This window comes from Rattus norvegicus, chromosome 1 (assembly GCF_021556685.1).
Source record: "Rattus norvegicus strain SHRSP/BbbUtx chromosome 1, alternate assembly SHRSP_T2T, whole genome shotgun sequence".
In the NCBI taxonomy this organism is placed as follows: Eukaryota; Metazoa; Chordata; class Mammalia; order Rodentia; family Muridae; genus Rattus; species Rattus norvegicus.
In genome coordinates this window covers 70,797,559-70,869,647 of record NC_141534.1, presented here as the reverse complement: position 1 = coordinate 70,869,647, position 72,089 = coordinate 70,797,559, and the positions used below count along the sequence as shown (strand labels likewise).

Genomic DNA, 72,089 nt, shown 5'->3' with positions numbered 1-72,089 from the left:
GCTTTTTACTTTGAAATTGAGAATATAAACTGAAGGGCAGATGACATTGTCATGAGAACTTTTGTGAAATGTTCATACAGGATAAACCTTATATGATTCCCCTTGTTTAGTGATTTTCAGCAGTCTAAAATCTTAATATTTGGCATCCTAGCTTTCATGTTTGGTAAATTTGGGCATGGCAGGCAAAGATTTAATCATAAGACTATTCCATATCACTTATTTTCTTCTTTGTTTAAATTTATGTAATGGCAACTTTTCATATTTTCAGAGTTTATGTAAGTCTTGTAGTTAAATGATCTCATAAGCTCTATTACTAAAACGTTTTAGTAAATCGGGAGATTCATAAATAAAAGCATATAATTTTAAATTGCTAATATCTTAATTTCTTTAGTTTGTATATGCATATTTTTGTGTAGGCACCCTGTGAGTTTAGATGTATTTTTTATTGATTGTGCTGATTTATACAGAGGAAAATCTCAATTGGTTTTCCGTAGATCAAATTTACATTATTTCTTTTGGAACATGTTCTCTCACTTGCCTGTAACTTGAATTACTCTAGATGGACTGTTCAGTGATCCCAAATAACTTCTCATGGTTGACTCCAGTGCTTTGACAAAAGTGGATGATAGTCAGATGTCTATGGTCATTCCTATTTGTTGACATTTGTGCAGTCCTAATGGCAAGGCTTTATGTGTATAGCATCTGACATTTCTAGGAGACACAACCTCAAAGACAACCTTGTCTCTGGCTCTTACAATCTTACCTATTTGTTTACTTAATGGTTTGAGATCCTTATGTTCAAGCACTAGATTGTAAACATTTTGGTAAAAATTGAGCTCCAAAATCTGCATTTGATTTTGATGTCATTTTCTGTACCAAATGATCGATTCTGATAACACAGTACAGATAATACTACGTGGATTGTGTTTATACATTAAAAATATAAACAAACATATGTTTAAATATATATGGGTGTATGCATACAAATATATATACATATATGTATACAGACATATATTTACATATACATGTGCATTTATTTATATATATGTAACAACTATTATTCAGAAAAATGAAGTATAAAACTGAGCAAGAAAGGTAATTGTGGAGGGACAAAGTATAAGGATAAAAGGATATAATTATGTTATAATAAAGAGAATAAAAAAAGTTTTAAAAGATTACATTACAACACATTAGTTATGTATTAAAGGTGAGTCCCAGAGACTGAATATGTATCCTCCAACTGTAAATGGAAACATTTTAACAAATACTCTTTCTGTTCACCTCAGTAATAATCTGTGCCATAATGCTATTTCACATATTACTTTTCATGTTTCATAGCTGATTATGACTTCTGAACTTATGAAAAACAGTACTATGTTATTCTTCACTTGAGGCATGCCCCTGTGTTTTCATCATGAAATCATAAAAGTATTTCAATACAAAATATTGGCCATATCTCAGCTTGTCTTATTCAACATGGATAGGCATTTTCTCTTGATTTAGACTGTACAAAAACTGTATTTTTATATGATGTGAATTTTGGACACAGTGAGAAAAAAGTGAGTGTCAGTTGAATACTTCAAAATGTAGCTGACATTGCAGCATGGAGCATAAAATTATGTGATTGTCTCTGCAAGGAGCCTGTTCATGTTCTCATGTTTCAAGTTACCAAACTGCTTCAAATTATGTATTTGAAATTTGGCCATCATTTACAAAGCTTTCTCTCAGACTGTATATAGATTGTGTGAAATGACCTTAGCTACACAGCCATACTAATGTATTATTACATCTCATTGTAGTTTTCAGTTAAATTTAGGAAGCTTTTTAAACAAAATACAAACTTCAGTAAGTACTCTTCATTAAGACCTCTTGATTGAAGTTGATGTACTTACGACCATATTGTGAGTTCCTGAAAAAATATCCTATGGTTCTGAAAAAATGGCAAGTATTGGAAAGTGACAGAATGACTTACATATTTGGAAATGGAATTTGTATAAATGATTCAGAGTAAAATTTTAATCATAGGTATTTTCTCCTCATATCAATTCATGCTGCTCTGCAGTGAATGATGGTTAAGGTCCTGATTAATTTTTTCATTAATTAATGTATTTGTTGACATTACATGCCAATAGTTACCTCCCCCAGTCCACCCAGCCCCTAGCCCAAATCCTTCCTTTTTCCTCTCCTCAGTATCCACCTACTCTGTCATAATCAAGTCACTATAGGTCTAGATGCATCCTCTCCTACAGAGGCCAGACAAGGTGGCCCAGTTAGCAAAATGAAATCCACAAGCAGGCAACAGATTCAGGGACAGCGGCTCTCAGTTGTTGGGGAACACATAGGAAGACAAGGCTGCCCATCTGCTACTTCTCTGCGGGAGGCCTAGGTCCAGCACATGTTTTCTCCTTAGCTGGTAGCTCAGTCTCTAGGAGCCCCCAAGGGTCCAGGTTCTTTGACTCTGTTGGTTTTCTTAGAGAGTCCCATCTTCATTGAGTCCTCAATTTTTCTACCAACTCTTCCTTCTAATGTTTGGCTCTGGGTGTCTGCACCTGTTTCCATTGGTATCAGAGAGTCACAGAGGAGAGTTATGCTCCTCTCCTTGCCTCTCCCTCCCATTTCTGTCCCTCCCTCCACTTCTGATAAGTTTTATATTTCCATCTGAGGGTCAGTAAAAGATCTTTCCTTGGACCCTACTTGTTATTTGACATATTTGGATCTGTGGTTTGTAGCATGGTTATCCTGCACTTTATGGCTAATACCCACTTGAAAGTGAGTACACTTCATGCATGTCCTTCTGGGTCTGCGTTACTTCACTCATGATCTACTTCCATACATTTGCCTGCAAATGTCACGATGTCTTTATTTTAATAGCCAAGTAGTATTCCACTTTTATGCTCCATTCTTAAACATTCTTTCCATTCTACTTCCAAATCACTGATTTTTATGATGTCTCCAATCTCATGGCAGATCTTAGGTTGGAGTGTCTTTTGGTAACTATGATTATTATTTCTGCCTTTATAGACTCTTGGAAGATTCTTCTGAAGCAGCTTCCTGAGCATTTTTACAGTGACCTCAGTATGCCAAGTAGTTCAGGTAGGTGAAATTTAAGAAGGTTTAATTCATGCAGTCTTTCTAAATTCTTTCTAAAAAAAACAGTATGAATGAACAAACTAACATTGTAAATTATCAAAAAGATTCAGGACACAGTTCAAAAGAATGTCATAATAAGTTCAGAATAAACATGCCATGAATATTCACATATCTTGTTTTTTCCAATGTCTAGTCATTTCTCTATGTTGTTCATTCCACAACGTCCCCCTCTTTCGTATGAATCACCTTTAAGCAACCCTTCTAAAAATTTTTATTCTGTTTTATTGTAATAGAAGATAAGAAAATTCTAGTGGAATTCACAAGTGAAACTCATCTTTGTTTACAACAGTGTCTTAGGGTTTTATTGCTGTGAACCGACACTGTGACCAATGTAAGTTTTATAAAGGACAACATTTAATTGGGACTGGCTTACAGGTTCAGGGTTTCAGTACATCATCATCAAGGTGGGAGCATGGCAGCAACATGCTGCAGGAAGAGCTGAGTTCTACATCTTCACACTAAAGAATCCAGGAACAGACTCATCATCCTAGGAGGAGATAGAAGGAGGGTCTACAAGCCCACCCCACAGTGACATACATCCTCTAACAAGGCCACACTTTCTAAATGTGCCACTCCCTAGGCCAAGCATATGCAAACCATCATAAAGACTTACATCATGAAATAAGTGATTATTTTTGAATTGCAATTCATAGGCTGTGGTAGTGTAATTTTAGAATGGTTTATGCCACATTCAGATAATATTTAGCATGAAATACTACCTGAACTACTCTACATTAAAACCTCGAAAAACTTGACAACTATGTTTGGTACCATTCTTTGTCATCAAATCACTGCTTTGCTCTGTGTAGTTATAAGTTGGTATGTGATTGTGAGAATATAGTTCTATATCTATTCTTCATTCTTTTATGCAGTTTAATCAACGTAGGCCTATGCTGTTCTATATAAATGCAATAATCATGTACATACTCGTATTTTCCTAGGTAGTTTTTGATGCAATTTGTTTTTATGAATGCATTGTTCTTTCATTTGCACTGTTTCAGAGAACCTTGGAGTGTATCAGCTCACCACTAATGATACAATCACACTAATGGTACAATTCACTGCTAATGGCCATGTGAGGACATCTCCGGTTAGAAACTATTGTTTCTTTGCACGTTGTTATTTTTAATCACCTATTTTCATTCTATTGTCATTTGGTAAGATTCAACACACAGGATACAAGTCCATTGCTCTTTCCCACAATATGATTTTAAATAAGCAACCACGGATTTGTCATATATGAATGAATTTTTGGGACATTTAATGAGATCTATTTCTTAGTAAAACATGATCCAATTTTTCATATGAACATAGTCTTCTCCATGTTATAATGAATTTTTTTGTTTACAGTTCATAATAAACTATTATATATCATGAGCAGTTTTATGACTTTCATGTCACATGAGTATCATATGAATTTCATGTTGAACTGGTGGCAAAAGTGTATGTTCTTCCAGTATGATTTGTAAACTGCAGTTCATTCTGAAATGTAGACATGAACATTCATTCCATTTCACCTCACTAGCCATTGTGTTTAAAAGGATGGAACACCATTATTCTTAATGCTAACATTTCAATCCAATGCAATAGAACTCCTGTCCTTAAATACCTGAATTTATATATTTTTAACATGATTTTATGGATGTCATAATTTAAAGGGAAAATTGCTGCATGACCTAATGGAGTACAGGAACATGGCAATAGGAATAGGACTCTCATTTCAGAGTATATTTGGTATTCTGGGAAATTTCTCTCTTCTTTTCTACTATCTAACTCTTTACTACAATGAACACACAATAAAGATCATAGACATGATTCTTATACATGTGTTCACATCTAACTCTTTGATCATTATCTCCAAAGGACTCCCCCAGATAATGGGGGCTTTTGGGTGGAACCAGTTATTCAATGATGTTGGGTGCAAACTTATTTTATATGTTCAAAGACTTGGCAGGAACATGTCTATCATCACCACTTGTCTCTTGAGTGTCTTCCAGGCAATCACCGTCAGCCCCACGAATTCCCACTGGAAGAAATTTAAAGTCAAATCAACGAAGTTTATAGGCTTGTCCATTTCTCTTTTCTGGATCTTGTTTATGCTAGTAAATATGCTTTTCCCTGTGTATACATCTACCAAGATGAATAGTAAAAACAAGACCCAAAAGAGAGATTCTGAATTCTGCCATTCTCTAGGCCGTGACAGAATAGTAGACTTACTGTATACCGCATTTTGTGTGTTTCCTGAACTTGTGTTTTCTCTGCTCATTGTATGTTCTAGCACCTTCATGATTATAATACTTTATGTACACAAAAAGAGGGTGCAACACATTCTCTATGCTCACCCTTCTCCAAGAAGCTCCCCTGAAAACAGAGCCACACAGACCATCTTGATTCTTGTTTGCACCTTTCTAGCATTTTATACACTTTCTTCAATTTTACAAGGCTATATTGTTCTTTCACATGATCCCAGTTGGTGGGTAATGAATACCACAGCCATCATTTCTATGTGTTTCCCTACTTTAGGCCCATTTGTGATGAGTCGCGATTTCACTGTTTCCAAATTCTGCTGTACTTGGATAAGAAATATAGAAAAATCATGATCTTGTAATAAAACCATAATTTGTAGTTTTTTTAAGATGAAGATCTAATTGTGGGTTATATGTGTCAATTAAAATATCTGTAATAATGAAATAATATATGGTGAGATTATATTCATTTAATTATCATTTTTCAGCAGAAGAGTACTATATTTTCTTGTACAGTTTATAACCCAAGTGGGTCTATGATCTTCTTAAACTGTGATTGGTTATTTGTATTATATTTTACCTACTATATTGATTTATTGTTCCCACTATTTTTGCTGTTTTTGTTCGATTGGATTTTTAATTCCAGTACCTGGTATAACAACTACCAGCAATATCAAAGCTAAGAAATTCAGATAAATGTAACTGCTTTATTTCTTCATACTTTATGAGTCTCATATTTTGAATATATAGTATGTGCATATATACATATATACGTATATATATACATACATATATATGCCCACACAGTTGTTCAGTTGTTGTATGATAGTATGCATATGGCCTTTGCAAGCGGATATCAGATACCATCCCAGCACAGAGGAAAGAGGAAGATATGTATGAATTTTCAACATTACCTGAAATTCTAGTAGCATTGGATAGCTGCAGGTAAAAAGAGAGATTCATTTCACTGTAATGGTGGGAAGATGTGGTAAACTTAGAACACTCCATGGCAGACAGTACACCCAATATAAAGTAGACTATAGTGGGGCTGGGGATTTAGCTCAGTGGTAGACCGCTTACCTAGGAAGCACAAGGCCCTGGGTTCGGTCCCCAGCTCTGAAAAAAAGAACCAAAAAAATATATTAAAGTAGACTATATGGTATTTCAAAGTACTTGAACGGCAGGGCAAATCTGAAAGAATTTTGGAGAATTGTTTACTATGATCAAGATACAGCACATAAAGGTTTCAATGAATTTATAAAAAAAAAAGTAAGGGTGGAAATGACTTGTGTTAAAATTAAACTCTACTAAGTGAGTTTTGTCTGGTGCTTTTAGGAGCAAAGCAGAGGTAAAAGAAATAAGTTCTACTGTGCATATTCAAACAATGTCTCATTGGCAGACATCTTGGGTAACTTTTCTTGAGGATATAAACAGGTTAGGTCACAGCTTCTTAAACTGACAATAGAACAATGTGTTCAAGAGCAGAAGCTGACTGAGACAGATGCAAATACAGTCAACCACTGGACTGATATCAAGATCCCTTCACAAGCTTTAGGGGAATGATCAAAGAGCTGAAGGAAGTGATAACCCCATAGGAAGACCAACAGTATTAAGTAACCAGGACCCCTGTGCTGGGCTCCTAGAGGTTAAGCCACCAATCTCTGAGAGCCTCCTCACACCCCCTCCCCTGCTGAGCACATACTTGTAGCAAAGGACTGCCCTGCTACTGTGGGAGAGGATGGATACACCTAATCCAGTAGAAACATGATACCCCAGGGAAGGGGAATGGTGGGGTGGGAGAGGGGAGGTGTGAGTAGGTGGGTGGGCAAGGGGTGTGGGTAGGTGGGGTGCATCCTCTTAGATGCCAAGGAGAAGGGAAATGAGGGGGGATTTTTGGAACCAGGAAAAGGCCAACATTTAGAATGCAAATAGACAAAACAAAAGAAAAACAAAACAAACAGAAACAAAAAGAATGAAAGGAAATTACTGCAATCTGTAAATTTAGTAAATGGAGAAAGCACAGTCAGAAAGGAAATGAAGTCCCCACATGTACCATGAGCAGAATAAATACAGAGAAAAAAGTAGAAACTGATTTCAGAGAATAATATCTTTCTAGAAATGTTTATTTATTTATTTACATTCCAGCCCTTGACACCCTCTTTCTCCCCCACCCAGTTTTTCATCCCATATCCCCTTCTGCTTGCCAGGAAATGGTGCTACTCTCCTATCCCCAAAATTCCCCTTCCATGGAGCTTAAAATTGCCCCATATTAGGCACATTTTCTCCCACTGACACCAAATCAAGCAGTCCTGTGTTATACATATGCTGCCAGGGACCAGCTTGTGTATGCTGCCAGGTTAGTGACTCAGTCTCTAAGATCTCCCAGAATCTTGGTTTAGTTGAGACTGCTGGTTTTCCTATGGGGTCACTCTCCCCTTCAGCTCTTTCAATCCCTCCCCTAATCTCCTCCTTCTCCATATTGCCTATGAGTATGGGATTACCCAACTTCAGTCCTATGGTTGGGTGTAAGTATCTGCATCTGTCTCAGTTAGCTGCTGGTAGGGCCTCTTAGAGGATAGCCATGCTCCTGTCTGTAAACACATTACAGCACCAGTAATAATGCCAGTCATTGGTGTCCCCCAATGAGATGTATCACAGTTTGGGTCGGTCAATGGACTGACATCCTTCCTTTCAGTCTCTTCTCCATTTTTGTCCCTGCAGTTGTTTTAAACGGGAACGATTCAGAGTCACAGGTTTTGACAGTGGGTTGGTAACCTGTCCTTTTATTTGGGGTCCTGTCTATCTACTAGAGGTGGACTCTTTGAGTGCCCTCTCTCTGTTGTTGGGCATTTTTTTAAGGTCGCTCCAATTGAGTCCTGAGTGTCTCTCACCTCCCAGGTTTCTGGGAATTTCTAGAGGGTCCCCGTGCCTTCCCCCTTACCCCAGAAGCTGTATATATCCATTCATTGTCTTGGTTCTCAGGGTTTATCTTCAGTCTCCCCCCAATACCTGATCCTGTTCCCCTTTTTCTTCTCTCTTCTCCCACCTAGATGCCTCCCTCCCTCTGCTCATGATTATTTTGTTTCCCCTTCTAAGTGGGATAGAAAAATTCTCACTTGGCCCTTCATGCTTGTTAAATTTCTTATATTCTATGGGTTGTATCTTGGTATCCCAGGTATTGTGTACTTTTTGTTATTATCCACTTATCAGGGAATATATATATATATATATATATATATATATATATCATGCATATCCTTTAGGATCTGGGTTACCTCATTCAGGATGATATTTTCTATTCCCATCCACTTTCCTCTAAATTTATGATGTCCTCATTTTTAGTAGCCGAATGTCATTCCACTGTGTAAATGAACCATATTTTCTGCATCCATTCTTGGGTTGAGGGACATCTGAATTGTATCCATATTCTGTCTCTTGCAAATGAGGCTGCTAGGATCATAGTGGAGCCATTGTGCTTGTGTTATGGTGGAGGATCTTTTTGGCATATGCCCAGTAGTGGTATAACTGGGTCTTCTGGTAGAGCTCTTTCCAATTTTTTGAGGAACTGCCAGATTGATTTCCAGAGTGCTTGCATCTGTTTGCATTCCCACCAGCAAAGAGGAAGAGTGTTCCCCTTGTTCCACATCATCACCAGCATGTGTTGTCTGTTGAGGTTTTGATCTTAGCCATTCTGGTAGGTATAAGATCATGTCTCAGGCTTGTTTTGATTTGCATTTCTCTGATTATCAAGGATGTTGAATATTTCTTTAAGTGCTTTTAAGGCCATTTTAGATTTCTCTGTTGGGAATTCTGTTTAGCTCTGTACCCTGATTTGAATTCAGTCATTTTTCTGCAGTCTAACTACTTGAGTTCTTTGTATATTTTGGATATTAGCCATATATCAGATGTAGAGTTATTGGAGATTTTTACCAAATCTGAAGTTTGCCAATTTGTCCTGATAACCGTGTCCTTTGCCTTACAGAAACTTTTCAGTTTCATGAGGTCTCATTTGTGAATTGTTCTTAGTGCCTGAGCCAATGGTGTTCTGTTCAGGAAATTTCTCCCTGTGCCGATTTGTTCAAGGCTCATTCCTACTTTCTCTTCTATTAGATTCAGTGTATCTGGTTTTATGTTGATGTCCTTGATCCACTTGGACTTGAGCTTTGTATAAAATGATAAATATGCATCTATTTTCATTCTTGTACATGTTGTCTACTAGTTAGACCAGCACCACTTATTGAAGAATGCTTTGTTTTTTCCACTGTATGTTTTTTGCTTACTTGTCAAAAATTAAATGTTCCTAGGTGTGTGGGTTTAGAGAAATGGCATAAGGTGACTGCCTCCAGTGTGTTAGATTCGAGTTGACATGGGATTTCTGTAAATATCAACATATTGAGACAGAGTAAATGCATACTTTATCAGAAGAAAATCCTGATATTCTGCTAAGTAAGCTGCATGCCTCCTCAGGCATGAATGAACATATTCTCATGAGAGAGTAACTTTGTTTATACTTTAATTAGACAACACATAAGAATTGAATCTCAGACAAATTTCACAGTCTGAAAGAGGGTTTGGGTGACCTTGAACCTAGATAAACCACTTTTTTTTAATGTTTCAGTGACACTTTTCCTTCCTTTAATTAACTTGTTCCCTTTTTCTGCTTATGAAATGAGTTTTTGATTACAAAATATCAAACTACACCAAAAAGTGGATGTAGAAAAGGCAGCCATCAGCACAGGATGTCGAAGCTCACAATTAAGGACAGAGAGCAACAGCAGGTGCCAGAGATGGGGAATGGTGAAAGGAGAAGTCAAGGGAAGCTAACCTACCAAGGAAGTGAGTGCTAATATCAGCACAAGATGACTGGCCACTACTGGGTTGTGTACAGCAGAGCTTGGTTTCAGGCTCTACATTACATTGCAGTGTCTTCCATTTAAGAGTTTTTGGCTTGCACTGATTATAGGCTGAATGGACCCATTTATTAGATTTTCCAAATGCTGTTATAGACCTGATAGATGTACTGAGAGACTTCATGGGCTCTACACTTCAGCAACAGCTTATAATTGGGGATTCTTGGCTGGATCCCCAATTCTGCCGAAATGCAAATGCTACTAGTGAGCTTCAGGTACTGGTGTAGCATGTCCTGCCCTTCCACATTCCTATTGATGATAGTGTAAACATTGTTCTTTGCAACTTCCTGGGACCACTTCTTGAGAAACAAAATTGTTGAGAATTAGAATCTGTGAGAAATCTTTTTTCTTCTTGTCTATAAAAGATGCTGGAACATTCAGTCAGCTATGCATTGACATTTTATTGCTGTGCATCCTTTCTGTTCTGATTAATGCTACCCTCACTTGGGACTGCAATGCACTAGACTCGACATGTGGGTTTATATTTGGGTCTTCATTTCTATTTCATTGATCAACCTGTTTGCCTCGGCACCAATACCATGAGGTCTTTATTATTATTGCTATGAATAAAGCTTGAGTGTAGACATCATGATTCCCCAGATTTTTTTTTTACATTTGAAATCAAGAGTTGTTCTTTTCATGTCTATGAATAATTGTGTTGAAATTTTGATGGAGATTGCATTCAATCTGTAGATTGCTTTTGGTAAGATGACTATATTCACTATATTAATCTTACCAATCCATGATCATGGAGCATATTTCCATATTCTGAGGTCTTTTTCAATTTCCTTTAGGGATTTTCAGTTCTTGTACATATTTTTCACTTCCTTCATAAGAGTTACACCAAGATATTTTATACTGTTGTGGCTATTTTGAATGGTGTTGTTTCCCTAACTTCTTCCTCAGCCTGATTATCATTTGTATAAAAAAGTCTACTGATTTGTTTGAGGTAAATTTTTATCCTGCCACTTTGCCATACTTGTTTACTAACTACAGGATATCTCTGGTTGAATTTTGGAGGTCACTTATGTATAGTATTATATCATCTGCAAATAGTGATACATTGAGTTCTCTGCACCCAAATCCCGTGGGAGGGAGAGCTAAACCTTCAGAGAGGCACACATGCCTGGGAAGCCAGAAGAGACAACATTCTGCCACATTTCTGACTCCAGAGGAAAACACCTAATGCCATCTGGGACCCTGGTGTACCGGGGCTCCCAGAAAAGACAGAGCAGGCCCTCCTGGTTGCGGCCCTCACAGAGAGCTCATAAGCAACACCCCACGAGCAAACTTGAGCCTCGGGAAACAGGTAAGACCAACTTTTCTGCTCCATGCTACCTGCCTGGTGAACTCAGGACACAGGCCCACAGGAACAGCTGAAGACCTGTAGACAGGAAAAACTACACGCTCGAAAGCAGAACACTCTACCAATGATAACGTGGTCAAGGAACAAATAAAGAAAGAAATTAAAGCCTTCTTAGAATTTAATAAAAATGAAGGTACAACATACCCAAATTATGGGACACAATGTAAGGTGTGCTAAGAAGAAAACTCATAGCTCTGAGTGCCTGCAGAAAGAAACAGGAGAGGGCATATGTCAGCAGCTTGACAGCACACCTAAAAGCTCTAGAGCAAAAAGAAGCAAATACACATAGGAGGAGTAAAGGCAGGATATAATCAAACACAGCGCTGAAATCAACCAAGTAGAAACAAAAAGGACTGTAGAAAGAATCAACAGAACCAAAAGTTGGTTCTTTGAGAAAATCAACAAGATTGATAAACCCTTAGCCAGACTAATGAGAGGATGCAGAGAGTATGTCCAAATTAACAAAATCAGAAATGAAAAGGGAGACATAACTACAGAATCAGAGGAAATTCAAAAAATCATCAGATCCTACTACAAAAGCCTATATTCAACAAAACTTGAAAATCTGCAGGAAAAGGACAATTTCCTAGACAGATACCAGGTACCGAAGTTTAATCTGGAACAGATAAACCATTTAAACAACCCCATAACTTCTAAGGAAATAGAAGCAGTCATTAAAGGTCTCCCAACCAAAAAGAGCCCAGGTCAATGGGTTTAGTGCAGAATTCTATCAGACCTTCGTAGAAGACCTCATACCAATAATATCCAAACTATTCCACAAAATTGAAACAGATGGAGCACTACCAAATTCCTTCTATGAAGCCACAGTTACTCTTATACCTCAACCACACAAAGACGCAACAAAGAAAGAGATCCTCAGACCAATTTCCTTTATGTATATTGATGCAAATATACTCAAAAAAATTCTGGAATCTAAGAGCACATCAAAACAATCATACACCATGATCAAGTAGGCTTCATCCCTGGCATGCAGATATTGTTTATTATATGGCAAACCATCAACATGATCCATTATGTAAACAAACTGAAAGAACAAAACCACATGATCATTACATTAGATGCTGAGAAAGCATTTGACAACATTCAACACCCCTTCATGATAAAAGGCATGGAAAGAATAGGAATTCAAGGCCCATACCTAAATATAGTAAAAGACATATACAGCAAAACAGTTGCTAAATTAAACTAAATGGAGAGAAACTTGAAGCAATCCCACTGAAATCAGGGGCTAGACAAGGCTGCCCACTCTCTACCTACTTATTCAATATAGTTCTTGAAGTTCTAGCCAGAGCAATAAGACAACAAAAGGAGATCAATGGGATACAGATTGGAAAAGAAGAAGTCAAAATATCACTATTTGCAGATGATATGATAGTATATTTAAGTGATTCCAAAAGTTCCACTAGAGAACTACTAAAGCTGATAAACAAGTTCACCATAGTGGCTGGGTATAAAATTAACTCAAATAAATCAGTAGCCTTCCTCTACACAAAAGTGGAACAAGCCGAGAAAGAAATTCGGGAAATGACACCCTTCATAATAGTCCCAAATAATATAAAGTACCTCTGTTTGACTTTAACCAAGCAAGTAAAAGATCTATACAATAAGAACTTCAAGACTCTGAAGAAAGAAATTGAAGACGACCTCCGAAGATGGAAAGATCTCCCATGCTCATGGATTGGCAGGATTAATATAGTAAAAATGGCCATTTAACCAAAAGCGATCTACAGATTCAATGCAATCCCCATCAAAATACTAATCCAATTCTTCAAAGAGTTAGACAGAACAAATTGCAAATTCATCTGGAAAAACAAAAAAAACCAGGATAGCTAAAACTGTCCTCAACAATAAAAGGACTTCAGGGGGATTCAGTATCCCTGAACTCAAGCAGTATTACAGAGCAATAATCATAAAAACTGCATGGTATTGGTACAGAGACAGACAGATAGATCAATGGAACAGAATTGAAGACCCAGAAATGAACCCACACACCTATGGGCACTTGAATTTTGACCAAGGAGCCAAAACCATCCAATGGAAAAAAGATAGCATTTTCAGCAAATGGTGCTGGTTCAACTGGAGGGCAACATGTAGAAGAATGCAGATCGATCCATGCTTATCACCCTGTACAAAGCTTAAGTCCAATGGATCAAGGACCTCCACATCAAACCAGATACACTCAAACTAATAGAAGAAAATGTGGGGAAGCATCTCAAACACATGGGAACTGGAGAAAATTTCCAAGAAGAAAACACTAATGACTTATGCTCTAAAATCAAGAAATGATAAATGGGATTTCATAAAACTGCAAAGCTTCGGGCTGGAGAGATGGCTCAGTGGTTAAGAGCACTGACTGCTCTTCCAGAGGTCCTGATTTCAATTCCCAGCAACCACATGGTGGCTCACAACCATCTGTAAAGAGATCTGATGCCCTCGTCTGGTGTATCTGAAGACAGTTACAATGGACTTATATATAATAAATGAATTAAAAAAAAGATCTTATTAAAAAAAAACTGCAAAGCTTCTGTAAGGCAAAGGACACTGTGGTTAGGCCAAAACGGCAACAAAAGATTGGGAAAAGATCTTTACCATTCCTACTACAGATAGAGGTCTTATAGCCAAAATATACAAAGAACTCAAGAAGTTAGACCACAGGGAGACAAATAACCCTATTAAAAAATGGGTTTCAGAAGTAACCAAAGAATTCACAGCTGAGTAATGCTGAATGGCTGAGAAACACCTAAAGAAATGCTCAACATCTTTAGTCATAAGGGAAATGCAAATCAAAACAACCCTGAGATTTCACCTCACACCAGTGAGAATTGCTAAGGTCAAAAACTCAGGTGACAGCAAATGCTGGCGAGGATGCGGAGAAAGAGGAACAATCTTCTATTGTTGGTGGGATTGCAGACTGTTAAAACCATTCTGGATATCAGTCTGGAGGTTCCTCAGAAAATTGGACATTGAACTACATGAGGTCATAGCTATACCTCTCTTGGGCATATATCCAAAAGATGCCCCAACATATATCAAAGATATGTGCTCCACTATGTTCATAGCAGCCTTATTTGTAATGGCCAGAAGCTGGAATAAACCCAGATGCCCTTCGACAGAGGAATGGATACAGAAAATGTTGTACATCTAAACAATGGAATATTGCTCAGCTATCAAGAACAATGACTTTATGATATTCATAGCCAAATGGGGGGAACTGGAAAATACCATCCTGTGTGAGGTAAACCAATCACAGAAAAACAAACATGGTATGAACTCATTGATAAGTGGATATTAGCTCAAATGCTTGAATTACCCTAGATGCACAGAACACATGAAACTCAAGACGGATGATCAAAATGCGAATGTTTCACTCCTTCTTTAAAAGGGGAACAAGAATACCCTTGGCAGGGAATAGGGAGGCAAAGATTAAAACAGAGGCAGAGGGAACACCCTTTCAGATCCTGCCCCACATGTGGCCCATACATACACACCCACCCAATTAGACAATATTTATGAAGCAAAGAAGTGGAGTCTGACAGGAAACAGATGTAGATCTCTCCTGAGAGATACATCCAGAATACAGCAAATACGTAGGCAAATGCCAGCAGCAAACCACTGAACTAAGAATGGGACTCCCGTTGAAGTAATCATAGAAAGGACTGGAAGAGCTTGAAGGGGCTCGAGACCGCATATGAACAAAAATAACAACGAACCAGAGCTTCCAGGGACTAAGCCACTACCCAAAGACTATACATGGACTGACCCTGGGCTCCAACCTCATAGGTAGCAATGAATATCCTAGTAAGAACATCAGTGGAAGGGGAAGCCCTTGGTCCTGCTAAGATTGAACCCCCAGTGAACATGATTGTTGGAGGAGGGCGGTAATGGGGGTAGAATGGGGAGGGGGACACCCATATAGAAGGGGAGGGGCGGGGTTAGGGGGATGTTGTCCCGGAAACCGGGAAAGGGAATAACAATTGAAATGTTAGTAAGAAATACTCAAGTTAATAAAAAAAATAGTGATACATTTTCCTTTCCCATTTGTATCTTCTTGATCAGTTTTGTTTTCTGATTGCTCTAGCTAGAACTTCAAGTAATATATTGACTAGATAGGTAAAGAGTGGGTAGCATTGTCTTGTTCCTTGTTGCTTCTAGTTTCTCTCCATTTAAATTGATATTGGCTCTTGGTTTGTAACATATTGCTTTTATTATGTTTAGGTATGTCCCGTGAATTCCTGATTTCTCCAAGTCTTTTAACATGAAGTAGTGTTGTATTTTGTTGAAGCCTTTTTCTCAGCATCTAATGAGATTATCATGTGACCTTTTTTTCTTGAGTTTGTTTATATATTGTATTGTTTTTATAGATTTTAGTATATTCAACCATCCCTCTATCCCTGGGATGAAGCCTACTTGATTGTGGTGAATGATGGTTTTTATCTGTTCTTGGATTTAGTTTGTGAGAAATTAGGGCAGACCTCCTTTGTTCCTGGTTAGGTAGAAACTTCCTGGGAGGCAGACAGGCTATCGGTTCCAGGGGCAAGACCTATTCCAGTTTCAGGTGGAGATGCAAAACAGATGGACTATGTTCCCAGCTGTGGCAGGCCTCCTGGGAGAGAGGCATACTCATATGTATGGGAGAGTATCTGGCCTTTTGATCTAGTCCAGGTGGAGAAGCAAACCATCTCTCTAGAAATTTGATGAATTTATGAGCAATGTTAGATATTGTTTTAAAAGTTAATGTTTTGAGAGATCCTCAAGGTAAGAGGTCTTCAGATTTAAGATTTATTTTAAGGTTATTCACCGTCAATCTATGATTAATATCTGTCTGATCACAGCCTTGTACTGCATGGCCTGAAGACCCATGCAGTAGTGTGCTAATACAAGGAAGAGACTGTCATCAGGTTATTTCACTGGCACTTCATGAATGTTAACTTTCATTTTCAAAGCATTCTACTATCAAGGATGTTATTGAAGCCACACTCTTTCATTTCACTGAACTTTGTATAACAAAAGTTGCTGTAACCTACAGACAATAGGTCTCAGTTACCCTGGTGCAAATCCACAAACTAACTATCTGTTCCTTATATTGGCATCATTAAAGCTAATTTCTACATGTTGTGAGAAGTGGTGTAGCACATTCCTTGACACTCCATCCAGAACCTTTGATGAAAGAAATGAGGCTTTATTAATTGAAAGTTTTTGCTTGTTCTGATATAAAGATCATGAAAAACTTTGGGAGCTTTGCACTTGTCTGGAAATGATTAAATTAAAATTTGTATATTCCATGCAATATTTATGGTAATATAAACATTCCCATTACTTTTCTCTTTAGTTAATATGAAAGGTTATTCTTCTAGGTCTACTCTCCTTACTCATGCTTAGAGTTACTCTCAGTTAAGGCTTACCACCAATTGTGTCTTCCTACTTGTGCTGTTTTTCATGACTGTGACAGAGTAAGCTGCCTGTACAGAACATAATACTGAGGAATTTTCAACAACAGGACTAGCTACCTCTTTGTTCTTTTTCTTTAAAGGAGAGTGCTATGATAATGGGAGCTTTGTGGTGGAAATTTTTTTCCTGTGGCTTTGATTACAAAGTTATTTTAAATATTCTCAGAGTTGTAAGATGCATGTCTATTGGAATGCTTTCTCTCAAGTCTCTTCCAGGGCATCACTAAAAATTCAGGAACTCCTGCTGGATAGATGTTAAATTCAAGGCTTCAAAATTCATTGGCCAATCTAGATACCTCTACTGGGACCTACAAATGGTGGTAAATAAAGTTTTGCCTGAATCCACATATGTTGATTGGAGCAATAAAATATATCATGTAAGAGAGATTAAAAATTCTGTTGTTCCATACATTTTGAAAAAAAATCTTAGAATCAGTGTAAACATCTTAACTGTACCAAGAATTATTGTTTATTGTGCTCATTAGCTATACAAGTAGGTACATGATTGTTATTCTGTACCAACCCAAACAAAATATTTACCACATTCACAGTACTTATGGTCTCACCAGACTTACCAATGAAGGGAAAGACACACAGACAATTCTGATTTTTGTATTAATATTTACAACTCTTTATTTCCCCTCTTTTATTTTACAAGGCTTCATTTTTCTTTTCCATAATTACAGTTGGTGGCTAATAAAATTCAAAGCCATCAATTTTATTTGTTTTTCTATTTTATTTCTTTTTGCCATGACCTGTGACTCTACAGTTTCTATATACTGCTTTTGCTCAATAAGGTATGTAAAAATACCATAAGTTTATCTTAGAGATACACATTAGAACTTTCATACTGATATTTTAAAACTTAAATTATTCATATCTTTCAAATAATCAGTACTATAATGTATGGAGGAACGTTTTCATATCAGGAACTTTCCAAGGACTGAGAAGTGTTTCTGGGCTTTGTTGGTTAGAGCGTACAAGTGACTATACTACAAGTGACTCTATATTATTCCTGAAATGTCTAACATGTATAGTGACATATTTTGGCCATATGAACAGCGATAGTTTTGGACTCCATCTCAATGAGCATGCATTACATCTCATTATACTGTGGTTGCTTATTTTTTAATCCTATTTATGCTACAGTTGCAAAAATGGCCAAGTAAATTTTATAGTTCACAGGATTCATAGGTGAATATTGTTAATCATATGTTCGTCCAGCAGAGTGCAGAACACTTCGAATACTAGCCAGTGGGGATATCTTTCAGGTCAATACCTGCTGTATCTCTCCCAGTTTTATGAGTTAAAAATTGTCAGTTCTATCTATACACTACAATTTCTGTGTAATAACCCATGCATGTGCAAGTCACACAATATCCCACCTGTGGAAGAAGGGGTAACACACTACATAAAGCGACTCTGTCATGTGATAGCTGTAGACAGAAGAAGACTTTCATTTTGCTTTAACTTTGTGAGCACCATGTATTTGGAACACATTCAAGGCCAGTCTTTCTCTTAAGAGTAAAAGAGCAAAGCAAATTAGAGAAATTAGTAGGGACTTGGCGGTGAAACTGAAAATACAAAGATGAGGAACGGTGAGTATGATCTATCATCTATCTATCTATCTATCTATCTATCTATCTATCTATCTATCTATCTATATCTATCAATCTATCAATCTATGAAAAACTTAAAGAATTAATGAAGACAATATTAACACATGATGAAAGCCACTTGTCTTAGTAATGTGAAAAGCAATAGGTGTTTTCATATTTATTTTACTAATATTGATTTGTAGAGGCCCAAAGCAGAAATGAATGCAGCATGATTTTTAACCTCATGTAACCAACACTTTGTTGAAAAAATTTAAGTAGCTTTTTTGAGGGTAATTGAATACTTTAGGTCTTAGTGCCTGAAAGAGACAAACTGAGAAAGATAAGGTAGAGGGTTCTCAGAACTATGACCATAATAAATTAATGGAAAACACCTACAAGGTGAAGATAATCATGAGGAAAAAAAGCATGTAGGAAGAGTAGAGAGAATTCCTGGAATTAAGTGAGCAATTTCACCCTTTTATTGTAGCTGTCAGACTATTACCTTTCAATCCACAGTACTGAAGAGATGTTGAACAAATATCGCTAGTCTATAGCAGAAACTATCATCAGGATATACAATATCATCAGTGTTTACAACATTTCACAGGTATCCCATGACACTTCAGACCAAATAAAATTATTCTTTAGGAGGTCTTGATCCTTTCACCACTGTTCTAGCCTGTAACAATGATAGATTTTTCTTTTCAGTGACCTCTCATTGACTGTGCCTGAGGCTGTACCATTACATTAAGTGTTAGCAGCATGGATTTCACATCTGTCCTCTACTGGTGACATGGTCAGAGTGACAAAAGAGGGCCTCCATTTCCATCCTTCCACCAACTCTTGAAAGATCAATAAAAGGCTACAACATTGTAGGATTGTTATTGGTTGCTATGTTGACTTTTCATTAAGATCAAGGACTAAGGATTTTACTTGGCAGAGCTGGGAATCATGCATGTTTCAGGTGTGATGAGTAGAATTACATTTTATATTAAAGATAATCTCTTATTTCAAGGTATGCTGGATGTTAATTATGTTTTTGAAGTTTTTTGTTATTGTTATATTTTTAACCTATTCATTTTACATCCCACATATTGGCCCCTCCCTTTCACCACTTACTTTCTCCTCTGAGAGTGAGCACCTCTCTCTGTGTCCCCTACCCAGTCACAATGAGTTTCTGTGAGGCTAGGTGCATCCTTTCTCACTGAGGCCAGACAAGGAAGCCAGCTAGAAGAACATAACCCCTATATAGTCAACAGATTTGGGGTAGCTCTGGTTCTAGTTGTTAGGGACCCATGTGAAAACCAAGAAATACAACTGCTACATGTATTCAGGGAAGCCTAGGTACAGCCTGTACAGTGTATGTTCTTTTGTGGTTCAGTCTTGGAGAGCCACACAGGTCCTGATTAGTTGATTCTGTTTGCCTTTCTGTAGAGTTTCTACTGTTTTCTGGGCCCATAATCTTTCCTTCTACTATCCTTTAATAGTATCCAAGCTTGATTCAATATTTGGGTGTGGGTTTCTACATGTCTGAGTCAGTTGGTGGGTGGGACATCTCAGAGGTTAGCCATGCTAGGCTCCGCACTGGAAGCATAACAGAGTAGCATTAATAGTGTCAAGAGTTTGTACTTCCCTATGGTGGGTCTTAAGTTGGGTGGTTATCGGTTGACCATTGCCTCTGTTCCATCATCAATCCCTACAGTCCTTTTAGACAGGACAAGTTTTGGGTTAAAAATTTTGTGGGTGGGTTGGTGTCCCTATTTTTCCACTGCGGTTCTTGCCTGGTCACAGGAGGTAACCTCTCTAGACTTCATTTCTGCAATGCAATTAGTCACAGCTTAGGACACACCCAATGATTCCCTATTTCTTCCTGGAGATTTGTCTTACCTTCCACCACCCACTAGTTGAAATTTCCCCTCGAAACTACCTACATGTTCCTTAACCAAAGAATGGATAAAGATAATGTACTATATCTACAGGCTACAATACTTTTCAACTATTAAAACCAGAGACAATATGAATTTTGCTGACCAGTGGAAGGATCTTGAGAATAGCATGTTGAGTGATTGAGCTTAGTGACATGTTTTGTATATAGTCACTGATAAGTGGATATTTGCCATAAAATACAGGATGCCTATGCTACATTCCACAATCCCAAGAAGACTAGATAGGAAGCAAGGAACAGGATATTAGAATCTCACTTGGAATAAAGCATGGAATGGCTGTGGAAGGTAGATAAATGAAGGGAACTTGATTAGAGAAGGGATTGGTAGTGGCAATAAGGGGGTTCATGTTTGAGTATTGGAAGGAGCAAGGTGGATGACTCGATGGACATGAGGATGTTTTACTGTTTGTCTTCTTAAGCTGAAAGGTACTATCCTATGTTCATCTATCCTATGTTGTGATATCAGCCCCACTAAAAATTTATAGTCAGTGGTCTATTCTTACTTTGTGTTGTTTATTATGACAGGGAATGGATTGGAACTGGTTGAGTGTAGAGGAAACACAAATATCTTTTAACCACTGCACTAACTATAATGTTGGAAGAACTAATGTAACATTGTCATATACCTGAGTCTGTGAGGAAGAGTATCAATCTGAAAACCATGTCATCCTGTACCTCAAAATATGGAAAGAGTTCAAGACATATACCAGAGGTTTAGAGACAAGTGTCTTCATTTCAGGAGCTGCCTTTTTGTGATGAACTTTCTCCATTTAGATCTTACTTCCTAAACTTTCCAAAATTTCTCTAAATGGTATATCATCTAAAACCATTTATTCTAATCCTTACTATAGGCAAAATTTCATTCCAACTATTTCTGCTATAAAAATGAATCTTTAATTAACATGATTTAAAGAGTAATCAAAGACAAATGAGCATAGGAAAATCCAGAAATTGTTGTTGAATAGCTAATATGCATGATTGTCTTAGTTTTCTACTCATCTGACACCACATGACCAAGGCAAATCATAGAAAAAAGCATTTAATAACTTATACCCTGCCTAATTTATTGTCAACTTGACACAAACGAGACTCATCTAAAGGGAACCTCAATTGAGAAAATGCCTCCATAAGATCCAGCTGTAACACATTCTGCTAATTAGTGATTAGTGATGGATAAATTGTGATTTGGGGAGAGTACAGTTCATAATAGATTGTGCTAAAATTGAGTGTTGGTGCTGGGCTGAAGAAGAAAGATTTGGTAAAGCCACGGAAGCAAGCCAGTAAGACATTGTCATCAGCTCCCACCACCAGATTCCTACTATGAAAGAGTTCCTATTCTGACTTCTATGATGATAAACAGTGCTCTCAGTGACCAAGCTGAATAAATCCTTTCCAAACCAACTTGCTTTTGTTCATGATATTTCATCACAGCAATAGTAACCCTAAGGAAGATAAAGGGTTGACTACATAACTATAATGGCAAGGAAAATTCCAGTAGTAAGAGATCCATAACATTGTGGCAGTAGATGATAAAGTACAGATAATTGACAAACATGCAGCATGTGGCATGTAGCATCTGGAAAAAAAATAGAACATAATAGCTAATTCGGAATTTTGTGGGCATTGGAACCTCAAAGTTAAACCTAGTGACACATCTTCTCTATCAGGGCTGCTGCAGATTCTAATTCTTCCCAAAATGTATGGACTGACCCATGGCTCCAGCTGCATATGTAGCAGAGGATGGCCTTGTTGAGCACCGATGGAAGGAGAAGCCCTTGGTCTTGCCAAAGCTGGATCCCCCCTCCCAGTGTAGGGGAATATAACGGGGGTAAAAAGGGGTGGTAGTTGGGGAGGGAACACATTTATAGAAGAAAGGTGGGGGATGGGATGGGAGTTTATGTTGGGAAACCAGAAAAAGAAATAATATTTGAACTGTAAATAAAAAAAATATATAGAGAGAAGAAAAGGGCGAGAAGCCAGGGCACGTGACATTAAGATTCTGCTCTGTGTATTTATAGGTTGTTATTAATTTTCTTAAGGGATGGATGGTACTGGGCTCTGTATGTTTAGGTGGGCAATTATAGCTTACCAATTGAGTCAAAGATTATTTTGTTGTGTGTTCTTCTATGTGACAGTTTACGTGTAGGAAAGTGTGCAGTGGCTGGAAACACTGGGCTGCCATGAAGGAGTTGGTATGTGTTTCTGCCAAGATATCTAACAGATATCTTGGAGCACTGTGGTGTAAACCAAGCAAGGTGAAAGACAGGCTTACTTTTTTTTATTTTTTTATGTTTTTACAACAACAGATGGTGAGCCAAATTACTGGGCAAGAATCCACTAGTAATCCTAAGAGTTGAGAGAAACTTTTTATTTTCTAAGTAAGAGGAGGTTGGCAGCAAGTTAAGTCTTGTGATCTCTCTAGGTTGGGATTTTAAATAAAGAAACAGGGAAGTATCCTGGGCTGACAGGCTGAAGGTCCCCTGCTGTGTGATAAGTAATGGCAGATCAGAGAGTTAGAGATTAAAAGCTGCTTTTTAAAGAAATTGTTTAGAAAGTATTTCGGGATACTCATATATTCCCCTAATGTGGGCTCCACAGGAATTTTGGGTTGAAATACTAGTTAGACAAGCTATTTCTTAATGACAGGTATTATCAAAAGGTGATTAAGTTTGTTTTTAGAAAGAAGAGAGTAAAGAGATTACCTGAATCAGGAGGGGATTTTCACTCATGGTTCAGAATCTAGATGGGGAAAAATTAGTCACTAACTCCAAGTAGAGAGTTGTGATAAATGTCTGTAGCAGCAGGCAGAGTGAATGCAGACATATATTATAGAAGTTATTAAGGTTAAATAAAGATCTGTGGCTCTGGGTAGAGAGCATAACAGATGGATATATTTTGGGCTAAAGTCCCGAGTTTTAAGTTGCTTATTGGTTTTAGAATTGATAGAGGTGTTTAAGTTTGTTTTAAGGAGAGTACAGAGATTACCTGAATCACGTGGGGATTTTCATCCATTGTTCAGAACTTAGATAGGGAAAAACTAGTCACTAACTCCAAGTAGAGAGTTGTGATTTGCACATTGTGTAACACCAAGTGGAACGAATGCAGACATATATTATAGAAGTAATTAAGGTTAAATAAAATTCTATGGCTCTGTGTAGAGAGCTTATCAGATGGATGTATTTGGACTAAGGTCCTGGTTTGATAAGTTGTTTATTGGTATTAGGATTGATAGAAGGTATTTGGTTTGTTTTATGAATTACCCCACTAAAGATGATATGGCTCGTTGATGATGGCTAGCGAGGGTTTGTAGTTACTTTTGATATTTACCACAACAGGAAGCTCGGATTCCCTTAATGTGGGCTCCACAGGAATTTTGGATTCATTTTCTGATATCATAGAGTATAAAATCCTATCAGGCTCATTGTTTAGCTTACTTCCTTTTTTCAAAATTGTTTAATCTTCATAATGGGTGTGACTTTGAGTTTTATGGTTATATTATTACTCTGGGAGACAGTGCAAGATACAAGCTCTTCTGGTTACACACTAAGGAATACAGTATTTGGGGAGAAAAATTTTGTCTTTGTGTGTTTTTAAAAAGTGTGATTAGGCTCTGGAAACCTCACAGAGTCATACTGATCAGATTTCATAGAGGAAGACCGCCTGAAAAAATTGATTCAGGAGAATCAAACAAAAAGATATCTCGATTCTAAACTTTTGTTTTGTTTTGTTTTACAGTGTGCCTACTTGGATTCCTGGTCTCAAGAACCCCCAGCTGGGTCCAGTCAGGACACATTGTCTACAGCTTTTGCTTCATTCTTCCTACAGCCTATCCCCAAGGACACCTCAACGCCCATGTACAGCCTGAAGAAGTTATGGAGGAGTCATCACCCCAATTCCCTGGACTTTTGGGGTGCTAAAAGTGGTTATTCTAAAGTTGTTTTTGTGTGGAATTTAAAATTGGTTGTAATTTAACGGGGAGGAATTAACTAGATTGACTTGTATAGTCATAATCTCATTTGGTAACTAAGCTAAAATTGTATCTTTGTTTTGGTATAGAATTTATTTGCCAAAAAAGTTTAAAAGTACAAGGTTTAGAGCCAGTCCTTCTAATGATGTCATTACAAACTTCTGAGTTGATTACACAGGTAAGTTAAGGGCCAAATAGCAAATTCATGGCTCTGACTATGTGAGAATATTTTCAAGATAATATTAAGATATAAAGACCACAGTCCAGATTGTCTTATATAGATAGATGGTTTTCAAACATGTCAGAAATCCACAAAATTTGAGATTTAAAGTTATTTATCTTTTGTTGAGACATATCTGCTCCTAACAGTACCACTTTGGTAGATTTAATGAAGAATTTGGACGTCTCTACCTCCAGGTAAGGCAATACTTTGTGGCTAGGCAGCCACTGGACAAAACTTCCTGTTTCATCTGTAGACTAATACTGTCCAGAAAAGGGCAAATTACAAATTATGCAGAATAGTTGACTGATAAGCTCTGCCAAGACAGGGTGAACAGCCCTTCAAAATCTGCATTTCAAGAGTATGTCAGTCGATTTTGTACCTGAAGGCTGAAGACTTGCACTCACATGTTTCTAACAGGGGACTGTGCTAATGGAAATTTGTCTCTACATCTTCTCAGTTATGGAAGCTGTGTTAGTCTTCCTATGTGTATAGATATTTGGTCATTCTTAGATTTCTGATGGGTTGAAGACTGATCATAGTTTGATAGCTGACCAGGCTGTTTAACTTAGGAAACACATATTTTATTGGATAATTATCACATAGTATACATGCTAGCCAAGATAGAATGTAGGTTTTAATCCTTTCTTAAGCTGGAAGGGATAACAAAATGTTCTTTTTAACTGATACAATGATGGACTGGGTATTGAGTATATCATGTTTTATAAATTATAGAATGGTAATAATTATACTCAATTTAAATATAACTGAAAAGGCCCTTTAACTGGACAAAAAGGGGGAAATGTTGTGGTTTGCCCTGGTGTTATCTGTATTTTGAGGCTAAATCCACTGCCCTAAGGACAGCTGCCTAGTGAAGTACTCAAGACTCAGGTGACTTCACCAGAACCTTCTCCCCATTAAATTTGTTAAATACAGGTGAGGGGCAAGTACAGGATAGAAGGAGGCCTGTCAATGGAGGAGAAGGAAGGATGTGCAGGAGAGACATTTGAAGGAAGAGGAGGAGACTGGAAGGAAAAAGATGAAGAGAGAGAAGGAAATGGTGAAAAGCTGTCATAGGTGACATTAAGATTCTGCTCAGCATATTGACAGGTTGTTATTAATGTTCTTAAGGGATGGATAGTACTGGGCTCTGTATGTTTAGGTGGGCAATTATATCTTACCAAATGGGTCAAAGATTATTGTTTTGTGTGTTCCTTTTTGTGATGGTTTAGTGTAGGAAAGTGTGCAGCAGCTGGAGACACTGGGCCGCCATGGTATAGTTGGTATTTGTTTCTGCCAAGATATCTACCAGATATCTTGGGGCACTGTGGTGTGGACCAAGCAAGGTAAAAGACAGCCTTACTTTTTTTATTTGTTATATTTTTATAACAAATATCTAGAATTTGAATGCAGGACTGATTATTCAAAAATTGTGTGTATGTAATATTGATAAATCTTGCCAAGTTATGAACCACAGATGTTGCATTATAAATCTCATAAGCAATGGGTAAGCATGGCTTTTCCCTTAGTTCTCACTACACAATGGGGTCCAATACTTAGGCCTTTACAAATTCATAAATGGGAATGATTATTGACATTTAAAATCATATGTTTGATTATATCTGTGAAGCTGAATATCTTTTTATGTTACTAGATACATATTTTAAAAAGAACTGTGGGTGAACTATGATAATACCTTATTAGTTGTTCCTATGTAAGTCACATATAACGGGCAATCTTCCACACTGTACAGTATCTTCCTACATCAGGAACGTTATATGGCTTCATTCTATCCCATCTGTATCAAGAATTATTTAATGAATTCTTTATTAAATATTTACATTGTTTCCAATATGTTTTCTTCTAAAAGAATGCCAAGGTAACTATAGAGATAAATCTTTGTGTGCAACTAAGATAGAAACTTTTTTATAGGTATATCTTTGAAGCCAAATTAGTAATTTAAAAGAATCACATTACTACTTTGTCTTTTAACCTCCCTGTGCCCTGAAAAATTGTGTTTGCCTTTGATGCCAAGTAATCCATTTCTCAGGGTTTAGGGTTAGATTCTGATTGTTTTTTCTGTTCTAATACCAAGATTTTCTTTGATGAAATTAATTTATCTTTGAATCAACAGAATCATAAACTTTACCCTCTAGCATGCATGAGTGACATGACTCTGCCATGGCACTGAAGTTCGGAGTACTTGGAAACTTGTGTCTCTCATTTTAAAACTTATAGATGTAGTAGGATTATAGATAATAATAAAATATGTACTCAAAAAACACTTTCAATGCATTAGCTCATTTAATCTTTTCAACAGAACAGGAGTAGTAAGGAGGTGGGACTAGGGATGCTGTATTAGACAGCTATTGCTGTAGAACTACTATGTAACAAACAAACCAAATGGCAGGGTCTCTGGACAAGAAACAGTCAGTGTTGTTTTACTTGTGACTTTACATTGTGAGCTCTGGGAATGTTTGGCTAGGTCTATGAGAGCCTGAATTAGAACCATGTGCTCGGTCCAGATTTAGTCTATATTTAACACCACATGCTGGACCACTTGCTACCCGTGAATGATTCTCTATCAAGATGAGCAGCACACAGGAAGCAAGTGCCTCTAAGGCAGCTATTCATGTTTTTTGTCTCAAATGTGTTTTAGAGAGGTATGTTTCACTTACAGTGGGAGAAAATTTCAAATTCTTTATATGATTCTATCACAAGAGATTGGAGAATAGGAACTAAGAAAAGATTTATTTGAGACACTGGATATGGCACTGAAATTTTTTCATATACAGTTCAGAGGTTTTATTTTGTCATTAACAATGAGGTTCTGTTCTATTAAAAAGTTCCATTAAAGACCATTTCAAAAGATTTTTTAATTTTGAGATGATTAATTAGAACCTCAAGAGGAGTGAAACATTTGAATGAGCAGGCCTCCTCTTACTCTGATTCCAAATGAGACATTTGGACAAAAAAATATCTCATAGTTGGCTAGCTCTAAGATGATAAAGTTTTAAGATCAGATGCAGGTGATTACATAGAGGGGTTTACCATGCAATAATTAGATTTTCTTGCTTTTGGGGGGAGTGGATATCACCAAGAATTCTATTCAGTCAGCAATTCCTGCTGATGAGCCTTGAATGTTCAAACATAGTTGATCAGAGGGTTACACAGGTAATTTGAAACCAAAGTAAAAAAAAGAAATTTTACAATCACTAAATTAGGAAAAAATATATTTTTTAGAGATATTACAGATACTATTTTGAAAATTTTAGCCCGCAGCAACTCTGCTCCCAGACCCGGTGAGAGAGAGACCCAACCGCCTGGTCAGGTGGGCACTCCTGAGGCTGCAGAGCGGAAGAGACCACCAACACTGCTCACCCCTGCCCACATCCCTGGCCCAAGAGGAAACTGTATAAGGCCTCTGGGCTCCCGTGGGGGAGGGCCCAGGAGCGGCAGGACCCCTGCCACAGACACCGCCGGACCCTGAAGGAAACAGACCGGATAAACAGTTCTCTGCACCCAAATCCCGTGGGAGGGAGAGCTAAACCTTCAGAGAGGCAGACAGGCCTGGGAAACCAGAAGAAACTGCTCCCTGCACACACATCTCGGACGCCAGAGGAAAAAGCCAAAGACCATCTGGAACCCTGGTGCACTGAAGCTCCCGGAAGGGGCGGCACAGGTCTTCCTGGTTGCTGCCGCTGCAGAGAGCCCCTGGGCAGCACCCCACGAGCGAACTTGAGCCTCGGGACCACAGGTAAGACCAAATTTTCTGCTGCAAGAAAGCTGCCTGGTGAGCTTGGGACACACGGAAGCAGAATTTCTCAAGAACCGGGCACGTTCTGTGTTTACCGGAAGTCCCACACCCGCGGATCCCGGCCCGCAGCAGCTCTCTGCTCCCAGACCCGGTGAGAGAGAGACCCAACCGCCTGGTCAGGTGGGCACTCCTGAGGCTGCAGAGCGGAAGAGACCACCAACACTGCTCACCCCTGCCCACATCCCTGGCCCAAGAGGAAACTGTATAAGGCCTCTGGGCTCCCGTGGGGGAGGGCCCAGGAGCGGCAGGACCCCTGCCGGAGACACCGCCGGACCCTGAAGGAAACAGACCGGATAAACAGTTCTCTGCACCCAAATCCCGTGGGAGGGAGAGCTAAACCTTCAGAGAGGCAGACAGGCCTGGGAAACCAGAAGAGACTGCTCCCTGCACACACATCTCGGACGCCAGAGGAAAAAGCCAAAGACCATCTGGAACCCTGGTGCACTGAAGCTCCCGGAAGGGGCGGCACAGGTCTTCCTGGTTGCTGCCGCTGCAGAGAGCCCCTGGGCAGCACCCCACGAGCGAACTTGAGCCTCGGGACCACAGGTAAGACCAAATTTTCTGCTGCAAGAAAGCTGCCTGGTGAGCTTGGGACACACGGAAGCAGAATTTCTCTAGAACCGGGCACGTTCTGTGTTTACCGGAAGTCCCACACCCGCGGATCCCGGCCCGCAGCAGCTCTCTGCTCCCAGACCCGGTGAGAGAGAGACCCAACCGCCTGGTCAGGTGGGCACTCCTGAGGCTGCAGAGCGGAAGAGACCACCAACACTGCTCACCCCTGCCCACATCCCTGGCCCAAGAGGAAACTGTATAAGGCCTCTGGGCTCCCATGGGGGAGGGCCCAGGAGCGGCAGGACCCCTGCCGGAGACACCGCCGGACCCTGAAGGAAACAGACCGGATAAACAGTTCTCTGCACCCAAATCCCGTGGGAGGGAGAGCTAAACCTTCAGAGAGGCAGACAGGCCTGGGAAACCAGAAGAGACTGCTCCCTGCACACACATCTCGGACGCCAGAGGAAAAAGCCAAAGACCATCTGGAACCCTGGTGCACTGAAGCTCCCGGAAGGGGCGGCACAGGTCTTCCTGGTTGCTGCCGCTGCAGAGAGCCCCTGGACAGCACCCCACGAGCAAACCTGAGCCTCGGGACCACAGGTAAGACCAAATTTTCTGCTGCAAGAAAGCTGCCTGGTGAACTCAAGACACAGGCCCACAGGAACAGCTGAAGACCTGTAGAGAGGAAAAACTACACGCCCGAAAGCAGAACACTCTGTCCCCATAACTGACTGAAAGAGAGGAAAACAGGTCTACAGCACTCCTGACACACAGGCTTATAGGACAGTCTAGCCACTGTCAGAAATAGCAGAACAAAGTAACACTAGAGATAATCTGATGGCGAGAGGCAAGCGCAGGAACCCAAGCAACAGAAACCAAGACTACATGCCATCATCGGAGCCCAATTCTCCCACCAAAACAAACATGGAATATCCAAACACACCAGAAAAGCAAGATCTAGTTTCAAAATCATATTTGATCATGATGCTGGAGGACTTCAGGAAAGACCTGAACACACTTAGGGAAGCACAGGAAAACATTAATAAACAAGTAAAAGCCTACAGAGAGGAATCGCAAAAATCCCTGAAAGAATTCCAGGAAAACACAATCAAACAGTTGAAGGAATTAAAAATGGAAATAGAAGCAATCAAGAAAGAACACATGGAAACAACCCTGGATATAGAAAACCAAAAGAAGAGACAAGGAGCTGTAGATACAAGCTTCACCAACAGAATACAAGAGATGGAAGAGAGAATATCAGGAGCAGAAGATTCCATAGAAATCATTGACTCAACTGTCAAAGATAATGTAAAGCGGAAAAAGCTACTGGTCCAAAACATACAGGAAATCCAGGACTCAATGAGAAGATCAAACCTAAGGATAATAGGTATAGAAGAGAGTGAAGACTCCCAGCTCAAAGGACCAGTAAATATCTTCAACAAAATCATAGAAGAAAACTTCCCTAACCTAAAAAAAGAGATACCCATAGACATACAGGAAGCCTACAGAACTCCAAATAGATTGGACCAGAAAAGAAACACCTCCCGTCACATAATTGTCAAAACACCAAACGCACAAAATAAAGAAAGAATATTAAATGCAGTAAGGGAAAAAGGTCAAGTAACATATAAAGGGAGACCTATCAGAATCACACCAGACTTCTCGCCAGAAACTATGAAGGCCAGAAGATCCTGGACTGATGTTATACAGACCCTAAGAGAACACAAATGCCAGCCCAGATTACTGTATCCAGCAAAACTCTCAATTAACATTGATGGAGAAACCAAGATATTCCATGACAAAACCAAATTTACACAATATCTTTCTACAAATCCAGCACTACAAAGGATAATAAATGGTAAAGCCCAACATAAGGAGGCAAGCTATACCCTAGAAGAAGCAAGAAACTAATCGTCTTGGCAACAAAACAAAGAGAATGAAAGCACACAAACATAACCTCACATCAAATATGAATATAACGGGAAGCAATAAGCACTATTCCTTAATATCTCTCAATATCAATGGCCTCAACTCCCCAATAAAAAGACATAGATTAACAAACTGGATACGCAACGAGGACCCTGCATTCTGCTGCCTACAGGAAACACACCTCAGAGACAAAGACAGACACTACCTCAGAGTGAAAGGCTGGAAAACAACTTTCCAAGCAAATGGTCAGAAGAAGCAAGCTGGAGTAGCCATTCTAATATCAAATAAAATCAATTTCCAACTAAAAGTCATCAAAAAAGATAAGGAAGGACACTTCATATTCATCAAAGGAAAAATCAACCAAGATGAACTCTCAATCCTAAATATCTATGCCCCAAATACAAGGGCACCTACATATGTAAAAGGAACCTTACTTAAGCTCAAAACACACATTGCACCTCACACAATAATAGTGGGAGATTTCAACACCCCACTCTCATCAATGGACAGATCATGGAAACAGAAATTAAACAGTGATGTAGATAGACTAAGAGAAGTCATGAGCCAAATGGACTTAACGGATATTTATAGAACATTCTATCCTACAGCAAAAGGATATACCTTCTTCTCAGCTCCTCATGGTACTTTCTCCAAAATTGACCATATAATTGGTCAAAAAACGGGCCTCAACAGGTACAGAAAGATAGAAATAATCCCATGCGTGCTATCGGACCACCACGGCCTAAAACTGGTCTTCAATAACAATAAGGGAAGAATGCCCACATATACGTGGAAATTGAACAATGCTCTACTCAATGATAACCTGGTCAAGGAAGAAATAAAGAAAGAAATTAAAAACTTTTTAGAATTTAATGAAAATGAAGATACAACATACTCAAACTTATGGGACACAATGAAAGCTGTGCTAAGAGGAAAACTCATAGCGCTGAGTGCCTGCAGAAAGGAACAGGAAAGAGCATATGTCAGCAGCTTGACAGCACACCTAAAAGCTCTAGAACAAAAAGAAGCAAATACACCCAGGAGGAGTAGAAGGCAGGAAATAATCAAACTCAGAGCTGAAATCAACCAAGTAGAAACAAAAAGGACCATAGAAAGAATCAACAGAACCAAAAGTTGGTTCTTTGAGAAAATCAACAAGATAGATAAACCCTTAGCCAGACTAACGAGAGGACACAGAGAGTGTGTCCAAATTAACAAAATCAGAAATGAAAAGGGAGACATAACTACAGATTCGGAGGAAATTCAAAAAATCATCAGATCTTACTATAAAAACCTATATTCAACAAAATTTGAAAATCTTCAGGAAATGGACAATTTCCTAGACAGATACCAGGTATCGAAGTTAAATCAGGAACAGATAAACCAGTTAAACAACCCCATAACTCCTAAGGAAATAGAAGCAGTCATTAAAGGTCTCCCAACCAAAAAGAGCCCAGGTCCAGACGGGTTTAGTGCAGAATTCTATCAAACCTTCATAGAAGACCTCATACCAATATTATCCAAACTATTCCACAAAATTGAAACAGATGGAGCCCTACCGAATTCCTTCTATGAAGCCACAATTACTCTTATACCTAAACCACACAAAGACACAACAAAGAAAGAGAACTTCAGACCAATTTCCCTTATGAATATCGACGCAAAAATACTCAATAAAATTCTGGCAAACGAATTCAAGAGCACATCAAAACAATCATCCACCATGATCAAGTAGGCTTCATCCCAGGCATGCAGGGATGGTTTAATATACGGAAAACCATCAACGTGATCCATTATATAAACAAACTGAAAGAACAGAACCACATGATCATTTCATTAGATGCTGAGAAAGCATTTGACAAAATTCAACACCCCTTCATGATAAAAGTCCTGGAAAGAATAGGAATTCAAGGCCCATACCTAAACATAGTAAAAGCCATATACAGCAAACCAGTTGCTAACATTAAACTAAATGGAGAGAAACTTGAAGCAATCCCACTAAAATCAGGGACTAGACAAGGCTGCCCACTCTCTCCCTACTTATTCAATATAGTTCTTGAAGTTCTAGCCAGAGCAATCAGACAACAAAAGGAGATCAAAGGGATACAGATCGGAAAAGAAGAGGTCAAAATATCACTATTTGCAGATGACATGATAGTATATTTAAGTGATCCCAAAAGTTCCACCAGAGAACTACTAAAGCTTATAAACAACTTCAGCAAAGTGGCTGGGTATAAAATTAACTCAAATAAATCAGTTGCCTTCCTCTATACAAAAGAGAAACAAGCCGAGAAAGAAATTAGGGAAACGACACCCTTCATAATAGACCCAAATAATATAAAGTACCTCGGTGTGACTTTAACCAAGCAAGTAAAAGATCTGTACAATAAGAACTTCAAGACACTGAGGAAAGAAATTGAAGAAGACCTCAGAAGATGGAAAGATCTCCCATGCTCATGGATTGGCAGGATTAATATGGTAAAAATGGCCATTTTACCAAAAGCAATCTACAGATTCAATGCAATCCCCATCAAAATACCAATCCAATTCTTCAAAGAGTTAGACAGAACAATTTGCAAATTCATCTGGAATAACAAAAAACCCAGGATAGCTAAAGCTATCCTCAACAATAAAAGGACTTCAGGGGGAATCACTATCCCTGAACTCAAGCAGTATTACAGAGCAATAGTGATAAAAACTGCATGGTATTGGTACAGAGACAGACAGATAGACCAATGGAATAGAATTGAAGACCCAGAAATGAACCCACACACCTATGGTCACTTGATTTTTGACAAAGGAGCCAAAACCATCCAATGGAAAAAAGATAGTATTTTCAGCAAATGGTGCTGGTTCAACTGGAGGGCAACATGTAGAAGAATGCAGATCGATCCATCCTTATCACCCTGTACAAAGCTTAAGTCCAAGTGGATCAAGGACCTCCACATCAAACCAGACACACTCAAACTAATAGAAGAAAAACTAGGGAAGCATCTGGAACACATGGGCACTGGAAAAAATTTCCTGAACAAAACACCAATGGCTTATGCTCTAAGATCAAGAATCGACAAATGGGATCTCATAAAACTGCAAAGCTTCTGTAAGGCAAAGGACACTGTGGTTAGGACAAAACGGCAAGCAACAGATTGGGAAAAGATCTTTACCAATCCTACAACAGATAGAGGCCTTATTTCCAAAATATACAAAGAACTCAAGAAGTTAGACCGCAGGGAAACAAATAACCCTATTAAAAAATGGGGTTCAGAGCTAAACAAAGAATTCACAGCTGAGGAATGCCGAATGGCTGAGAAACACCTAAAGAAATGTTCAACATCTTTAGTCATAAGGGAAATGCAAATCAAAACAACCCTGAGATTTCACCTCACACCAGTGCGATTGGCTAAGATCAAAAACTCAGGTGACAGCAGATGCTGGCGAGGATGTGGAGAAAGAGGAACACTCCTCCATTGTTGGTGGGATTGCAGACTGGTAAAACCATTCTGGAAATAAGTCTGGAGGTTCCTCAGAAAATTGGACATTGAACTGCCTGATGATCCAGCTATACCTCTCTTGGGCATATACCCAAAATATGCCTCAACATATAAAAGAGACACGTGCTCCACTATGTTCATCGCAGCCTTATTTATAATAGCCAGAAGCTGGAAAGAACCCAGATGCCCTTCAACAGAGGAATGGATACAGAAAATGTGGTACATCTACACAATGGAATATTACTCAGCTATCAAAAACAACGAGTTTATGAAATTCGTAGGCAAATGGTTGGAACTGGAAAATATCATCCTGAGTGAGCTAACCCAATCACAGAAAGACATATATGGTATGCACTCATTGATAAGTGGCTATTAGCCCAAATGCTTGAATTACCCTAGATCCCTAGAACAAACGAAACTCAAGACGGATGATCAAAATGTGAATGCTTCACTCCTTCTTTAAATGAGGAAAAAGAATACCCTTGGCAGGGAAGGGAGAGGCAAAGATTAAAACAGAGACTGAAGGAACACCCATTCAGAGCCTGCCCCACATGTGGCCCATACATATACAGCCACCCAATTAGACAAGATGGATGAAGCAAAGAAGTGCAGACCGACAGGAGCCGGATGTAGATCGCTCCTGAGAGACACAGCCAGAATACAGCAAATATAGAGGCGAATGCCAGCAGCAAACCACTGAACTGAGAATAGGTCCCCTATTGAAGGAATCAGAGAAAGAACTGGAAGAGCTTGAAGGGGCTCGAGACCCCAAAAGTACAACAATGCCAAGCAACCAGAGCTTCCAGGGACTAAGCCACTACCTAAAGACTATACATGGACTGACCCTGGACTCTGACCCCATAGGTAGCAATGAATATCCTAGTAAGAGCACCAGTGGAAGGGGAAGCCCTGGGTCCTGCTAAGACTGAACCCACAGTGAACTAGTCTATGGGGGGAGGGCGGCAATGGGGGGAGGGTTGGGAGGGGAACACCCATAAGGAAGGGGAGGGGGGAGGGGGATGTTTGCCCGGAAACCGGGAAAGGGAATAACACTCGAAATGTATATAAGAAATACTCAAGTTAATAAAAAAAAAAATTAAAAAAAAAAAAAAAAGAAAATTTTAGAGGAGACTACTGGTGTGCCACAGATATAGAAAAACAGATTAATGTGTTTGCCAAGCCTTCTGTTCTTCAACAAATTGAACAATCTGGAGTGTCAAATTGAAAATATTAAAGCTGAAAAATCTTATATTAAGCAAAGAAATCATAAAAATAAGATGTAAGATAGTGAGACTCCTAGCTGAGAAATCCGAAGATTCATTTAGTCGTTGAATAGGAAGTCAGAGAACAAACATAGTAATATAGTTCTCAGAAAGCAACTCATTTAGGGTCTTTTATTTTACAAATTGGAGAAATTTCCCTATTTGTAAAGTCAGGAAACCACTGGTGATTGTCAGCTTTATATGGAAAATTATAAATGTTTGCTTGTTTTAGGCAACCATGTTTCATTTATTGCATTATTTTGACCAAAGTTATCTGACATATTGTTTGAATGGTGAAAAACAATGTGTCAAGGTCGATATTTAATGGGATCCCACGAAGCTTAGCTTAGAAACAGACAGATTTTTGTACAGAACATTATTTTACTTTTAATGATATAGATGTTTGAATTAATTTTTTCCAACAACTTTCTTGGGTTTTTATATCCTCTGTGAGAGTAGTAGAGAATGAAATTGGTAAGCAATGGTACCAGTAAACTCATTATAATGTAAACGATTTTCACCAGGGGAAACTTCTGGGCACAGCTGAGATTAACAGCTTCCATATCAGTTTGATATGTTCTCATGTGTTAATAAGGATGCAAAACACAACTGAAATTGATGAAGACAGTGATATAATAATTTAGGCTCTTGATTGGTGTTATGGGAAAATTGTGAGATTCTTCGCCTGATGAGAAACATGTCAAAATTCCAGTTCACATGTGTTTGCTGGATATTGTTTACAACAAAATTGATTTTAAAAACTCTTTTGTGTTCACATAGAAATAAAATAAAATTTAGATTTCTAAGGGAAAATATACAATAAAAAAGATACTTCTATTGAAAAAAATTTGTTATTCATTGTGATCATTACTTAATTTTGCTGTTATAAAATACTAAGGCCAAGACAACTCGAAGTATAGAGTTTGGGTAGTTCTATAGTCCCATGACAGTATGCAGATGAAACAGGAAACAGAGTGATTTTAGTTTTATCTACAATTGAAACAGAGAAGTGTGTCTAATGGGTTGAGAAAGTATATTCTGTAAATGTTCATAAATTATGAACTCCTTCCAGTAAGGCTTTATCACTTGAAAGCTTCAAACCACCCCCGCCATTCCTGTGTCTATGACATAAGTACTCAAATATTGACATATATAAGGACATGTCCCTATCAGACCACTAGACAACCATAATACTATGACAATTTCTTAATGTTAATTGTGTTGTGTTAATTAACTACAACCAAATCCACTTACAAACCTTAAGAGTGTTAACATGATTTGAAATTACATAATCAAATGTTTTTTGGTGACTCAATGTACTCTCTTAATTGTGAACTCCAATCAAATACTAAAAGGCACATTAGACTTGTTACTCTCCTTGTATATGTATCTTCCCTTGGATATAGATCATGGCTTTGGCATCTCCAATGTTTAGATGGGTTCTTTCAGCTTCTGGCTATTATGAGTAAGCCTAGTGTGAACATAGTAGAGCATGTGTCCTTGTAATATGTTGGAGCATCTTTTGGGTATATACCCAGGAGTGGTAAAGCTAGGTCCTCAGGTAATACTATCTCCAATTTTCTGAGGAACTTCCAGACTGATTTCCAGAGTAGTTGTACCAGCTTGCATTCCCATCAACAAGGAGGAATATTCCTCTTTCTCCACATCCTTATCAGCATCTGCTGTCCCCTGAGATTTTGCTCTTAACCATTTTGACTTCTGTGCGGTGGAATCTCAGGGTTGTTTTGATTTTCATTTCCTTAATGACTAAGGATGTTGAACATTTTTTAGGTACTTCTCAGCCATTTGATATTCCTCAGTTGAGAATTCATTGTTTAGTTCTGTATCCCATATTTTTATAGGGTTATTTGGCTCTCTGGAGTCTAAGTTCTTGTGTTCTTTGTATATTTTGATTATTAGCCCTGTATCAAATATAGGATTGGTAAAGATCTTTTCCCAACCTGTTGGTTGCCATTTTGTCCTAATTACAGTGTTCTCTGCCTTACAGCAGCTTTGCAGTTTTATGAGGTCCCATTTGTTGATTTTTGATCTTAGAGCATAAGTCATTGATGTTTTCTTCAGGAAATTTTTCCTAGGGTCCATGTGTGTGAATCGCCTCCAAATTTTTTTTCTATCAGTTTGAGTGTATCTGGTTTGATATAGAGGTCCTTGATTCACTTGGATTTAAGCTTGGTACACTGTAATAACAATGGATCTATTTGCATTCTTCTACATTCTAACCTCCAGTTGAATCAGCACCATTTCATCAAAATGGTATCTTTTTTCAATTGGATGGTTTTCCATCCTTTGTCAAATATCAAATGGCCATAGGTATATGGGTTCACTTCCGGTTCTTCAGTTCTTCTCCATTGATCCATTGATAGGAAGCTATCTCTGTACCAATATCATAGTTTTTTTTTTTATTATTTTTATCAGTATGCTCTGTAATACAACTTGAGTTCATGGATGGTGATTTCCCAGAAGTTCTTTCATTGTTGAGGATAGTTTTAACTATTCTGCGACTTTTTTATTCCAAATGAATATGCAAATTCCTCTTACTAAGTCTAAGAAGAGTTGATTTGAAATTTTGATGGGGATGTCATTGAAATATTTAGATTGCTCTTGGCAAGATCGCCAATTTTACTGTATTAATCATGCCTATCTATGAGCATGGGAGGTCTTTCCATCTTATGAGATCTTTTTCAATTTCTTTCTTCAAGGACTTGAAGTTCTTGTCATACATATCTTTCACTTGCTTGTTAGAGTCACACCGAGTTATTTTATGTTATTTGTGACTGTCGTGAAGACTGTCATTTCCTTAATTTCTTTCTCAGCCTGTTTATCCTTTGAGTAGAGGAAGACTACTAATATGTTTGCGTTAACTTTATATCCAGCCAGTTTGCTGAAGCTGTTTATCAGGCTTAGTAGGTTTTTGGTGGAACTTTGGGGTCATGTAATATACTATTATATCATCTGCAGAGAGTGATACTTTGACTTCCTCCTTTCCAATATGTAACCCTTTGACCTCCTTTTGTTGTCTAATCGTTCTGGCTAGGATTTTGAGTACTATGTTGAATAAGCATGGGCAGAGGAGGCAGCCTTTTCTAGTTCCTAATTTTTGTGGGATTGCTTCTAGTTTCTCTTCATTCAGTTTAATGTTGGCGACTGGTTTGCTGCATATTGTGTTTAGTATGTTGAGGTATCAGCCTTAGGTTCCTGATCGTTTCAAGATGTTTTTCATGAAGGGGTGTTGAATTTTTCAAATACTTTCTCAGCATCTAATGAGACAATAATGTGTTTTTCTTTGAGTTTGTTTATATAGTGGATTATAATGATAGATATCAGTATGTTGAACCAGCCCTGTATCCCTGGGATGACACCTACCTGATTATTATAGATGGTTGTTTTGATGTGTTCTTGGATTTTGTTCTTGAGGATTTTATTGAGTATATTTGCATCAATATTTATAAAATAATTGGTCTGAAGTTCCTGTTCTTTGTTAGATTTTTGTGTGGTTTAGGTATGTCTAGCAAGGCTGAACCATCTAATCCACTTCAATAACTTAAACCACCCACTGGACACAATGTGCTCAAATATTTGAGATAAAGCCATTTCTTTTTCAAAACACCTCATTTTACATCTAATATTCTGTGAGCAAATTGTTTCAGTTTATGTTTTAATGTAGTGATTTATTTCTGCAATGTAAAGGTTCATAGCTGGATCATAAATGTTAGTGCCCTTGTTTGCCTAAAGCCTTCAAAGAAAGAGAGACGTACAGAGGTAATTGTTAAACTTCTACTTTCTATATTACTTAAGTTGTTACTAAAAGAGAAATTTTATAAAATTTTCACAGCATATTACTTTTGGTTTATTTTAGACTCCATGCAGTGTTTATAGTTTATAAAAGTGGCACTGGCATATATACCATTAAATGGATACAGATGACATTAGTTGTGAGGAACAAATGTAAATTCTTCTGGAGTTGACCTCTGCTTTGACTTCTCTTTGATGATATGATGCTTACAAATTTTTCTGCATATTTCCATTCCATAATTTATTTAAAAATTCCACTCAGATGTACAAAATAAGCAATGATATCTTGCGTGGATTATCATATTATACTTCTCCTTTTCTCTTATTTTATTACAGTTGCTAACTTCCTGACTGAATCTGCTCTGCTTAATGCCTAAACACAGATAACTACTTAAGTTTTATAATAATAAATGTAATGATCAATTTCATTTTTGTAGGGGAATCCAGAGAAGGTTTTAAGTCCATTGAGAAAAATAAACTTAATTGCGTGAATGTCATATAAGAGACCATGATATTCCCTTCACTATTTTTCATAGACTAGCATCCAAGATCAAAAAAAGATGTAAGAGCTTTTCCAAACTATTGGTCTCTTTGGAGACGCTCATGAAAAACTCATAATTATCTTTGGCAGTTAGAATCTGGATACGTTGTTGGTTCTTAAAAGCAGTGCTGTGATTGCCACTAAGGTGAAATATAATTGCAGTTCAGAAGGGAGATGAAGCCATAGAGCCACAGCCTATTACAGAATATTGCAGTTTATGGTGCTTCTCATCAGCAGAACACGGAGTCAGTGATTCTGCTTTAATAAGGAGTCTAGAAAACACCATTTTTTTACATCATCTGGGAAGCAGAAAAATCAAGGAACGGCAGTCTAGGTAAGTGCTTAAGTCTAGAAAAAGTGTTCTGCAGTGGAAATTGTAGTCCAAAATAATTCAGGAGCTGTAAGATGAGGTAGTAAGAGAAATGTATACCAGTAGCTAATGTAAAGTGATAAAATCTCTGAATCGATTACGTTTTGCAAATCCCCATGAAAACAGATGTTGAACGTACTGAAAAATTACAATATCTATCATTTATGTTTCTATTGCCATATCATTTACATGAATCTTGAATGAGTTTTCAGTAAAACAATCACAGATTCTAGCATAATGGTTTCATGTTAATAATAAAGTTGACATTGGAACTATAACAAACAAGGCATCAATAAGAGAGTCCAGTATCTGGAGCTCTTTATGGAATTAAACCTGTTTCTATTGAGAACTATTCATAAGACTGGGTGTAGGGATTAGGTGTCTTGAAAGCTGATGGTGACTTACGATGATACTTTTTTTTCATGAGGTTCGCATGACAGTACATACTTTTAATGTTAGCAGTCAGGAGGGAAAAGCAGACAGACCTCTGTGAGTTTGAGGCAAGCCTTGTCTACACAGTTAATTCTAGTACATATGAGGTTATATAGAGACCTTGTCATAAAAGAAAGAACTAAAAATTAAATATTGAGTTCATCATCTACTCCTCAATTTCATCTGGGCATGGACTATGCTTTTAGAACTAGAGAATAACTTGTGTCATAACTAATGACTGAAAAGTGGTATAAATTTTCAAGTCATAAGAACTAACTTTAATTATGTGACTCCTATAACATTATGGAATTCGGACTTAGTGGATTAGTCAATATGCCTAGAGATATTCTTATTTCTTAAATCTCTTCATTGCCAGCAACTCCATTATGAGTTTTAATACTATGTTACCAAGGATTCTGTTAGGTTTTATCTTGCCAATGAAAGTAATGGAATTTTCCACATCAAATATTTATGCAAATCATGGAAGGTGCAGGATTATTATGGTTATACATATGGTGAGTCATGTTATTATTACTTCTTGAAATTTCATTTTACCAGCACTAAATTTATTAACACAGTAGCATCTTAAATATTTATCAATTACAACAAATCAAAAATCATTGATGTGATTAATGGAGTCACAATCTATGCTCATGTTCAGAATGCTGTGTCTCTGAAGACAAACATTAGCCACTTAGAATTGGAGAACTGAGAACTGAGGTTTGAAATGGCCCACATATTTCAAGGTGATAGTCTCCTGGATGTTTTGCCCTTCTTTATATCATACTGTCTTCTCTGATTGAGGGTTGAGGATGTTTCACTTCACTAATTCACAATCCCAGAGCATTCTACTTTGTAATCATTTTTTTCTATGTGCCTCTAGCTTTTGACAATTTGCAGGTAGCAGGGTGAAAATGAATTTCTGTCCTCATGGATCTTCTGTAGTAGATTCATCTACAGAACTTCCTGGTACTATGTTTAAGACCTCAGCAAGCTAAGGGCAGAACTTAAAAATCTCCATTACATGCTGTTTTTTCATCTGCCACATGTAAGTCTCTGTGTATTGTGATCAAGGCCCTTCTTCATATGATTTCATTATTTAAATATATTTCTTCTTGTACTTCCTTCTTTCTGCTAACTTCTGTAAGTGTCCATCTTCGATGGGGGCCAGTAGTAGACATAGAAGACTTTGCCAAAATGTCTGACTTCATTAAATCCCCCAGTTTGTATGATTTCAGTTTTTGAGGGCTGTACAGCCCTCACAATGCTTGCCTTACCTGAGCTTCTCTCAATCATTATGTTGCCACCAGAAGCAACACTGTGAGGTCCCCAAAAGCATGCTGCTGTTTTTAGAACTGCTGGTTCTGATGATTTTATTCATTTATTCTTTCACTGTGTCAATGTTCTCTGTCTTCTTTTTCAATAGTTTGAACTGAGGAGAAACTCACTCGAAGAACACATGTCTCTTGGGTTCAGTACCTTTAGCTCATTATATGAATAGTTTTCTATATTTCTGTTTCATCTGCTTCTTTATTTGGTTGATTTTTAACACGATCTTTTTCTTTTAATAACCTGTGACCATTATCACAACAGTTTTTCCGTTTTTCCAAATTTTTCTAATACATGATTGAATATTAGAGAAGTCTCAGTTCTAAGGTCTTAAAGGTTTATTAGAAGTGATCCAATCCTTGATTCTGTTACTCTGTTGGCTTAAAACTCCCCCAAATTAAATGCTTTTTGAGCAGAGGAAACATCATAAATGTCTAGAATTTATGTTTATTCACTATTTGCTGAAAATGGATGATCCTTATTTTCTTCATTAAATATAACTGTGCTTCTCATAGGCAAATTCAATGGTTTCTGGATTTAGATTGAGGGACCAGCAGTAGGTTATTTGATTTTTTTTACTGGTATAGGTTAATACCTTAGTGAGGTATAGTAACATAAATTCTTTTATAAAGAGGACAGTGATTAAAATTCCAGTCATTACTGGGGTGATATTTTTAACCTTTTCATATTCCATTATAATTTATAGCTTTTTGTATTTAGTTGTACAAGAGAGCAATGCTTATATGCAGAGATTAGCACAGATTATGCTATCATGTACCTTTTTCTACTGATACGTTATTTGCCACCACTGAATTTCTTAGTGACTGCTCAGCTGAGTGCTCCATATGATGCAGAATTAATCTGAAAATTAATAATTAACTTGGCATTGTTTATATAAGATACATGAATATGCCAGAGGCTAATGACACGCATTTATTAGAATGACTCTATTAAATTATCCACTCCAAATTTGATTCTATTTACCATTTAGGCCTGAGAAAAATTAGACTCTTGTAAGCATGCTGTTTCATTGAAAATTAAAAACAAAACAAGACAAAACAAAAAAATAACAGAAATACCCTTCATTATTGAGTTAAATAGTACACAAACAACAGGAAAAGATTCAGAAATGTTCTTAACTTCCAATAAAAGTACTGACTTTTCCACTAGATGTGCATTAGAAATTGCTCTTCCTTCTGAAAGATGAGTCCTAGGTTAACAGGCAGTTATCTAGGTTTCTAACTGATACCTCTGCCCTTCTTTCTTGTAAGACCTCATTCTGTTTGTAAGTTTTTCAGCCTACTTGGAATATTTCAGGTGAACATTTTCTTTTCAGTCTGATACACAGAGAATCAAAGCAATGGTGCCTGGCAATTGCACATGCATAAAAAAGGGTATTGTGAAATGGGAACAGATATAGCACAAATTTAGCAAAGATCAGAAAACCTTTTTAGGATGAAGATGAGCTAATAGACAAAAGAGTCCTTGCTGTGTCCTAAACTGTTATGAAGATAATTATAATGTAAAGAAATCTTTGCTAGGGTAAAACTTTGATTTAAAATTGTTAAATAGTATGTTTGTGTGTATGTGTGTATTTCTCTCTCTCTCTCTCTCTCTCTCTCTCTCTCTCTCTGTGTGTGTGTGTGTGTGTGTGTGTGTGTGTGTGTGTGTGTGTGTGTGTAGTCAGAAAACAGCCTTAGTTTTATGATCTATTTCTTTTGAGACATGGTCTCTACTTCTCTGGAACTCTCTTAGTAGGGTAGGATAACTGCCTTGTAGATATAGTAAAACACCTGTCTGCATTCACAATGCTTGCATCTCACAGGTGTGAGGATATATCCATTTAATTTTTTATGTGATTTATAGTTTTTGAAATCTGTCCTCGTAATTTCAGTGAAAACAGTTTATAAACAGACTTCAAAACCCAGTAACGATTTAATTTCAATCCCACAGTACTTTTTGCCTGTCAATTTTCATGTCTTCACTGATTTCTGAGTCATGAAATGTTCATAGGAAAACCTCAATGGACGTGTGAAACTACACAGAAATGCTCAAAGTCTACTCCAAGAACTACAAACAATTGCAAAAAGCAGAGCTCAAATGTGTTTTTGCCCACAGGAAAAGTGTATCAACTCGTTATATATATTTGTGATTTTTGAAAAAAGAGACCATGAAATTTAAGAAGATTTGAAAGGAGGATATGAGATGATTTGGAGGAAAAATGAGAATAAAGCAATTTAATCAGTATGCATTCTTAAAATATAAGCAGAAAGTACTAGTTTACCTGAATGAAGCAGTGGTGATTCACTTTATGGAATCATAAATATTTGTTTTGTACTAATTAATCTCAAGTCTGCAATACCTTAATTCAACTTTGACCTCAGAAATTGCTCTAATAGCAGTATACCATTAGAATAACATTGAATATTTATATGATTCCAACAATTTAGGATAGTATGGATGTTTATAGAAATAAAACTGTACATAGTGTTTGAGAATGTCTCTAAGAAAGACTTAATGACTACCATTATAGATAACTAATTGGTATGCAAACTGAAAATAGTTTTAAATCTTCCAAATATATCAGAAGGACCTTAGCATGAACATTTTAAAACATTTCTCTTATGTCTTAGCCTGACAATGAAAACAATACCATTGTTAATACAGAACTGTTATGAATATCACAGAAAGTTATAGAGAAACATGCTTATAATAATAGTAACTCAAAGGTTGACACCTCTGTTGGATGGTTTAAATTAACTTCCAAGAATCGTCTTACCACAATGAAACTTTAAGTAGGAACTCATCAGTAGTTAATTTCAGTTAATATTATAAATGTATTCAAACTCCATTCTGATGTAGAATATTGCATAACTGAAGGCAAAGGTCTTTCAATGAAAAATGGTTGAATGGTACTAGGAATTGGGAAAGTGATTCAGCCTGAGGAAGAAATCCTGGGCATTTTTTCTCTTCTTTACAAGAAAGATCTTATTTACTATATTGGATAAGGATTGAGTTCCTTAGTCTCGATATTTTTGTAGCCTATTACATTTATTGAGGGGACTAACAAGATTATGAGTAGGTATGTTCTTACAGGAGCATGAGTGTATCAGTTATGCTCCTGTTGCGACGATGAAACACGATGAAGAAAGTTGACTTATAAAAGGAAGAGTTTATTTGGGTTAAGGCTCCAAACGGTGTGTTCAGTAGGTCAGGAAGGTATGATTGATTGTAAGCAGTAGAAAAATAGAATTCTGGAATCTCTCATCCTTAAATTCCATCATAAGACAGAGAGGAAAAATTAGAAAATGTACAAGGTTTTAACTTAAACTAAATGTTTTGTGATGTACTTCCTCCCACAATACCATGTAAATCTCTTACAATAATGACCTTAAGTACAGACGAAGTGCTGGGGGACATTTGTGATGTGCTGGGGGACATTGCTCATTCCTACTACCACAATTAATGAGTCTTAGAGAAGCTACATTATTCTGTAACCCCAAACTACAGTGTGTGAAAAGCTCTTATGGATAATTCACCGTACACCCAAGCCTTCATGCAATCTTCGGATTCTTATATATTCTAGCACCTTTCATGATCAGTGTACAGATGGGAGGCAGAGGAGAGTGATGGTGAGATGTCAACCTTCATTCTCCTCTTTTAGATAGTAAAACATATCCATTTTCATTGCTGGGCACAGCTACCAAGATTTCCTGTTGTTTTTCCTCTGTGATTACAGAGCTAATCCTTATGTAGATTGCTGCAATAATTATTTTATTCTATGATGACTAAGGTCATATGAGGCCTATATGATATTGCTGCACATGAACAATTACTTATGATAGTGTATCTGTCAAAAAGATGTGTGAATATTTTGTTTTTTGATCTTATATTCAACTTTTATTGTGGTTTGAACTCCCTCTACTCCTTCAAGTTCCTCCTTATCATGGATCCCATCTGGATCTACTCACATTTTGTGTCTTATTAAGAAACAGATAGTGTTCTAAGGTAATATAATAATAATGTTTAATGAGAAAAGCACAATTAATGCATCAAAATAGGACAAAAGAAAGATAGAGCAGGAAACCAGCCCATAAAGAAGCAGATATAGAGGCAGAAACCATTTCTTTAATTACTTAGTACTTTAATAAAAAACTAAACTGCAAGCCATAACTTATATGCAATAATTTTACAGGATATTAAGAGAGAAAAATGTATATAAATTAATTAAAATAGAAGTTAAATATGTACACACACTTACGAACTTTTTCTTTTTATTTGGATACTTTGTAAATTTTCATCTCAAATATTCTCCTGCCTATCTATTATCTGTTTCTTGGTTACACAACCTGTGTTGTATAAGGGGTACATCTTAGAGGATTTTAAATAAGGAACACTCATTCATTGCTGCTGGGAGTGTAAACATGATATTGAATGTCTATTTCCTACTTTGTCTTCTATCAGGTTTATTTTGTCTGGTTTGACTTTGAAAAATACGATCAATTGGATTTAAGTTTTGTGCAGAGTGATAAGTATGGATTTATATGCATTGTTCTACATGTGAAGATCCAATTTGACTGTCATCAGTTGTTGAAGATGTTTTCCTTTTTCTATAGTGTATTTATGACTTTGTTAAATCAAAATCTGTATCCATATGTGTTTGGATTTGTTTCTGAGTATTCATTTCAATTCATTTGATGATGATGTTTATTTTTCTGTCAATACATAGCTATTATTGTTCCTACATTTCTGTCATACAATTTTAAATTAGCAGTCGTGATGCCTTCTGGAGTTCTTTTAATGTTCAGGATTGTTTTACCTATCCTGCTTTTCATGTTTCTTTGTTCTGTTTTGAATATGGAATTGAGAATTGTCCTTTCAAGGTGTATAAAGTATTGTGTTTTGATAGTGATGTGGATTGAATTGAGTTGGTATATTACTTTTCATATTGGGACCTACTCTACCCATAAAATTGTTAAATAATGACACAGAGACTTATTTATTTTTATTGTAGGTTAGGCCTTTAACTTAGGCTAAACTCCCAGATAGCTCATTTAGATTAATCTTATTACCCTTGCCCTTAACTTATTCTGAGTTTTTTTTTCTTTACGTCTCTGTTAATATTATTATGTAAGACTACCTGGCTAATCTTCATGCATCTGATTCTTTCCTTAAAATCCTCCCTCAGCTCAGAATTCCCACCTTCCTTTTCCTGGCTAGGTATTTGCCATCGAATCTCTAGTAAGCCCATCAACACGGGAGAGATGTGATTATAAATGCTAAGACAGGCATTGAGTCATAATAATAAAAATAAGAAAATCTCACTAGTTCTTGACTCTGTGCATGAACAGCAATCAGCAGTCGAATATACAGACATCCTTCACACAGGTACTCTGGAAAATTTTGGTATGATGGATATGCTTAATATTAATTCCTTCAATCCATGATTGTGTAGGAATTTCCATCTTCTGATCTTCTTCAATTTCTGCCTTTTTTTTAAATTGGATATTTCTTTATTAACATTTCAAAGGTGATTCCCTTCCCCAGTTTCCTATCCATAAGCCCCCCCCATTCCCTCCCTTTACACCCTCAATTACCGCCCCTTCACCTACAATTTCCTACACTGGGGGTTCAACCTTGTCAGAACCAAAGACTTCTCCTTCCACTAGAAACCAGCAAGGTCATCCTCTGCTACATATGAAGTTGGAGGCTCGGGCCCGTCCATGTACAGCCTTTGGGTAGTGCTTTAGTCCCTGGAAACTCTGGTTGGTGGGTATTGTTGTTCTTCTGGAGTTGCAAGCCCCTTCAGCAATTTGAACCCTTTCTGTAATTCCTCCAGTGGGTGTCTCATTTTCACTTCAATGGTTTGCTACTAGCATTTGCCTCTGTATTTGTGGTGTTAGGGCTGTGTCTCCAAGGAGAGATATATATCCAGTTCCTGTCAGAACGCACTTTTTAGCTTCATCAATCTTATTTAGTTTTGGTGGCTATATAAATATGGGCCACATGTGAGGCCTGCTCTGAATGGCGGTTCTTACAATCTCGGCTCTAAACTTTGCCTCCATATCACCTTCCATGGATATTTTGGTACCCCCTTTTAAGAAGGAGTGAAGCATCCGCATTTTGTTCATCCTTCTTCTTGAGCTTCATGTGGTCCGTGGATTTCATCTTGGTTAATTCGAGCTTTTGGTCTAATATCCATTTATCATTGAGTGAATACCATGTGTGTTTTTCTCTGGTTGGGTTACCCCAAAAAGGATGATATTTTCTTTTTTTTTTAATTTTTAATATATATATTTCTTTACTTACATTTCAAATGTTATTCCCTTTCCCGGTTTCCTGTCCATAAACGCCCATCCCCAGCCCTCCCCTTCCCCCATACGGGTATTCCCCACATACATATCCCCCTTACTGCCCCATTCATATTCCCCTGCACTGGGGGTCCAACCTTGGCAGGACCAAGAGCTTCCCTTTCCACTGGCACCCCAACAAGCTTATTCTCTGCTACATATGCAGTTGGGACCCCGGGTCATTCCATGTATAGTCTTTCTGTAGGGATTTAGTCCCTGGAAGCACTGGTTGGGTGGCATTGTTGCAAGCTCCTTCAACTCTTTTAATACTTCCTCTGATTCTCCCCAAGGGGGTCCTGTTCTCAGTTCAGGGGTTCGCTGTTAGCATTGACCCCTGTACTGGGTATGCTCTGGATGTGTCTCTCAGGAGAGATCTCTATCCAGTCCCTTTCAGCATGCATTTTTTGCTTCATCAGTCTTTTCTAGTTTTGGTGGCTGTATATATATTTACCACATGTGGGGCAGGCTCTCAATGACCCTTCCTTGAGTCACTGCTCTAAACTATGCTTCCATATCCCCTCCTATGGATATTTTTTTCCCATTTTAAGAAGGAGTTGGAGCATCCACATTTTGGTCACCCTTCTTCTTGAGCTTCCTGTGGTGTGTGGATCTTGGGTAATACATTATTTTTGGCTAATATCCACTTATCAGAGAGTGCATACCAAGTGTGTTTTTCTGTGATTGAATTACCTCACTCAGGATGAAATTTTCTAGTTCATTCCAATTGCTTATGAATTTCATGAACTCATTGTTTTTGATAGTTGAGTAGTACTCCATTGTGTAGATGTACTACATTTTTTGAATCCATTCCTCTGTTGAAGGGCATCTGGGTTCTTTCCAGCTCCTGGCTATTATAAATAAGGCTGCTATGAATATAGTGGAGCATGTGTCTTTGTTGTATGTTGGAACATCTTTTTGGTATATACCCAGGAGAGGTATAACTGGGTCTTCAGGTAGTGGAATGACCAATTTTCTGAGGAACCTCCATCCTGATTTCCAGAGTGGTTGTGCCAGTTTGCAATCCCACCAACAATGGAGGAGTGTTCCTCTTTTTCCACATCCTTGCCAGCATCTGCTGTTACCTGAGTTTTTTATCTTAGCCTTTCTGACTGGTATGAGGTAAAATCTCAGGGTTGCCTTGATTTGCATTTCCCTGATGACTAAGGATGTTGAACAGCTCTTTAGGTTCCTCTCAGTCACTCTATATTCCTAGGCTGAGAAGTCTTTGTTTATCTCGGTGCCCTATTTTTGAATAGGGTTATTTGCCTCTCTGGAGTCTAACTTCTTTTTTCCTTTTTTTTTTCCGGAGCTGGGGACCGAACGTAGGGCCTTGCGCTTGCTAGGCAAGCACTCTACCATTGAGCTAAATCCCCCACCCCCAGAGTCTAACTTCTTTGGATGAATATGAAGTAAAACTTCTTGAGTTCTTTGTATATTTTGGATATTAACCCTCTATCAGATATAGGATTGGTAAAGATCTTTTCCCAACCTGTTGGTTGCCATTTTGTCCTAATGACAGTGTCCTTTGCCTTACAGAAGATATACAGTTTTATGAGATTCCATTTGTCAATACTTGATCTCAGAGCATAAGTCATTTGTGTTTTGCTGAGGAAATTTTTTTCAGTGCCCATGTGTTTGAGACTCTTCCCCACTTTTTTTCTATTAGTTATTGTATTTCATTTGTTGTGGAAGTCCTTGATGCACTTCAACTTATGTTTTGTACAGGTTGATAAGGATGGATAGATTTGCATTCTTCTAATGCTGACCACAAGTTGAACTAGCCACATTTGTTCAAAATCCGATCTTTTTCCATTGGATGGTTTTAGCTCTTTTGTCAAATATCAAATGACCACAGGTGAGTTTAGTTTTCCATATCTTGTTTTTTTTGTTATTCCAAATTGCTCTTTCTATCTCTGTGAAGAATTCAGATGGAATTTTGATGGGGATTGCATTGAATCTGTAGATTGCTTTTGGCAAAATGGCCATTTCTATTATATTAATCCTGCCAATCCATGAGCATGGGAGGTCTTTCCATCTTCTGATATCTTCTTCAAATTCTTTCTTCCAAGACTTGAAGTTCTTGTCATACAGATCTTTCTTTTGCTTGGTTAGAGTCACACTGAGGTTTATATCTTATTTGTGATTATTTTGAAGGGTGTCATTTCCCTAATTTCTCTCTCAGCCTGTTTATCCTTTGAGTAGTGATAGGCTTCTTATTTGTTTTTGTTAATTTTATACCCAGACACTTTGCTGAAGTTGTTTATCAGGATAAATACTTCTCTGGTGGAACTTTTACGGTTATATAAGTATACTATCATATTATCTGTGAATAGTGATGTTTTGACTTCTTCCTTGCAATTTTTTATCCATTTGACCTGTATTTGTTGTCTGATTGCTCTGCCTAGGACTTCAAGATCTATATTGAATAAGTAGGGAGAGTGTGGGCAGCCTTTTCTAGTCCCTGATTTTGGTGGGATTGCTTCAAGTTTCTCTCCATTTAGTTTGATGTTAGCTACTGGTTTGCCGTATATTGCTTTTACTTTGATTAGGTATGGGACTTGAATTTCTGATCTTTCCAGGACATTTATCATGAAGGGTTGTTGAATTTTGTCAAAAGTTTTCTCAGTATCTAATGAAATGATCATGCAGTTTTTATATTTGAGTTTGTTTATATAGTTGATACATAGATTGATTTCTGTATATTGAACAATCCCTGCTTCCCTGAGATGAAGCCTACTTGATCATGATGGATGAGGATTTTGATGTGTTCTTGGAAGTGATTTACAGGAATTTTATTGAGTTTTTTTTACCTTGATATTCATAAATGAAATTGTTCTGAATTTCTCTTTCTTTATTGGGTCTTTGTGTGGTTTATTTATAAGAGTAATTGTGGCTTCATAGAAGGAATTTGGTAGTGCTCTGTCTGTTTCTATGTTGTAGAATAGTTTGGACAGTATTGGTATGAGGTATTTTATGAAGGTCATTTAGAATTCTGCACTAAAGCCATCTACTCCTGGGCTCTTTTTGGTAAGGAGACTTTTAATAATTACTTCTATTCTTAGTATTTCTGGGGTTGTTTAGATGATTTATCTGTTCCTGATTTAAGTTTGGTACCTAGTTTTTGTCTAGAAAATTGTCCATTTCCTCCAGATTTTCAAGTTTTGTTGAATATAGGTTTTTGTTGTAGGATCTGATGATTTTTGAATTTCCTTAGATTCTATTGTTATGTTTCCCTTTTCGTTTCTGATTTTGTTAATGTCAACCTGCTCTCTGTACCCTCTTGTTAGTCTGACTAAGGGTTTATCTACTTTTTGATTTTCTCAGAGTACAAGGTTTTGGTTCTGTTGATTCTTTGTATAGTCCTTTTTGTTTCTACTTGGTTGATTTCAGCCCTGAGTTTGATTATTTCCTGTCTTATACTCCTCTTGGGTGAATTTTTTTTTTGTTCTAGAGCTTTTAGGTGTGTTGTCAAGCTGCTAACATGTGCTCTCTCCTGTATCTTTCTGCAGTCACCTAGATCTATGAGGTTTCCCGTTAGCACAACTTTCATTGTGTCCCATAAGCTTGCGTATGTTATACCTTCCTTTTCACTAAATGCTAACAATTCTTTAATTTCTTTCTTTCTTGACCAAGTTACTGTTGAGTGGAATATTTTCAACTTCCACGTATATGTGGGCATTCTGTATTGTTATTGAAGACCAGCCTTAGTTCGTGGTGATATGATAGGATGCATGGGATTATTTCTGTCTTCCTATATTTGTTGAGGCCTGTTTTGTGACTGATTATATAGTCAATTTTGGAGAAGGTACCATTAGGTGCTGAGAAGAAGGTATATCCTTTTGTTTTAGGATGGAATGTTCTATAAATATCTGTCAAGTCCCTTTGGTTCATAACTTCTGTTAGTTCCTCTAGGTCCCTGTTTAATTTCTGTTTCTATGACCTGTCCATTGATGGGAGTGGGGTGTTGAAATCTCCTACTATTTTTGTTTGAGATGCAATGTGTGCTTTTGAGCTTTAGTAAGCTCAAAAGCATATGAATGTAGGTGCCCTTATATTTGGAGCATAGATATTTAGGATTGAGAGTTCATCTTGGTGTACTCTTCCCTTTAAGAATATGAAGGTTCCTTCATTATCTTTTTTGATGGTTTTCAGTTGAAAGTAGATCTTATTCAATATTAAATGGCTATTCCAGCTTGTTTCTTTGGGCCATTTGCTTGGAAAGTTGTTTTCTAGCCCTTTACTCTGAATTAGTGTCTATCTTTGTCTCTGAGATTTGATTCCTGCATGTAGTAAAAGACTGGGACCTCTTTATGTATCCACTCAGTTAGTCTATGTCTTTTTATTGTGGAATTCAGTCCATTGATGTTGAGAAGTATTAAGGAATAGTGATTGTTGCTTCCTGGTATTTTTTACTTAGAGGTGGAGTTATGTTTGTGTGTCTCTCTAATTTTAGTTTTGTTGCAATGAGATTACTGTCTGGCTTTTCCTAGGCTGCAGTTTCCCTCCTTGTGTTGGGCTTTTCCATCTATTATCCTTTGTAGGACTAGATTGATAGAGAAATTATGTGCAAATTTGGTTTTGTCATGAAATATCTTGGTTTCTCCATCTATGTTAATTGAGAGTTTTACTGGATATAGTAGCCAGCTCTGTCATTTGTGTTCTCTTAGGGTCTATATGACATCTGTCCAGGATCTTCTGGTTTTTGTAGTCTCTAGTAAGATGTCTAGTGCAATTCCTATAGGTTTGCCTTTGTATGTTACTTGACATTATTCCCTTACTTATTCATTCTTTGTTTTATTCATTTGGTGTCTTTACTATTATATGATGGGAGAAATTTCTTTTCTGGTCCAATCTATTTAGAGTGCTGTAAGCTTCTTGTATGTTTATGGGCATCTCTTTCTTTAGGTTAGGAAAGTTTTCTTCTATAATTTTGTTGAAGATATATACTGGCTCTTTAATTTGGGAGTCTTCATTCTCGTATATACCTATTATCCTTAGTTTTGATGTTCTCATAGTGTCCTGGATTTCATGTATGTTTTGGGCTAGGAGCTTTTTGCATTCTACATTATCTTTGATGGTTGTGTTGATAGAAGATTCTCTCTTCTCTCTCTTCTATTCTGTTGGTAATGCCTACATCGATGACTCCTGATCTCCTCCCTAGGTTTACTATTTCCATGTTTGTCTACTTTTTGTTTCTTTATTGTTTCTCTTTCCATTTTTAATTCCTGGATTTTTTTAAAATTCCTTCACTTGTTTGGTTGTGTTTTCCTGTAATTCTTTGGGATTTTGGAGCTGAGAGCTGTCAATCTTGCAGCTTTTAGTCCTATAAGCCTACCACTTGATGGTTAGCTCACCCAAACATTTTCTATTTGTTGAAGCTACTGTAAAAGTATTCTTTTACTTATTTTTCCCAGTCCATTTGATGCTTGTATGTATTAAGTTTCCTTATTTTTGTGAGTTAATTTTCTACCCACATTTTTAGTGAAAATGTTTTTCTACTGTAGGAATTTTCCAGTGCCAAGGGGTCACTTATGTGGACTGTAACCTATCTGCAAATAAAGAAAACATATGCAACTCACTATGATTTGCATATTATCACTTTCACCCATACTAATTTCTGTATTACCTCAACTTTTATATAAATCATATTGACATGAACACATACTCAATTCTTAAACATTGTGTGCCTTAGACTTTCTTCTTATGTGATTTTGTGGTATCCTCATGGTCTAAGAACCTTTTAAGTTGAAATATGTTTTTTCACTGATTATTTATATTCTTATAAATCTGACATGTGAAATTTAACAGCTTTATCATTTTGTGAGTTTGTTTTTTTTTTAATCTTCTAAACAAACCAGAGAGTACAGGTTACTACAGCATATAGACCTCAAAATCATGCCATTTCCACTGTCCTCCATATGACTTTATAGGGTCTGCATTTCTTTTTTATGATTTTAGTCATTTAAAGAGCACAGACAACTATATAGTAATGTACAAGAATCATTGTAAGTGTTGCATAAGCATTATATTGAGCTCACATTATGCACCACATAAATATTCAAGAGTGTTCCTTGTTTGGATCATGATCAGATTCTATTACACATTGACTCTTTTTTTGTAAAGGTACAAGCATCACTTCACACATATTCAAGAATCCTTACCTACAGTCAGTGTACCTTCTGTGTATGTGACAAGTGATTATAGAACAGAGACATATAGATTTCATGTATGCCCAGTTCATGAAATTTTATAAGTAAAACCTACCTAGTGTGAAACATGTAGACTAAGAAATAGAATAAAATCTTTGTTTAAAGATAGTACTTGTACATATATTGTGAAACTTCTTACTTCAAAAATAGTCTAAGAATTATAGATTTCTACACATTATAGTTACTCATAGACTGTAATATTCTAAAATCTTTTTAGCATTCAGATTAGTATTGTGTTCTTGTGAAATATCTATATATCCCAATCTTTAGCAAGAACTTATATTTTCCACCACTTTTACTTAACATTTCTGCTGTTCCATGACAATCTCAGATAATGGATTTAAGGAGAACAGAGGATATTCTTCCTATGTTTATTCCACATTAAATGTAGTTTTTCCCTTTTTCCTGATTTTGTTTTTGAGATCATAATATAATATGCCTTTCTCCTCTCTTTATTCCTCCCTCTAAATCCTCACATTTCTTCCAAATATTCTTCAAATTTATGTTTTCTTTTTTACTACTTGTTTTCATAAATATATATGTATATAAACATTTCTTTCTAAACATGAGTATCCCATTTCATGTATTACGTGTGTGATTTTTAGGACTGACCTTTTATCACTGAACAAGTTATTGTTGTGGTCTTTCTCAGAAAGGAAATTCCCCTGTATCTATATTTCCTTGGTTTTCTCGAATTCTCTTTGTGTAGGTTTAGGACATATTAGCTGATTACATTCGTTATGGCATGTTGAGTGGTATTGTTCTTGGTCAGCTCACATTTGGAAATTATATTGGTGAGATTTATGAATTTCTTTATGTTTCTATGAGGAAACTTCAGTTCTCCTTACATAGAATGAACTCTGATTTTTCTACCTTTCTTCCTAGCAGGAGCAACAAGAAAGAAAAATTGAATGTCAACATTAACATTTTTCTGTAGGAGGTAAGTCTGGTTATTAAGGCATGGGATCTGATCGATTTGTTCATGAATTGCGTCATTCTTCCCTAGAGTTTAGTTATCCATAGGAGACACAATCTCACAGAAAACTCAGTGATGTTTATTCTTGTGTCTAGACAATCAATGAACATGACAAGTATCTGTAGTTCAGGATGTGAATATAGACCATTGGACTTGTGCAAATGAGCAATATACCTGGATTATATGACAGAATCCTTATTTCTTTCCTTCTGAGGATTCTCCCTTGTGTTTTCTAGAGTGGGTGGGTCACTTTGCGCTCATATCGATAGTGAATGAGGATTGTTTTCCCTCATCCTAAACAATGTTTGTTGATAGCTTTATTGCTGCTTTATTGCTCATTCTGACTGCAAAGAGATGAAATCTCAGTTTTTTTATTATGTATTTCTACAAATGTTAAGAATAATGGACTGTGTTTCAGGTATGTATTAGTAAATTTTATTCTTTTAATGAAAAAACTTTTTGTTCAAGTCCATAGAAAACTTGTAAATGATCATTGGTTTCACTCATTTTTTTGTGCATGTGTGTTTATTTTATAGTTCAGATAATAGTTTTATGCAAGATGATTAGATATCACATATTTAGAAATCAGATAAGAAAATTAATGGGATCTTCTTAAATTGGAAATTTCAATATTTCTATATTTTTATCCCATACACATTATAAGTGGCAATTTATTTTGTAATTTAGAGAGAAGAGTTCTTCTCACTGTCACCAAATTATCATTGTTTCTCCTAGAAAATCATGACTTCCTATTTCATAATTAAATTTCTTAAAAAATATTTGAAGTATTCTTTAAATACATATGCTTGATGACTGCAACACATTATTAGTGATGAGCAATTGTTTTTCAAATGGGATTTTGTTATGTTGCTTCCACTGCCTTTACAAGCTTGAGATCAAAAAGGTCTTCCCTCACCCCTCATCCACTTACAAAAGTTCAAATCATCATTTTTATTAGAGAGGTCATTTTATGCCATTAAAATGCAATTATGGTTAATGACAGGATGGAGTCCAAGGATTTGGCAGTAGGAGTTATATTCATCCTTCAATGTTCCATGGGAATTCTGAGACATTTCACTCTTCTATCTTATTACCTAATGCTTCATTATAATAAACACACATTAAAACCAATTGATTTGATTCTCATGAACATGTTCATAGCCAACTTCTTGTTAATTTTCTCTAAAAGTGTGCTACAGACAGTGGAAATTTTTGGGATGGAACTGTTCTTCAATGTCTTTGTTTGCAAATTTCTTTTGTATATTGAAAGAGTTGGCCGAAGTGTTTCTGTTGCTACCATCTGTCTCTTGAGTGTCTTCCAAGCCATCACCATCAGTCCCAGAAACTCCTGCCTTAATGGTCTTAAAGTAAAAGTTCCAAAGTACATCAACCTCTCTATTTTCTTTTGCTGGCCTCTGTATTTTGTTATAAATATGATTTTACCAGTGTATGGATGTATTAAGTGGAATAGCAATAACATGACATATAAAAGATCTGTAAAATACTGCTTTAGTATAGGTCATGATGAATTAACAAGCTCTATTTTTACAATACTTTTTGTATTCCCTGAAGTCTTTCTTGCTATCCTTATTGTCTTGTCTGGAAGCTCAATGGTTGTCATTTTGTATAGGCACAAGCAGCAGGTTCAACACATCTACTGCAATTATGCTTGTACCAGAACGTCCCCTGAATCAAGAGCCACCAAGAGCATTGTGGTACTAGTGTCAGTCTTTATTTGCTTTTATTCTGTCTCTTCCATCTTATATGGCTGCATTGCTCTTTTCTGTGATGATAGCTGGTGGTTGATAAACATTGCACACATCATTTCTCTGTGTTTTCCAATTTTTGGTTCCTTTTTGGTGAGCCATAACCCTGCTTTGTCCAGATTCAGCTTATCCTGGATAAAAAATACACGAAGAGTATAAATTTATCAAATGTATACAAATTATATTAATTTAGTCATTTAGTTTCAAGTATCAATATAAAATCTTATAAAAAAGCCATTTTATTTCTTAGTGGAACTGTAATAATTGTTTACACTTCATATTGTGTTCATTATCACCGATATGTACACAGCAAAGAAGTTGAATGGGTTGTCCTTTACTCAATAAATATAGCTGTTTTGGCAAAAATATTAAGTAGATTTTCTCAAGGCTAAGTGAATACTTTTTACTGTGATTCTGAAAAGATGTTTCCGTAACATTTGACCAAGAAATGATACATATGATTTTGTTTTTAAGAAGCAAGCACAGTTACTAGAGTGGTAGATATTGTTAGAAAGTAGTTAATTATTAAATTTACTATGTATGTTTAATTGTTTTGCAATATTTTGCTCTGTAGTTTTTATTATATTTGTGTGAAAAGAACACTATGAAACAGGCACAATAGCAGTTTTAAAAACAATGTATAAAATATGTTTGCTGCACAATAGATTAAAACATAAATTTCCTGTGACAAAGACTGTGGCATTTTTGCTTGCTATCCTTGTAAGACTGATGTTTCTCAGAAATTCGTAGGTGAAGTGTTGATAATTGTATAACTATTCCGAAAATCATTCTGGAGGTTCCTGAGAAAATTGGAAATAGATTTACCTGAAGACCCAGCTATACCACTCTTGGGCATATACCCCAAAGAAGCCATCCCATGCCACAGGGGCATGTTTGCCACTATGTTCATAGCAACCTTAATTGTGATAGCCAGAAGCTGGAAAAAACCCAGATGTTCCGAAATGGAAGAATGGATACAGAAAATGTGTTTAATTTACAAAATGGAATACTATTCAGCTTTTAAGAATGAGGACATGAGTTTTGCAGGCAAATGGATGGGACTAGAATATAACATCCTCAATGAGGCAACTCAAAACCAAATGGAAATGCATGGTATATACTTACTAATAAGTAGATATTTGCTAAGAAATACAGAATACAGACAATACCCTTCATAGAACTCAAGAAGGCTAACAAGCCAAAAGGCCCATGTGAGAATGTCAATCCCACTTAGGAGGGAAAAGAAAGTAGTCACAGGGGCAGAGGTTAGGAGACACATGGATAGGAGAGGGGACAGGGAGGGAAAAGTGAAACATAATCAAGATGATTAAGTATCAGAAGAGGGAAACAGAAGTGAAGCCCTGAGGGCAGCAGAAAGAATGGAAACAGATATACTCAGGAGGTAGGAGACTGTGTGCCCCTCTAGGATGTACCCGAGACATGGGAGGTGAGGGACACTCAGGACTTAGATGGAAAGACCTTAAATGAAATGACCAACAGTGATTAAATGAAGCTTGTAGGGTCCACCTCCAGTAGAAAGACAGGGCATCAAGTGGAGACACTTGCCATGCCACACTCGAAAATTCTGACACAGATTTGTTCCTGTCTAAAAGGACTGCAGGGACAAAAACTGGAGAAAAGACTGAGTGACAGAAGGTCCCATGACAGGCCCTAATTGGGACCAAGCTGAAAGGGAGGATCCAAGGCCTGAAATTGTGACCGATGCTGTAGTGTGCTTACAGACAGGAGCCTAGCATGACTGTCGTCCAAGGGGCCCAACAAGCTGCTGATGAGAGATATGCAGATACTTAAACCCAACCAATGGATAGAAATCTGAAATCCCTGTGGTTGAATTAGGGAAAGGTTGGAAGAAGCTGAGGAGGAAAGATATCTCATAGGAAGACCAACAGTCACAACCACCCCTCCTTCCCTGAGATTACTTTGTCCGGGCAGCATACAATTGCTGGTATGAGGCTCTCATCACATATACAACAGAAGACTTCCTGGCCTGGTCTCAGTAAGAGAAGATGCACCTAACCCTCAAGAGACTTGAGGCCTGAAGAAGTTGGGATGTCTAGTGGGGTGAGGGGACAAGCATGGAGATTCTAATGAACATGGGGGAGGAGGAGTGGGATGAGGCATTGTCAGAGGCCAGACAGGGGGGAGGATAGTGACTGGATGTAAAAAACAATTAAGGAATAATAATTTTTTAAAAAAGTTTACACTGAGGTTGACAATTAATCATAAATATAGGGCACAGAATGTTTAAAATGGCCATTGTAGTTTGTCAGCAAGTAGTTGTGCTTGACACTCATGTTACTAGATTCCTCTCTTGATGACTTCAATATTGACACTGTAGTTCATCAAACTTCTTGGTAGATAGTCTTAAAACAAGACTGGAAAGAAAGAAGAAATTCAAATGACCTCTGTCTGTATTATCTTAGCTTATTAAAAGTAAATGCTTACAATAAAGGCTCATAATTAATAGTGATTAGGCCACATATAAAAGTACTTTAAAAATGCCTAGTCTTGGCACAGTGCCCTATGAATTTGTGAAATTCCCCTAACATTTCTCAGTTTCTCTGAATAAAGCCATAATTAAGGCACAAAGGCATTCTGGCAATAAATATATCTTGTGTCTATTCTATGCTTTATTCTAAACTGATGCTGGTAATGATGTATTGAAAGAGAAACAGTTATTAATTACTGGAGGGCATTTCAAATGATATAACTACTATAGAAATCTAAATCCCTTCAAACCTTTTGAAGGTTCCTCAAAAAGCTGTAAATTGATCTACAATAAAATAAAGCTATATTTCTCTTGGCCATATATCTAAAATACCATACATGTTACTAGAAGTATACATGGTAATTCATGTTCCTTTTTCTTCTATTCCTAATTGCCAATAATTATAAGGTAGCCAAGATTGGATGATAAAAATGTGGTACATTTACACTATGGAATGTTCATAAAAATTATAAAAATTTCAGGCATATGAATTGGGTTGAAAACAATCATCCTAAATGAGGTAAAGCAGATGCTGAAACACAAGCATGAATTGTTTTTTTCTTATACATGGCTATTTGCTTTTAAAATGCAAATATATGTGTTCCATTTAGAATAATTTCATCGGTCAGAAACCTAGAAAGAAACCAAGGAAGTGTAGTAGTTCTTTCAAAGAAAGGAAAAATAGGATATTGTTCCAAAAAGATTCTAAGCAGAAATTGGAATATGTGGACTGGATGGAGAGAGTCCTGTGAGGGCAGAGCAAGATAGGAAAGAAAGGGAGGAGCAAATAATACTAAAGGTTCCTAAAGTTGTTGGGATAATCTCCTTGTATATTGTGTAAAGGTAGTCTTTGTATTATTCAAATGTTAATTTCTGTACCAGCAGAAAGCTGAATACTGTCTGTCTTTGGTATCCTTATTTTAATTGATCATCAACTCTCCTGGTGTATTTTAAACATTCTTCTCCATCTCTTTCTGATTGGTTTACCAGGATTTGATGGTCTATATTAGGGCAGGACAGGAAAGGCAGATAAAGAAGTTCTGGAACATAATTAGGCATAGAGATTTATGAGCCAGACAGAGGGAAAGAGATGTACGTGAACTGTTTGAAAAGTAACAGGCATGTGGCAAATGTGAGCTAGTATAAGTTATATGAGTTAGTTGGGAACAAGTGTAAGGGAAAAGTTCTAAGATATAAAAATAAATGTAAGTTTCTCTGTCATTATGCAGGTGCTGGTGGGTTAGTGACAGGTCTGTAATAAATGACTCCCTGAACATTGGGTGAGAAATTCAAGCTTAGTATCTGAGAAAAGTCCTGGATCGAATGCAGGGATTAGGGATGGGGTGTTTCCCTAGCAAACAGGCCAGTCAAAAATCTTAGCCCCTTTAACAGTAGACAGGGTGGAGAAGTCAGCATCCTGCTCAGTGAGCAGCATGTGGCCTATTGGATGACATCCTGCTGAACAGGTGAGCAAGTTGTGTCTGGAAGTAAAACAGGCTTGTAGCTACCAGGTGTGAGCACTGACACACCTGAGAGCAGAGGTAAGACCAACTCTTATGCTCCAAGCCACCTGCCTGAAAACCTCAGGACTCACAAATCCAGGAGCAGTCTAAGTCAGGACCCTTCTTGTTTCTTCCTTTTCTAGGACCTGAACCATCCATTCAACTCTCTGTACAAATCCCATGTGGGAGAGAGATAGACTCTGAGAAGTGCTGGTAGTCCTGATACCTCAGAGGACATGATTTCTGCTCTTATTCCTGGCACAAGAGGGATCTGCTCTGTGCCCCGTGGGCACAGGAACCTAGGAGCAGTCAGGGGCAGGATACTTCCAATTTCTGCCTGTGCCTTGAGGTTTACTAGTCCCACAGCACTCTATACACAAAACCCATAGCGGGAGAGAGCTGGACTCTCAGAAGAACAGACAATCCTGAGAACTCAGGGGAGAAGTCCTTTGGCTCACTTTCTTTTCCCAAGAGAAACCATTCTAGTGCATTCTGTTCCTTCTGGGAACAAGAACCTAGGAGTAGTCAGGGTCAAGACATTTCTTGTGTCTGCTGCTCCCAGAGCTGACCAATCACCAGGAGCGTTGATAGACTGGAGACCAGAGGTAAGAACAACACTTCTGCTCTGAGTAACCAGCATGGTGGCCTCAGGACACATAAAACCAGGAGCAGTTTGGGAGTGGACCCTTTCAGTTACTGCCTTTGCCTGGAGCTGACCTGGTTCTACAGCTCTCTGTTACCAGATCCTGCTGTAAGAAAACAGGTCTACAGGAGTTTTGTCACATAAATTTACCTGACAGTCAAGGCACTGTCAGAGAACAGCAAGACAAGCTATCAACAGAGACAACCTTAAGGGGAGAGACAAGTGTAGGAACCTAACCAACAAAAAACAAGTCTAGTTGGCATTATCAGTGCTCAGTTCTCAAACCAAAGCAAATATTGCATATGCAAACACACTGGAAAAGCAAGATTTGGATTTAAAAATCTCATCTCATGATGATGATAGAGGACTTTAAAAAGGACATAAATAACTCAGTTAAAGAAATACAGGACAACACAGGTAAATAAGTAGAAGTGCCTAAAAAGGAAACATAACAATACCTTAGAAAATTATAGGACAACAAAACCAAAGAGGTTGAGGAAATGAAAATAAATCATTCAAGATTTAAAAATGGAAAGCTATCCTAAAAAAAGAGATACCCATAGGCATACAAGAAGCCTACAGAACTCCAAATAGATTGGACCAGAAAAGAAACACCTCCCGACAAATAATAGTCAAAAACCAAATGCACAAAATAAAGAGGGAATATTAAAAGCAGGAAGGGAAAAAGGTCAAGTAACATATAAAGGCAGACCTATCAGAATCACACCAGACTTTTTGCCAGAGACTGTGAAAGCCAGAAGATCCTGGACAGATGTCCTACAGACCCTAAGAGAACACAAATGCCAGCCCAGGTTACTGTATCCTGCAAAACTCTCAATTAACATAGATGGACAAAACCAAATTTACACAATATCTTTCTACAAATCCAGCCCTACAAAGGAAAATCAATGGTAAATCCCAACATAAGGAGGCAAGCTACACCCTAGAAAAAGCAAGAAACTAACCATCTTGGCAACAAAACAAAGAGAAGAAAAGCACACAAATATAAACTCACATCCAAATATGAATATAACAGGAAGCAATAATCACTATTCCTTAATATCTCTCAACATCAATGGTCTCAACTCCCCAATAAAAAGGCATAGATTAACAAACTGGAAACACAATGAGGACCCTGCATTCTGCGGCCTACAGGAAACACACCTCAGAGACAAAGACACTACTTCAGAGTGAAAGGCTGAAAATCAACTTTCCAATGAAATGGTCAGAAGAAGCAAGCTGGAGTAGCCATTCTAATATCAAATGAAATCAATTTTCAACTAAAAGTCATCAAAATATAAGGAAGGACACGTCATATTCATCAAAGGAAAAAATCCACCAAGATGAACTCTCAATCCTAAATATCTATGCCCCAAATACAAAGGCACCTACATGCGTTAAAGAAATCTTACTAAAGCCCAAAACACACATTGCACCTCACACAATAATAGTAGGAGATTTGAACACCTCACTCTCATCAATGGACAGATCATGGAAACAGAATTTAAACAGAGACGTAGACAGACGAAGAGAAGTCATGAACCAAATGAACTGAACAGATATTTATAGAACATTCTATCCTAAAGCAAAAGGATATACATTCTTCTCAGCTCCTCATGGTTCTTTCTCCAAAATTGACCATATAATTGGTCAAAAAACGCGCCTCAACAGGTACAGAAAGATAGAAATAATCCCATTCGTGCTATCAGACCACCACGTCCTAAAGCTGGTCTTCAATAAAAATAAGGGAAGAACACCGACATACACGTGGAAGTTGAACAATGCTCTCTACTCAATGATAACCTGGTCAAGGAAGAAATAAAGAAAGAAATTAAAGACTTTTTAGAATTTAATGAAAATGAAGGTACAACATACCCAAACTTATGGGACACAATAAAAACTGTGCTAAGAGGAAAATTCATAGCTCTGAGTGCCTGCAGAAAGAACCAGAATAGAGCCAAACAAAAAGAGCCCAGGTCCAGACGGGTTTAGTGCAGAATTCTATCAGACCTTCATAGAAGACCTCATACCAATACTATCCAAACTCTTCCACAAAATTGAAACAGATGGTGCACTACCAAATTCCTTCTATGAAGTCACAATTTCTCTTCTACCTAAACCACACAAAGACCCAACAAAGAAAGAGAACTTCAGACCAATTTCCCTTATGAATATCGATGCAAAAATACTCAATAAAATTCTGGCAAACCGAATCCACGAGCACATCAAAACAATCATCCAACATGATCAAGTACGCTTCGTCCCTGGCATTCAGGGATGGTTTAATATACAGAAAAGCATCAACGTGATCCATTATATAAACAAACTGAAAGAACAGAACCACATGATCATTTCATTAGATGCTGAGAAAGCATTTGACAAAATTCAACACCCCTTCATGATAAAAGTCCTGGAAAGAATAAAAATTCAAGGTCCATACCTAAACATAGTAAAAGCCATATACAGCAAACCAGTTGCTAACATTAAATTAAATGGAGGGAAACTTGAAGCAATCCCACTAAAATCAGGGATTAGACAAGGGTGCCCAATCTCTCCCTACTTATTTAATATAGTTCTTGAAGTTCTAGCCAGAGCAATCAGACAACAAAAGGAAATCCATGAGATACAGGTTGGTAAAGAAGAAGTCAAAATATCACTATTTGCAGATGATATGATAGTACATTTAAGTGATCCCAAAAGTTCCACCAGAGAACTACTAAAGCTGATAAAAAACTTCAGCAAAGTGGCTGAGTATAAAATTAACTCAAATAAATCAGTACCCTTCCTCTACACAAAAGAGAAACAAGCCGAGAAAGAAATTAGGGAAACGACACCCTTCATAATAGACCCAAATAATATAAAGTACCTCGGTGTGACTTTAACCAAGCAAGTAAAAGATCTGTACAATAAGAACTTCAAGACTCTGAAGAAAGAAATTGAAAAAGACCTCATAACATGGAAAGATCTCCCATGCTCATGAATTGGTAGGATGAATATAGTAAAAATGGCCATTTTACCAAAAGCGATCTACAGATTCAATGCAATCCCCATCAAAATACCAATCCAATTCTTCAAAGAGTTAGACAGAACAATTTGTAAATTCATCTGGAATAACAAAAGCCCAGGAGAGCTAAAACTATCCTCAACAATAAAAGGACTTCAGGGGGAATCACTATCCCTGAACTCAAGCTGTATTACAAAGCAATAGTGATAAAAACTGCATGGTATTGGTCCACAGACAGACAGATAGACCAATGGAACAGAATTGAAGACCCAGAACTGAACCCACACACCTATGGGCACCTGATTTTTGACAAAGGAGCCAAAATCATTCAATGGAAAAAAGATAGTATTTTCAGCAAATAGTGCTGGTTCAACTGGAGGTCAACATGTAGAGGAATGCAGATCGATCCATGCTTATCACCCTGTACAAAGCTTAAGTCCAAGTGGATCAAGGACCTCCACATCAAACCAGATACACTCAAACTAATAGAAGAAAAACTAGGGCAGCATCTCGAACACATGGTCACTGGAAAAAATTTCTTGAACAAAATACCAATGGCTTATGCTCTAAGATCAAGAATCGACAAATGGGATCTCATAAAACTGCAAAGCTACTGTAAGGCAAAGTACACTGTGGTTAGGACAAAACGGCAACCAACAGATTGGGAAAAGATCTTTACCAATCCTACAACAGATAGAGGGCTTATATCCAAACTATACAAAGAACTCAAGAAGTTAGACCGCAGGGAGATAAATAACCCTATTAAAAATGGGGTTCAGAACTAAACAAAGAATTCACAGCTGAGGAATGCTGAATGGCTGAGAAACACCTAAAGAAATGTTCAGGGGTTGGGGATTTAGCTCAGTGGTAGAGCACTTGCCTACCAAGCACAAGGTCCTGGGTTCAGTCCCCAGCTCCGAAAAAAAAAAAAAAAGAGAGAGAGAAATGTTCAACATCTTTAGTCATAAGGGAAATGCAAATCAATACAACCCTGAGATTTCACCTTACACCAGTGAGAATGGCCAACATTAAAAACTCAGGTGACAACAAATGCTGGTGAGGATGTGGAAAAAGAGGAACACTCCTCCATTGTTGGTGGGATTGCAGACTGGTAAAACCATTCTGGAAATCAGTCTGGAGGTTCCTCAGAAAATTGGACATTGAACTAACTAAGGATCAAGCTATACCTCTCTTGGGCGTATACCCACAAGATGCCCCAACATATAAAAAGACACGTGCTCCACTATGTTCATAGCAGCCTTATTTATAATAGCCAGAAGCTGGAAAGAACCCAGATGCACTTCAACAGAGGAATGGATACAGAAAATGTGGTACATATACACAATGGAACATTACTCAGCTATGAAAAACAATGACTTTATGAAATTCGTAGGCAAATGGTTGGATCTGGAAAATATCATCCTGAGTGAGGTAACCCAATCACAGAAAAACAAACATGGTATGCAATCATTGATAAGTGGCGATTAGCCCAAATGCTTGAGTTACCATAGATGCCTAGAACACATGAAACTCAAGATGGATGATCAAAATGTGAATGCTTCACTCCTTCTTTAAAAGGGGAACAAGAATACCCTTGGCAGGGAATAGAGAGTCAAAGATTAAAACAGAGACAGAATGAACACCCATTCAGAGCCTGCCCCACATGTGGCCCATACATATACAGCCACCCAATTAGACAAGATGGATGAAGCAAAGAAGTGCAGGCCGACAGGAGCCAGATGTAGATCTCTCCTGAGAGACACAGCCAGAATACAGCAAATACAGAGGCGAATGCCAGCAACAAACCACTGAACTGAGATTAGGACCCCCGTTGAAGGAATCAGAGAAAGAACTGGAAGAGCTTGAAGGGGCTCGAGACCCCATATGTACAACAATGCCAAGCAACCAGAGCTTCCAGGGACTAAGCCAATACCTAAAGACTATACATGGACTGACCCTGGACTCTGACCTCTGACCTCATAGATAGCAATTAATATCCTAGTAAGAGCAACAGTGGAAGGGGAAGCCCTGGGTCCTGCTAAGACTGAACCCCCAGTGAACTAGACTTTTGGGGGGATGGCAGCAATGGGGGGAGGGTGGGGAGGGGAACACCCATAAGGAAGGGGAGGGGTGAGGGGGATGTTTGCCCGGAAACCGGGAAAGGGAATAACACTCGAAATGTATATAAGAAATACTCAAGTTAATAAAAAAAATAACCAATATATGCAAAAATCTCAAGAAGTATTATATGTGAGAATGATATACCCCGTCTAAAAAAGGATAAAGAGCTAAACAAAGAATTCTCACCTGAAGAATGACAAATGGCTGAGAAGAACCTTAAGAAATGTTCAACTTTCTTAGTCATCATGGAAATGGAAATCAAAACAACACTGAGTTTCCACCTCACATCTTTCACAATGGCTGAGATAAAAAATCTCAGGTGACAAAGCTGCTGGTTAAGATGTGGAAAAGGAAGAATAGTCCTTTTTTGTTGGTGGGATTGCAAGGTGGTACAGCCACTCTGGAAATCAGTCTGGAGGTTCCTCCTAAAATTGGACATTGTACTACCTGAGGGCCCAGCTATACCACTCCTGTGCATCTACTCAAATAGGCTCCAACATATGCCAAGGACACATACTCGACTATGTTCATAGCAGCCTTATTTATAATAGCCTGAGACTATAAAGAACACAGATGTCCTTCAACAGAATAATGAACATAGGAAATATAGTACATTTACAAAATGGAGTACTACTTAACCACTTAAAATTATGACTTCATGACATTCATAGTCAAGTGGATGGAAGTAGAAAATAGCAATCTGAGTGTGGTAACCCAAACACAAAAATCACATGGTGTGAACTCACTGATAAGTGAATATTAGCCCAAAAGCTTAGATTACCCAACCACAGACCACATGAAGCTCAAGAAGGATGACAAAAATTTGGATGCTTCAGGCATTATTAGAAGAGGAAACAGAAATATAATATCAGGAAATACAGAGGCATAGTTTGGGGCAGAGACTGAAGGAAAGGTCATCCAGAGACTGCCCCACCTGTGGATCCAGTCTGTACACATAGCCACCAAAACCAACAATATTTTTGATGCCAAGAAATGCATGTTGACAAGATCTTGTTATAGCCTCCCAAGAGGCTTTGTCATAGCATGACAAATACAGAGGCAGATGCTCACAACTAACCACTGAACTGAGAATAAGATTACTACTGAAGGAGTTAAAGAAAGGATTGAAGGAGCTGAAGGGGTTTGTAACCCCATAAGAACCCCAGTACCAACCAACCAGAACTTCCAGTGACTAAACCATCATCTAAAGGGTACACATGGACAGACACATGGCTCCAGCTGCATATGTAACAGAGGATGGCATTAATAGGCACCAATGGGAGAAGCCCTTATTCCTGCCAAGGCTTGACCCCTCAGTGTCAGGGGGTGTCATGACTGGGATGCAGGAAGTAGTTAGTGGATGTTTGGGGGAACACCATTATAGAAGGTGGAGTGTAGATGGTATATTGGGTTTATGTATAGGAAATCAGGAAAGGGGATAACATTTGAAATGTAAATAAATATATCCAATAAAAAAAGGGTGAAAAAAAGAGAAAATATCTTGAGTAAAGTAACCCAGTCACAAAAGAACACACATTGTATGTACTCACTGATAAGTGGACATTAGCAAATAAGTAGCTCAGAATACCCATGATACAACTCACAAACCATAAGAAACCCAAGAAGAAACAAGACCATACAAATGTGTGGGTATTATAGTTCTTCTCAGAAGAGGGAAGAAAATGATATCGGGGAGTAGAGTGAGAAAGGGCCCTGAGAGGAAGAGAGGAGAATGAATGGAAAATAGAGGTGGTTCAGATATGGGAAGAGATGGGATAGAATGACAAAGGGTCTGGAATTTGAAAGGAGATGTATAGGAGTAAGAGAGGGGAACCTAGGAATATCCACTAGAAAATCCCATATGCCAGGCACTCAAGAGGTTCCCAGGATCCAAAAGGGAGGACACTAGCAGAAATAACCAGCAAAGGAGAGAGAAAACCTGTAGAGATCATATTCAGTGATTAGGCGTGGACCTCCAGTTTGAGGAAGGGGTCACCCATCCACATCAAAAATATTAACCTAGGATTCCCTGTCCAAAGGAAATGTTGGAATAAAGAGAAGAACTGAGACTAAAGGAAATTTTTTAGGACCCAAAATATTGTCTTTTTAATCTGACTTCCTCCTAATTTTGGAGACTTCACTTTATTATTTTCAAATTAAATGTTTGTGTCTTTTTTACTGTTTTGAAATGTACTGCATTCACATCTGTATATAAGTTTATGTAAGCCCTTACTTTTAAGGACTGGCAGTTAATATATCTGACAGAGTCTCATCCTCTGATTTGGGAGTGATGGTCAGAAACACATGATGTCCCCACCAGATTTGTACTCTGGAAGGGTCTGAGACCTCCGTATTGCATACCTGTGAGAAGCAAATGCCTGCCTTCTGCACCAGTGCTTACAATCCCTCTTTTAAAATTGGGTATTTATTTTTTCATTTGAAATTTTATTCCCTTTCCCAATTTCTCGTCCATAACCCACTGTTCCCTCCTCCTCCCCCTGCTTCTATGAGGTGCTTCCCTACCCATCCACCCACCCCTTTTCCCCTCCCTGCCCTGACGTTTCTGTACACTGGGGCACCAAACCTCAGCAGGACCAATGTCTTCTCCCATTAGTGCCCAACAAGGCGATCTTCAAATACATATGAAGCTAGGTCTTTGACTCTGTCCATGTGTACTCTTTGGGTAGTGGTTTAGTCCCTGGAAGCTCTGTTTGTCTGGTATTGTTGTTCTTATGGGGTTGAAAGCCCCTTCAGCTTTTTCAATGCTTTCCCTAACTCCTCCCATAGGGATCCCATTCTCAGTTCAATGGTTTGCTGCTGGCATTCGCCTCTGTATATGTAATGTTCTGGTTAGGCCTCTCAGCAGGCAGCTGTATCAGACATCGGCCAGCATGCACTTCTTGGCTTCATCAATATGGTGTAGGTTGGGTGGTTGTATAAACATATATGAGCTGGATCCTCAGGTGGGGCAGGCTCTGAATGGTCATTCCTTCATTCTCTTTTCCAAATTTTGTCTCCATGTCTCTTTCTATGAATATTTTTATTCCTCCCTTTAAGGGATCAAGTGACCATAGGTGTGTGAGTTCATTTCTGGGTCTTCAATTCTACTCCTCTAATCTACCTGCCTGTCTCTGTACCAATACCATAGAGTTTTTATCACTACTGCTCTGTAATACTGCTTGAGGTCAGGGATAGTGATTCCCCTAGAAGTTCTTTTATTATTGAGGATAGTTTTCGCTATCCTAGGATTTTTGTTATTTCAACCGAATTTGCAAATGTTCTTTCTAACTCTATGAAGAAATGAGTTGAGATTTTGATGGGGCTGGTATTGAATCCGTAGATTGCTTTCGGCAAAATGGCCATTTTAACTATATTATCCCTGCCATTCCATGAGCATGGAAGGTCTTTCCATCTTCTGAGGTCTTCTTCAATTTCGTTCTTCAGTGATTTGAAGTTCTTGTCATACAGATATTTCACTTACTTTGTTCGAGTCACTCGGAGGTATTTTGTGTTATTTGTAACTCTTGTGAAGTATCATTTCCCTAATTTCCTGTTTATCCTTTGAATAGAGGAAGGATATTAATTTGCTTGAGTTAATTTTATATCCAACCACTGCGCTGAAATTGTTTATCAGGCTTAGGAGTTCTTTAGTGGAACTTTTGGTGTCACGTCAGTCTACTATCATATCATCTGCAAATAGTGACATTTTGACTTCTTCCTTTCCAATTTGTATCCCTTTGACCTCCTTCTCTTGTCTAATTGCTCTGGCAAGGTCATCAAATATTGTTTTGAATACGTAAGGAGAGAGTGGGCAGCCTTGTCTAGTCCCTGATTTTAGTGAGATTGCTTCAAGTTTCTCTCCATTTAGTTTGATGTTGGCTACTGGTTTGCTGTATATTGCTTTTATTAGGTTTAGGTATGGACCTTGAATTCCTGATCTTTCCAAGAATTTTAACATGCAAGAGTGTTGAATTTGGTCAAATGCTTTCTCGGCATCTAATAAGATGATTCTTTGTTATTTTCTTTGAGTTTGTTTACATAGTGGATTACGCTGATGAATTTCCACATATTGAACCACCCTCTATCCCTGGGATGAAGCCCACTTGATCATAAGGAATGATTGTTTGGATGTGTTCTTGGCTTCGGTTTGTGGGAATTTTATAGAGTATTTTACGTTGATATTCATAAGGGAAATTGGTCTGAATTTCTCTTTCTTCATTGGATTTTTGTTTGTTTTAGGTATACGCATGATTTTGGCTTCATTGAAGGAATTGGATAGTATTCCTTCTATTTCTATTTTATGGAATAGTTTGACAGTATTGATATAAGGTTTTCTATAAATGTCTGATAGAATTCTGCACTAAATCCATCTGGTCCTGGGCTTTTTTGTCTGGGAGATTTTTAATAATTGCTTCTATTTCTTTAGGAGTTATGGGAATATTTATATAGTTTATCTGATCCTGATTTAACTTCAGTACCAGGTATCTCTCTAGAAAATTGTCACTTTCATTCAGATTTTAAATTTTTGTTGAATATATGCATTTGTACTAGGATCTGATTTTTTTTGAATTTCCTCAAATTATGTTTTTTATATCTCCCT

General features: G+C 37.6%; 2 protein-coding genes and 1 pseudogene across 2 annotated transcripts; all 3 read left to right on the top strand.

The window, feature by feature from the left end:
- Positions 1–4,832: 4,832 nt before the first annotated feature.
- On the top strand, positions 4,833–5,753 carry Vom1r11 (vomeronasal 1 receptor 11). Its single transcript, NM_001008955.1, has one exon. The coding sequence runs from the start codon at positions 4,833–4,835 to the stop codon at positions 5,751–5,753; it is 921 nt and encodes a 306-aa protein (NP_001008955.1).
- Positions 17,242–17,959, top strand: Vom1r-ps10 (vomeronasal 1 receptor pseudogene 10; annotated as a pseudogene).
- Vom1r10 (vomeronasal 1 receptor 10) lies at positions 40,425–58,402 on the top strand. The gene is given in 3 exon segments (NM_001008958.2): positions 40,425–40,612; positions 55,854–55,908; positions 56,948–58,402. Coding segments are annotated over 2 exon segments (951 nt in total). The 5' UTR covers positions 40,425–40,612; positions 55,854–55,879; the 3' UTR covers positions 57,870–58,402.
- Positions 58,403–72,089: the final 13,687 nt, after the last annotated feature.

Excerpts from the sequence above, each read along its gene's own strand:
- Vom1r11 (NM_001008955.1), top strand. The coding sequence starts at position 4,833 with ATGGAGTACAGGAACATGGCAATAGGAATAGGACTCTCATTTCAGAGT.